This window comes from Neomonachus schauinslandi, chromosome 6 (genome assembly GCF_002201575.2).
Source record: "Neomonachus schauinslandi chromosome 6, ASM220157v2, whole genome shotgun sequence".
Lineage (NCBI taxonomy): Eukaryota > Metazoa > Chordata > Mammalia > Carnivora > Phocidae > Neomonachus > Neomonachus schauinslandi.
The window spans coordinates 145,716,961-145,787,936 of NC_058408.1; the positions used below are offsets into that span (position 1 = coordinate 145,716,961).

Below are 70,976 nucleotides of genomic sequence, written 5' to 3' on the forward strand. Positions count from 1 at the left end.
CACCTATGATGACGTCATGCCGGACGCGTTCCTGGAGGAGGCGAGCGCGCGGCCATTGGTCAGTACGGAAGGGGCGGGGCCTGGACCCCTGTCTTGGAAGGAAATGAAGGGGCTCCCACTAAATGCTGGACTACACCTAGTGTGGGAGGTGCGTCCCTGACGGAGGGGGAGAGACCGGGATTCGAGAAGAGTGGAGTTGGTTTAATACAGAATATGTTGACTCCATCTTAAAGTAATTCATTGTAGAGATTTATATGTCTATTTGGGGCATGTATGTATTGTATCTTCTGTAGAGTGAGGCTTAAGACAGCTTTAGGTTATGTCAGCGTGTAAGATGGAACCCCCACCCGCCCTGGTCAGGAATGCTCTTGAAAAATCCTTTAGGAAGAATATTCTTAGGAAGGGGCGGAATCTCTTAAAAATTTCAACACAGCCGGTTTAACATCCAGCCATGGGCGAATCTTTGTGGATCTTTAAGTTTATACAATTTGCGAAATTTTTTTAAGTAAAAGGATACAGAATTAAAAATAACAAAATTCCTAGAGTCCCTCCCATGGTAATAGAGAGTGGCTGTACAAATGAAGGGCCTGGCCTCTGAAGCTCACTCTTCGTTGATCTCAGGCTAAATCTTCCTCTGCCAGCATAGAAAAAGATGGTTGTTTCTTAGTTGACCACCAGATGAAGTAATGGGCTTCTGTTTAGTGACCAGCTTGTATGTTCCAAGTACACACTTCCCTTTAAGCCTTCAAATCACACTCAGCACAGCAGGATGCATCCCCGTGGAGAAGCATATGAAAACAGATCTCTCGGGGCAGAGTCATGTCACCCATCTCATTCTCACTCTAGACCAAATCCTCTTTGACATGACAGATTCTGAAAAACTAAAATATATTTGTCGTTTAATACCCTAGTGTAGATGGATGCACCTAAATAACATGCAAGTATGATGTGATTCCACTCTGTAAATATGTATGTACAAATACGGTACATTTGGTGGATGGATACATTTTGGACTGCTCCAGCAAAATTATATATACTTCCTTATTCTTGTTTAATTGTGAGGTAAATGCAGTATCAAGTCCCTGGTAGCACTAGATTTAGTTGGATGATAGTATTTTCACCACTTGAGTGAAAGCTGAAAGTTGTTGATAGGAATCGTTATTTGCTGGGCTTTTTCCTCACTTTTATTATATTTTTTCCACTCCTCCCTACAGACAAAGGCCACGGGATTCACCTAGTCACCATGGGTAGGAAACTCACCTTCTAGGAAGTGATCTTGTTTCCTTTTTAGTAGGTTTAGGTGATGTATTTGTTACATGTGTTGTAATCTCAGTGATGTGGCAGGGCATGGACAGGCGGGAGAGGGATCCTTATCTCGTGTTCCTATGTGTTCTCTCCAGCCTGGACCTCATAACTCTGTCCCTGCTGTCCACAGTGCTTGAGCAGCACAAGATTACCTGTATTCTCAAGTTATTCTCTTCCCTTCAGTCTACCTTCTCGGTCGTTCCCCATCCCATTTCAACCCTGTTGTTAGCCTGAAGTCTTTTCATCTTGACCCAGGCATCTTTCAGCTGATCTTTTCTGTCCACAACTTTTCTCATTTCAAGGGCAAACCAGCATAGGTATATCTAAGCCAGACTATTTTATTTCGGCAGGATATTGATTTTGGCTCCTCATTTCTCCTGGAGGGTAACAGTGGACGGACGATTGATCTAGCGGAGAAATAGAGATGTGCAAACAAATGCCTACACCCTCTGCTAGAGTAGAGACCCGCTATATGCAGAGCAGGATGTCACGTAGGCAAGGGAGGGTATGAGCTGCCCGCTGCGTGGTTGAGTCTGAGGAGACTTCAGAGGACTAACATCAGTGAGTAGGAGTTTCTGGGCAGAGAAAACCATATATACACGGAGATACGGAGGCATGATAGAAGAAGTTGTGCTCAGAGAATTCCAAATGGTTTAGTGCTGTGAGCTGAAATGTCCCTGTACGGCGGGTGGCAATTAATCGTGACCACCCTACTGGCCAGAACCTAATGTAAATTGTAATTCTTCCGTCTTTTGTAGCCATCCCAATGGAAATTGCTTCGACAGGAACTGTTGAAGTACCTAGAATACTTCTTGATGGCTGTCATTAACGGGTGTCAGATGTCTGTCCCACCCAACAGGACTGCAGCCCTGTGGGAGGATTTTATAAGCTGCTTAAAGGATCAAGATCTGATATCTTCTGCTGCGCTGGAGACCCAGTCTTGCTACCTCTTAACGAAGATTGCTGTTTCTAGACCTTTGTTTTTGATTTTAGATGACAACTTTTATTATCAAAGTATGAGATACGAAGTCTACCAACTGGCTCGGAAATGTAATTCAAACATTTTTTTTCTTACACACAGACATTTGTTTGCATATCAAAATCACTACTGTTCTTAGAATTTAATTGGATCGGGAATTTAGTATTGATTTACTTAATTCTCAAAGCTAGATGTTCAGCATTGCAAATGGTTTTTCCTGCTGCAGCCGGGATAATTTGTCTAATTTGTTTATGTCACATTTTGGAAAAAAACAGTGCACCAGTAATTCTGTGGTTTAATGTTATGTTTTCAGATTCATTAGGCTTTTGCCAGCTCTTTTTAGATTGTTCTCTCGAGACCTGTTTACAGAGGAATGGCCAGAGATGCCGGCCACTGCCTGCCGAGACCATTCACCTGATGGCAAGAAAGATAGAGAAGCCCAACCCTGGGAAAAATACTTGGGAACACAACAGCCTCACAATTCAGAGTACCCCGTGCTCTTCTGAGGCCAGGTATCCCACGCGAAGCCGACCTTCACCGGGTACCTCCCTGAGCCGGGCACAGTGCTCCTTGCTTGACTCATGTCCACTTGGTTAATCCTTACACAAGCCTTAGAGAGAGATTGTTACCTTCCCTTCACGGAGAAGAGGCAACCGAGTGAGAAAGTTTGTTTGCCCAGAGCCCTCGAGCTTGTGGCAGCGGAGATGTGTGCGTGCAAATGTGTACTCTCGTTAAGACTGTGTTGTCGCAAGAGATCCGCACAGGGAATGCAGAGTAGGGTGCATCTTTGAAACTCTTGCTAAAGTAACACAGTCTAAAGAGGTTGCCCAGTAATTTTCTTCTAGAAAGAAAAAGGGTGGAAGTGGCCGAGTCGGAATTTTGCCTTCAACCTCCCTATTGTTACACCGCTGCGTGTGTGTGAGGCTTGGGGGCTGTGGTGCTAATGCTTCCGTTCATGATCTGTGTCTCGAGAGTTCTGCAGCAGCACATTTGTAATGGAATTTTCACGGATGATGGAAATGTCCTCTGTACTGTCCAGTGTAGTGGCTGCTGGCCACGTGACTGTTGAGCTCTTGAAACAGCCAGCGCCTCTGATGGCCCGAATTTTAAATTTTATTTTAATTGCTTTAAACTTAAATAGCCTCCTGTGGCTAGTGGTTATTGTATCATAGCAGAGTTCTAGAGCTCTATTGCCTACATTTCCTCAGCCCCTGCCTAGCTGTTGTCCACAGGGGGTCAGGAGTTTTTATTTTTTTATTTTTTTTTAAAGACTTGAGAGAGAGAGAAAGAGCATGAGTGGTGGGAGCAGCAGGCGGAGGGAGAGGGAGAAGCAGACTCCCCACTGAGCAAGGGGCTCAACGTGGGGCTCGATCCCAGGACCCTGGGATCGTGACCTGAGCAGAAGGCAGACGCTTAACGACTGAGCTACCCAGGCACCCTGGATCAGCAATTTTTAAAACGCTAATTTTTAAAATTTATTCCTCAAAATGTTTGGTTCCCAAGATACAGTTTTCCATGCATTTCATAATATATACTTGAATATACTAAAAAAAAAAAATGGATTTAAGAGACTGTTGTTTATAGGGTTTATGAAATGAGCTACTGCTGAGGTTTCTAATTTTAACTTTTAATATCCTGAAATTTTGAGCAGGCCCATAACCAGCTGATTGCTACTCATTCTGGAATACTTAAAATTTTTTCCTTTGGAAGTTGAATGGCTGGTTGAGGCATCAAGATATCTATCCCGTGAGATTGGCCTAATGTTATCAATGCTTTGAGACCAGTGAGGGCCAGTTCTTCCTAAAAGCAAGGAAGAGTGTGAGTTTCTCCCATGCTGTTGCCAACACAGCATAATCTGTTTTGTCTTGGGTCTTCAGAACCTGGCCGCCTGTTCTCACAGGTCCCGAATAGTTACAGCATCAGTGAAGGGGTTGTTTGAACCCTGGTGGCCCTGTATTGGAAGTTGAAAGATGATCTGACAAATGTACCTTCTCCAGGCTTCCATGAGATACTACTATGTAACCACCATTACGGCTAATAGTGTTACTACTCAGAGCAACAGCAGATACTATGTATCGGGCATGTTCTGAACACGTCATATGTTTAATCTCATTCAATCCTCACAAACAACTCTTGAGGATAAATAGATTATCCCCATTTTATAGATGTGGTAACTGGCCCAGGTAAGTAAGGTAACACATCCAGGTAGTAAGTGGCAGACCCAAGGTTTGGACCCAGTGCAGTCTCACTCACTCCAGAACCTGGCTCTTTCCAGCATGAGAAAGATCATCTTGAGGTTGAAATTTAACTCACACTGGCCTAAATTGCTTCAGTGCCACGCTCTGCACTCTGAGTAGAATTTAAACTCCTCACCATAAATTACGTGTTCTAACCCAGTTAACTTTGCAACCTCATATCCTACTACTTTCCCCCGTTGCTGCTTGTCAACCAAACTGGCCTTTGTTCCATGAACAGGAGGAGCTTTTTCTTGCCTCAGGGCCTTTGTACTTGCTGTCCCCTCTACCCTCCCCACTTATTTATGCTTGATTGACTTTCCTGACCATCCTAACTAATGTGAGGAGTGTTCATTGGACTAAGCAGTTACTCTCTTAACACCATCACTTTGTTTATGGTCTTTACTCAAACACTTGTCACTATCTAAAATTATAATTTTTTGCTTAATTATTGAGACAGACAATGGAATCATTACCAGGCTTAGAGAGGATAGGGATTTCGCTGTACCCGCCCCCCCCCAGCTTAGCACATAGTCTCACATACATGGTTGTATATTTTTTCATATAAGAAGATACTCAATAAAATCTTGTTAAATGAATGAATTCTGCCTCAACACTCCGTGGCCCCTTGACCAGTGAATAACTTCGCTAACCTACATCCAGTAAACAAGCAGAAGCCAGAAAGTACAGACCAAGTATCCTTCTTTAGAGAATAAAATAGAGCTGTAGTAGCCTAAAGTTTAGCCCTTAATGAGGGACAAGAGAGGATGTCTTTTGAAAGCTTATTGAAATGTTTTAGGAAATTAATATTTTTTAAATAAGGGGATTCTTTTGCCTTATAATTTGTTTTGGGCTTCTACTTTTAGATTTTGCAAGTAGAAAGTAGCTTCCAAATCATTTCGCGTTTCCCCTTTGGCTTAGGATCTTGGGGTTATAGCACATTTATTCCTCTAGAATTCAATTTAGTATTCATAAACACCAGTTCTTTTAAAAAAAGATGTTTGATATAAGGATTTATTTTATCTCCCCTTCTCTCATAGCCTGAAGTTGACTGATTTATTGCTTACTGCTTTGGAAAATCCAGTAAAATATATTGAGGACAATGTGGAACAAAAGGTAAATCTTCCAGTATAGATTTAGTATACGTGGGAAGGCACCGCTTTCTGAAGGAATGAATGTCTTTTTGAGCTGAGTGTAAACTCTGAGTAAAATGTGGAAAATGCTGTCACTGCCGTGGCGTCCCGGCAGCTCTCAGCTTCTGACTCCTGGCTGTGGTGGTGCGTCAGCTGGTCGGAGCCAGTTGTCAAACTCTCAGAAATGTTGGAGCCTGTCACCATTATATTGGCGTTGGTAACTTGAAACGGGCAAGGACAGGAATACGTGCACCAGAGACATTGACAAACACTGGAAACAGGTTGTGTTGCTCTTGTTTCTGGAGAGCCTGTTATTAGACATTTACCAGCAGCCGCTATCTAGATGGGACCCATCTTCTAGGGAAGGACAACCGGAACAGAAAAGCCATCTTCACTTTCCTTTTCGTCTTATCAAATACGCGTCACACTTTAGCCATCCTTTTCTAAAACTTCCAATAACGATGTCTGTGTTACATAGGAATCAGACAGAATTATTTGTTCAACTAACGTTCTGCATCAAGCTGACCAGACGCTCCGAAGGATTGTCTCTCAGACGATGAAGGAAGCAAAAGGTATGTTGGGTAGTTGAATGGGGTTTAGTTGATACGACTTTGCTGCTATTCCTGTCTCCTTGACACTTTGGGTAGTTTATTAGCTTTCAGTCCTAACATTTACATCATGTTTTCAGTTTCAGTATGCAACTTGGTTATATAAAAACTAAAAATTCTACCCCTAGAACAGGGTATTCATCCATCCAATACATTTTTATTGAGTGGTGACTCTGATACTAGGCTTTATTCTAGATACCGGGGCATCAGAAGGGAGCAGAATGTTATACTGAGCAGACAGACAGACAGACAAGCACATGAGTATCTGCTGGTGCCCTGAAGAAAAATAAAATAGGGAAAGGCAATGTAGAGTGATGGGAGAGCTTCTTTTTAAAGGGTAGTCTGGAAGGCTTCTCAGCGATGACATTTAAGCCGAGATATGAATGAACAGAAAGAGCAAACATGCAGTCATCTGATAGTAGATCGTTCCAGGCAGTGGCCACAAATGCAGAAGCCCAGAGGTGAAGTTGTCTGGTAGGTTCTAGAGCAGAAAAGTGGCAATTAAGTCGGGTGAAGTAAGGAACGGGGAGAGGTGGTCAGGGGCCACATGTCAAATCGGCAAGCTCAGTGTGTTGTCTGTCTGAACTTGAATGGAGTATGTGCTAGTTCTAGAAAATAACTCCTTCAGATTTTAAATATTGAACTCCTTGCTTTATTTAAATTTTGATTTAAAAACTATCGTTAGCTTAACATTTCTTGAGCTTTTATGTGCTCAGTGTTGCCAGTCTTTACAGCCCCATGAGGTGAGTGTAGTTTTACAGATAGGGACATGAAGGTTCTGGGAGGATCAAGTAACTGGTGCAAGGCTGAACAGCTACGAGATGCTTGGACAGCCTGGGTTCAGAGTCAAGTCTGACTCCAGTGCGTGCTTTCTTTTAGGCTCCCCACATCACCAGCATTGATCATTAATACCTTTACAAAAGCTTAGAACTGTTGGGAAAGCAAACAGTACACTAACCATATGGTGTTTTTCATACAATCCATAAGCAGATTTTATCTTGTACCCTAGGGTGTAGCCCAGTACACGAACACATGCGTGTGTAGCAATAAGTTTCACAAAACCCTCACATGTGTAGTGGGCTCTACTATGTTCTGTTTGATTTCATTTTAGAAAAACGCTGCTTGTAACTTATATCTCACCGGTAGGTTACAGTCCAAAGTTTGAAAACCAAAGGCCTGGAACAAACAGCATAATTAGAATAGAGAAAGATAGTTGTAGGAGTTCTCTCTCAACCATTTGCCTTTCTTGCCTTCTATATAAAATGAAGAGAAGGGGCGAAGGGGGAATAGGATTATGCCCAAATCCCTCTTGACTCATTTCCCACCCATTACAATACACATTTATTTATTTATTTAGGTGAGGGCGGTGCTACTAGCTTCTAGGTCCATACTTAAATGAAATTAGAAATTCATTTCTCCTACCATCAAGAAAGTGAAAAGACAGCCTACATATCAGGAAAGAACACTTGGAGATCATGAGAGACTTGTATCCAAAAGAGGTAAAGGACTGTTACCACTCAGCAATAAAGACAATCCAATTTTAAAAATGGGCAGAGGGTCTGAATAGACATTTCTCCATCTCAATGGCCAAACCATAAGAAAACGCACTTATCAGTAGTCCTCGGGGAAATGCAAACCAAAACCACGAGATCCCACTGCACACCCACTAGGCCAGCCAGAATCAACAAGTGCAAGCGGTGGTGAGGATGTGGAGAAATGCAAACCCTCGTCCACTGCTGCTGGGTATGGTGCAGCTGCTTTGGCAAACAGCCGAGCAGTTCCTCAAACGATTAAACGGAGTTACCAGGGGACTCAGCCATCCCACTCCTACGTATCTGCTCAAGAGAATTGAGAACACATGTTCATATAAATATGTGTACACAAAGATTTGTGTCAGCATTATTCCTAGTAGCCAGGATGAACCTTGAAAACAGTATGCAGAGTGAAAGAAGCCATCGCAAAAAGCTGCATTGCTTGAGTCCCCTCATGTGAAATGCCCAGAAGGGGGAAATCTAGAGCCCTATTAGTACATTAGTGGTTGCTTAGGGATTTAGAGTGGGGTGGAGGCTGGGGTAGGAGGGTGGGAGCTAATGGACGCACATTTCTGAGACGATGAGATGTTCTCAAATGGACTGTGGGGATAGGTGCACGTACCTGCAGGTATACTGAATCGTAGTTTAAATGAATAGAGTGTATGGTGTGCCAGTTTTCTGTAAAGCTGTTTAATAACAAAGCAATTTTGTTTCAGTCCCATTACTCACATGGCTGGTGGCTGCTGAGTTGAGTAGGACAGAACATTTTCATCACTGTAGGAAGTTATAGATTAGACAACTGCTCTAGAGGTTTATCACAGTTTCAAACCAAATTGTCATTTCCTAGTTCTGCTTTTTTGCCTTACTACCTGTTAGTTCAAGAAGATTCTAAATCAACTATCTTGTCAACAACAAAAGTTCTTTTCAGGCTTATCTTTTCTGCTCACGCATTTCATAGCCAGGTATTGAAAAGATTTGTTTGCTATCACATGAATGGGACCTTTGTTTCTGTAGTACACCTACTCGACTGTGATTATTAGCAGAATAATCTGATTGGTTTGTCTGAAGTATTCAAATTCATTTCCTGATGTTATCAGACAGCCCAACTTGATTTAGTTTACACAAATAATTTTGAGAGTATTTTTTCATTTTAGATGAACAAGTGCTTCCTTTCAACTTGAAGCTTCTAGCAGAAGAACTCAACAAGCTCAAAGCCGAGTTTTTGGAGGACCTAAGACATGGAAACAAAAAATACCTGTGCTCTCAACAAACCATCCACATATCAGATGTTATTTCTTTTTTTCATTATAAGAAAGACAACATTGTCCAGAAATATTTTTCAAAGCCGCGTTAAAATTTCTGAACTTCCAATCAAATGTCTGATATTGGTTAAGATTTTGCGAACTAAAACAATTTTGTGTTACTGGACGTTTTCTCGCCCAGTGATGGGAATTGCCAAAGACTTATTTAAAAAAAAGCAACAGGGAGCGCCTGGGTGGCTCAGTTGTTAAGCGTCTGCTTTTGGCTCAGGTGTCCTGGGATCGAGCCCCGCATTGGGCTCCCTGCTCTGCGGGAAGTCTGCTTCTCCCTCTCCCACTCCCCCTTGCTTGTGTTCCCTCTCTTGCTGTCTCTCTGTCAAAAAAATAAATAAAATCTTAAAAAAATAAATAAATAAAAATAAATTAAAAAAAGCAACAGTCCATTCTAAAGATCCATTTGTCATAACAGAAATAACCTCAGTCAGTCACTTGCCAGACATGACATGGATAATTAGGCATCAGAGGCAGGCAGGCAGGCATCATCATTTATGTGCCAAACCCTGAGGGCGGGGATGGTGGGGACAGGGGTCTTATTGAATGGTTCCTAAGGAAAGCAGAAAGACGAGGAAGGAGACAAGATGTGGATGCATGGAGCCGTTTTTGTCTTTAACTCATGTGACCAATCTTCTCATGGGTAAGGCATTCTACAGAGTCAAACCAATGTAGCCATAAAACCTTCTTTTTTTAAATTTATTAACAGTTTACATACTGGAAAATTACTAAAAAATTGGATCCTAGTTTTTAAAGAAGAAAAATCGAGATCAATAGAAAGTGTTATTTTTATTCATGTATTACAAAAGCAAAGCTTCATTCACAATAGGAACTACAGACTAGATATAGTTATTTCAGCATTGAACTGCTCTCTGGAATCCCTAAACAATATAGTGTTTTGCAACCATACTCAAGTTTTATGTTTTGCATACAAAATATGTTCTTTACATCAAAGTACATATTAACAAAAACAAGTTCTAGAAATCATATACCCTCTAAGACTATTTAATGAAAAAGTCCTTAGCAGGGAATTTTTTTTTTTTTTAAATAATACATCCACTTGATAAATATTTTTGTAGAACTTAAAATGAGGTTTATCCAACATTTCTTAAGTAATATTCCCTTTGTCAAACAATTCTGCAGATGAATGGCAAACACTTATTTCTAAAATGAAATAGCACTGGAAAATATTCAAAGTAAAAGTCTAGCCTTTACTTGAATTTCAAGAAGTTGTAGCTACATATTAGTAAAATCTGAAATGAAATTATTCCCTGTTAATCTCGTCACAGTTTCTTAAAAAAATATTAGTGGAGATAAATTATCTACCAACTTTAAAAATCTAAACTTATGTTCACTGAACAAAAATACATTTAGTTTCAGAACATTGCCTCTTAACAGCAAAGTACTATAAATAGTTCATGTTCAACTTTTCCTAGCAGCTCATTTCTATAAAATATTTGATTAAAAATAAAATGGGAGAAACGTATTCAACACTTAATGGAAGATAGTATCATCTTTCCATGTATAAAATTTAACTCACAGAAAATTTAAATAAAATCCTAAATCTTTTTAAAAATACAATACTAAAAAAGTTTATAAGGTAGATTTGATTCAAAAACTTTAGTGCATTTAGAATTAATTGTAGCTCTCAAGCATGGACACCTTTGGAATACCAACTGTGCTCTTTTAAGTCATAGGAAAATTAGAATTATACATTCTAGTTAAAATTATGAAAAAAAAGATACTTTGTTTAAATTAAAATGTACCTTCAAAACATCTATCTTTAGTTGCCAGAAAAAAAGTGTCACTATTTGGCCCAGAATATAGAGTTAATAAACTGGTTTTAACAAGAGGGTTCTTTCTCTTTAATGAAAGCTCTCATTTTCTATCTTGGGATATTGCTTTTATGTGAAGAATAAAAGTGAGAAGGAAGAAAATAATTACAAAACCTTCCAAATGACAGCAACCTGTTTCTTTCTGGCAATAAATAAATACTAGAGCCAAGTTCCACATTTGGAAATGGTTGCATTCAAGCTGATCTGAGCAATGAGTGATTTAAACAACAAGAGAAACACAACTGTAGATTCAGAAGCCTCAGATTTGACAAGGAGAGAGTTATTTATAGTTTCGACAGACTCTTTGCTGCTCTTTGAACAATGCTGTTGAGGTTAGTTTTGACTGGATATTAAACCACGAGAACTCATTTTAATGGCTCTCTAGCATTTGGAAAGAAGGGCAGAAGATCCATTAACTTGGCATGTGGGGGTTCTGGTGAACGCCTATCATCAACATTTCCCTTATTTGCTATAGAAGAGTGTAAGTCCTTTTTGCTTCATAAATGCTTCATAGTTTAGGGTATTCTCTTTAAGAAGCCAATTAGCAACACTTTCAAGATTTGAACCAAATTAAAAATGAAACTTTTCCAAAGTACACAGAAACCAACAGTTAGTAACAATATATTTTATTGTTTGACCAAGCTCTCTTAGAGTGAGCTAGTTATTACACAATATAAAAACAAGCCTCCTATTCAAAATTATTTTAGATTTAGCAAGTCATATTTTTGTAAACAAATAAAATATCACATTTAAATGCATTTTATATCTATTTTCCCACTTTTGTACCCTTTCCTACTAAGGCGACGATTCAGTCAGTCTCTAGTTTTGTCACTATCCATGAAAAACTGGCAGAACTGCAAATAAGCATTACAAGCTGAATTCACAGAAAATATTTTAAATGGCCAATTCTGAAGGGAAAACCAGAATTTGTTTTGGACATACGTTCTCATTTTTTTACGTATTACTTCACCATCCTATTTTCCCATGCGTTTCTATACCCACCTCTTCTTGGAAATTACAGGCAGTAAATGGATAGAAGGCAGGAAATGGAAACTTCAGAGATTTTTTTTTTCTTTTGAAGGACTGCATTTCCAAGGAATAAGATGGATGACTACCACCACTGTACCTCTTTGGTCATCAAAGGAATAGGAGGAATAACAGATTCTCAGCATACTTATCAACTGCACCTGACACTAATAACGTCAGAGTGAAGAATTTAAATGAAAGGTTCAAATTAAAAGAAAAAAAAGGCATCTTTAGAGATAATCCTCTGATATTTCTAGCATTTCATGTGGTTTTTACAATAAACCAGAATAAACAGAATCCAATGGAAAACTGACACACATTTAAACTAGAAATTGAACAAACAGGTATTTTAAGTATTAAACCCATTTTTCAATTTAGGTTTCATTTCTTTTCAGAACTTTTGCCTCTTATTTTTATAACTTGAATTTAAAAAGAATGACCTGTTTTACATTTCCCCTTAAGGAAAAAAAAAAAAAAGAAGGATCTGCTACACTAAATAGCTCTGTGATTATCAGGTGAAATGAAAGTACTGTGAACATTCAGCAATGTGAATGAAACAGCACGTTGACAAAGAACGAGGTTAAAGGCAATTCCTCTACTAAACACTGAAATAAACTGTCATAGACTTTGTAAGAGACAATAATTCTACCATGTTGAAATATGGCAGAAGTAGTATCTAGCTGAATGTATATGTTGAAATACAAGAGTATCAGTAAGCTTTGAAGTGTTTATGGACCGTAAGTATGGGAAATTTAAATGAATACCTGTTAGGATTATGATTGCACTCCAATTCTCAACTGTCTAAGTGAAAGGAAAAAACAGACACCAACGTGTCTCACTGCTCTAATACATAAATGAGCCTGACCAGATCTCTATAGAAAAAAAAAATTTTTTTTATTTCCACTGTCAAACTTATATTCTATAAATATATAGACTTTAAATTAGCAGACACCTTATTAGGAATGACACCCCCCTGGAAAAAAAAAAAAAAACAATAAACAAAACTATAAAACACCAAAAGGTAAAACCAAGTAAAGCATAATGTGATTATTTTCAATCAGTGTTGGTTATGCTGTCCCCTTGCAAAATGACAGGCAAAATCATACTTGTTTTTACATTTGCAACCACATATGTTACACTGAAAAGGATTTTCATACCCATGACATCCCATATGAATAGTGTAAAGGATATTGTCGGCAAAGTACATATCACAGTGCTGGCAGTGGTGCAGAAGCTGCGGGTCCTGGACCGGGAGGGTCGGAGCTGGAGTGCTCGGCTGGCTGTTTCCTATGCTGGGAGTACTCGTGTGGGCACTTGGTTCACTGCTCGGACCTGCCACCGGACTGTAGTTCCTCTGACTATGTGACGGCCGAGGTTCCGGGCTCGTGGGAGAGGAGCTCTGAGGAATACTTGCGGACACGGCAGCAACCACTGCTTGGGCAGAGGGCTGCTGCATCATGAAAGGCTTCTCGTCAGGGCAGGGAACTACATCAGGAGAGGCAGGGTTTTGGTTTTCCGGTGGCAAACTAGACAACTGTCCTGCCAGGGTTGAGAGCTGATTTAAAGGGTTGTCAACCATGAGTTCTTGGGGGTCCCTTGGTAGGCCACCAGTTGATGTGGTTTTTGCCATACTTTCATAGGAGTCAGTCTGGATATTTGGGATTTCATGGGTAAAATCGTTAAGGTAGTCTGGCTTCTGAACCACCATGGAAGGTGGACTTAAATTGATTAATGCTCTTCTGCTATAGCCCAGATTGCTTGTTTTCTTCTGTAAAACTCCCCACATTTTCTTGCTGCTTAAGGAAGACCTAGTACCTTTAATTGGTACCATTTTATGCTTGCGCCTTCGATGATGGGACAGGTTACTTCGATCACTGCAGCGGAAGGAACATAATTCACATTTGTATGGTTTTTCTCCGGTATGGGAACGCATGTGGGCTTCCAGATGACGCTCATAAGCAGATGCAAATGGGCATAAGTGACATCTATGAGGTTTCTCACCTGTTTAAAAAGAAAAATGGGGGAGAAACTTCAAGAGTAGCTCATTTATGGAAAGTTTCATGTGTTGTCCATTCATTAGACTTAGAAACTGATCAGGTTTCTTTGCAAAGAAACCTGTCAACTTAAAGCCTTAACTCATCAGCAACAATTTGAGATCTATAGATATGTTCTATTAGTATAGTGTAGAAATTGTTATGGCTTCAACTGGCATCTGGGGAAAGAGTAGCAAAACTGACAATAATATTCCCTACATAATAATGATTTTATCAAAAGTATGCGTCAGTTATATGTTTATGAGCACATCCATACATGAACACTTCTTCATACATATTCACACACAAATACCCCTTCCTCAGGAAAAAATACAAAAAAACTTTTCTAAAAAGTCCTATTAAATAGAAAGCTCAAAAGGGAAATGAGCTTCCCAATCCAAATATGAATTATGCAAAGTGTTCCTTCAAAATGGCCAGTGCTTCACCTCTACCTTCCTCCTCTCCTCTTCAGTTGCCAAAAGGGACAACTGTAGTCAGTGCCGTTAGCTGAAAATGGCGCAAATATGTAAAATAAATATTTGGAGTCATTAATGTAACAAGTAAGTACTGAGTCCCTACTACGTGTCCAACGCTCTGTTAGGCTCTGCAGGCACAAACCTGGCCCTGACAGGAGCCTCGTCCTCAGACACAGCATGAGACCCCACGGGCACACGAGTGGGACGCCTGACCAGGTCTTGGGCCAGGGCAGGGCATAGTCAAGAGGGCTTCTCAGAAGGTGGGAGGGCTAAGGTGAGCCCTAAGGATTAGCAGTGCAGTCTGCAACTGTAGAAAAGCCTTGTCCCTGGTCAGCAACTGAAACATACTTAGAAGGATAAAGATAAAAACATTTTATCACTTCACACTACCTTCAGCATTAACCTGCCCAGCCTTAGAAGCAGGCAGATGGTGAGAGAGGATGTGGATCAAGACGAAAGATGGCTAAGGAAGGGGGAGCTCTAGAAGGGGCCTTACTTCCCATTTGTATCTTGTTATGCCAATGTTTTAGAAAAATGGAGTAACTTCTCCATTTATTCATACCTTATATCAACCTTCAATTTTAAACTATCAGAACTACTACACATCAGAACAACTTGCCTTCCTTGGCCCCTCTCCTGCCCCCAAAGAAATGCCTTCTCCAGCCATTTCGCCATTACCTGTGTGGATTCGAATATGTTCGATAAGCCGGGCTGTTCCTTTGCTGGCATAGTTGCAGTACCGACACTTGAGCTTCCCATCAAAGGTCCTTTCAAACCCGTCTACTAACATTCCTGAGTTTTCATCCAGGGAAACTTCAACAGATGGGTGATCAAGTCCATTCTGATCGCCATCTGTTCCAGCTATAAACAAAGTGTAGCAAAAAAATTATGCATCTCAGAATCAACTCAATTTAGCATTTTAGTCTTCAGTGGTAGACAATCTTTCATAAATTGACAGCTTACTTAGCACAAAACCTAACTCAGAAAATACAGACTTTCTGAACAGAGGTTAATTTCACACGAAAGCAGTATTCCGTTGAGAATCTTTTATAGGGGGACCTCAAATTACTTACACATAAATTTCATCAGTCCTCAACATACTTTTGAAGAAGAGAATAGGGTATTATCCTTATTTGACAGGTCTGGAGAACAGAGGGGAGTAAACAGTAATGGCAAGGCAATACATGTTTAAGATCCTAGCCACTTCTACAAGTATTATAATTGGCAGTCATGATAATTTCCCCAAATCCTAACTCAGTTTACTGTCGTCTAAAGCAATTAATGTTGAGTTTTGCCCTGTTTTATTTGGTTTATACATAGTCTAGATTCTTGGATGCATTTAAGATCTTAAAATTCTAACTAGGCACATAAAGGAAGATACTATATCTGATACCTCTGAATGTTAGAACTGTAAGAATTTGAAAGCTATAAGATATCTGTCTAGCCCTTTGCTTTTAATTTAACCCAACTACTTCTTTGTATCTATAAAGAAATTGAAGGAGCAAGTGCTCATATCAGGAAAACCAGCAAGCAGTGGGGACTACAACCCTGGTCTCTTGAATCCCAGTCCAGGAATCTGCAGACTAGAGTTTCAGGAGGGACATTTTTATTCCTACAACTTCTTGGGAAAAACACTTCTACTCTATCCCCAGGAAATAGCAGTACTAGTATGAACAAGTCAAGCCCCTCCTCCACTGTTTCCTCCCCCGCTTCACCAGGAGAAGACAAGTGATTTTACTGGTTGGTGCAAATCCAATATCCAACGGTGCCACTACATTGAAGGGACAAGGCTCGGTGTCCCCATCTTTGATTTCTCTCCCAAGCCAGTGACTCTCAAAATTCAATGTGTGTATTAATCATGTGCAGAGCTTATTAAAACACAGATCCTGAATCAGTAGATCTGCGGTGGGGACTGACAATTTACACTTCTAACAAGCTCCCAGGTGATGCCTGGTCTCTGCTGCTAGTTCCTGGACAACAAGGCCACAGACTATCTACATCAGGGGTCAGCAAACTTTTCCCATGATGATAAGATGCTAAATACCTTAGGCTTTGTGGGCCATCTGTTCTCTACCAGATCTACTCGGCTCCACTGTTATAGCACAAAAACAGCTCTAGGAAATATGCAAACAAGCAAGTGTGGCTATGTTTCAATAAAACTTTATGGATGCTGAAGTCTGAATTTCATATAATTTGTACATATTAGAGTATTCTTTTGATTTTTTTTTTCCCAACCATTTTTAAATGTAGAAATCACTCTTAGTCTGAAGGTCATACAAAAACAATTCGCAGTCCAGATGGGGCCCATGGGCTGTAGTCTGTTGACCCCTGAGCTACGTTCAGGAACAGATTCCAGTCTGTGTGGTAAGCAAACCAGACAAAAGTCTATCTGTGGCAGGCTCAAGAGGGTCGCTGCTTTCCCTATTCTGGTTCTCTGTCTAGAGAAGTAAACGTGGTCAGCCCTTTCTTCATTTCAAGAGAGAAGAAAAAGAAACCCCTATTGTGTTTCTGGTCTAATCCAAATTTCTCACTGGCCAAATCCTTTGTGTAGTGAAGCTGATGCTCTCTACCCCCATTGGGTTCCTTGGGTCTACTGTTAGCTAATAGAACTTAGAAGATGGGAAGGATATTTAGAATTCCTAACCTTCCAACAAGACCATAATGCCTCTCTAGACTATGTTAGGCCCTTGGGAAGTTTCATTCTCCCTCAACAAAAATCTGACACATTTAAAAAGGAGAACAAATTGCCCTGTGTCTTTCTAAGTAAAAATGGAATGATTCACATTAGTGAATAGTGGTCTTCACCATATGGATAACTACACACAAGTATTAATATATTTATGGAAAATGAACTATTTAATAGTATTAAGATGAGTCTACCTCCCTGAAGAGCCTCTGCTTCTTTGTCCCCACTAACTGATCCAGAAATCATGTTCACATGATGAGTCTGCTGAGTCAGATATTCCTGGAAATCTTTCACGAAGTCCAAAGGCTCTGGTTTCTTTTCACCCATCTTTGCTTTATCCTTTTTTTCTTTTTTCTTTTGAAGTTTACAGTTTGTTATGCCTAGGGGGAAAAAACTGAAATAATTTCACACTATTTAGGGAGATCCAGCGTATATCAAAACAACAGTGACAAAGGTTACTATGTACAAGGCACTGTACAAAGCACAGAGAATACAGTATCTGCCATTAAATAGCTTATCATTTTCTTGGTGAACTAGAGAACACACAGAGAAAATTGTGAAAATTTACTATCATTAATATTTAAGTAAACTGGAACCAAACTCAGTCTTAAGAGGATGGAAAAAAATTACAAAGACTGAAAAAAAGAGAAAATAAGTCCACATGAAAGAAACAGGCACAGCAGCAGGGATTATCAATGAAGGAGACAGTTAAAAAAAAAAAAAAAAAGTGGCTCAATTGAGGCCAAAGAGAATTTTCTAGATGGACATGTTACATATCTGTGTTGTCCAACAGAGCTCTACTTGCCACACATAGCGACGAGCACTTCAAATGTGGCTAATACAAATGACCTGAGTTTTTTATTTTCTTTAATTAATTTAAATGGAAATAGCTACATATGGCTAGTGACTATCATTTCAGACAGCAAAGGCTCTCAAATCATAGGGTTCACATGAATGCTCTAGAAATAGGTGCTCTAGAACAGGGGGGTGGCAACCCTTTTCTGTAAAAAGGCCAGACAGTAGTATTTTAGGTTTTGCAGGTCATGAGGTCTCTGTCCCAACTATTCAACTCTGTCATTTTAGCTAAAAGCAGCCACAAATAATGTGTGAACAAATTGTGTATGGCTATGTTCCAAAATAAGGCTTTACAGAAGCAGGCCTTGAGCCAGGATAAGCCTATAGGCTATAGTTTCCGGACCTCTGCCTTGGAAATCCAAATCATCTCTACCACCACACATCATCCTATTCACTCTGAGAATGAGGGGAAAAATTAAGAAAGAAAACAAAAAAAAAATGAATCGCTGAACACTACATCAAAAACTTACGATATACTATATGCTGGCTAACTGAACATAATAAAAAACAATAATTTTAAAAAAGAAAATTAAAAAAACTAATTCTAAACTACATATGCACCCCTATGATTATTGCAAAAAAAAAAAAAATTCTGATGCTAATGTAGAGGAAAATCTCCTATGAGATTTTGTAATCACAAACTAAACTGGTCTTCACATAGGTTTATGGCCCAAATTCAGAAATCAAATAACCAAAAAGTTTTCTAGTAAGAACAACCTAGGAGATAAAGGTCTTTTCTCCCAGTAAAATTTTTATGCAAATGTATAAGGTCTTCTTAAATATGTCTTCTGCTCATTTTTTCCCCTAAACTCCAACTATTTAATAACTAATTTCTATCTTAGAAAGTCCTCATCTTTAAAAGCCAGTAGAATGGAATCTAAAGCTAAAGATTAGTCACTTCTCAACATATATGCTGAACTTTTTCTCAAAGCACAGCATACACACAGAAGAGCACATAAATCCTAAGGGCAGAGCTCAACAAGTCATCACAAAGTGAACATATCCATGAAGTCTGACCGACGTTGGGAAACAGAAGGCCACCAGCATCCCAGGATGGACCCTTCCACTACTGGTCCCCCAGAGCCCCGGCAAGGGCTCCACTACCCTGACTTCTGAAATTGCTGTCACAGGGCTTGCATATATTCACCTTTAGACAACGCAAAATGGTTTTTCAAAGCGCTTATGACAATTTACACTCCCATCAGCAATGAACAAGAACTCTGTTCTTCCATATCCTTGCCAACACGCAGGTATTTTTGCCTTTTTCATTTCAGCCATTCCAGTGGGTGCGTGGCGGTATCACGTTGGTTTTCATTTCTATTCCTTGATAACTAATGAAGTTGTATACTTTTTATGTTAATTAGCCAAAGAGATACCCTCTATTTTCATACCCAGTGAAATATCTGTTCAAGTCTTTTGCTCATTTTTTATTAGGTTTTCTGTCTTTTTCTAGTTAATATCTAAGAGTTCTTTATAATATTCTGGATATAAGCTCTTTATTAGATATGTATATTTTCAGTGTCTTCTCTCACTCTTTGGTTGCCTTTTCACTTACTTAAAGATAACCCAATAAACAGAAGTTCTTAACATAGTCCAATTTACCCATTTCTTTCCTTTACATTTAGAGTTGTGTCCTTGCCAACATCTTCCTTGAAGATGTTCTGCAGTTTCTTCTAAAAGCTTTACTATTTTTTTTTACCTTTCATATTTTTATCTGGAACTGAGCTTTGTGTATGTATACTGTGAGGTAAGAGTTGAAATACACTTTTTTCCAAAGAGAGAGCCAACTGTTTAGCAACATACATTTCACAGACCAGCCTTTCTCCACTAGACTCTATTACCACCTTTCTAAATCAGGTGATTATATATATGTGACCCTATTTCTGGATTCTCTATTCTGTTCCACTGGTCTATTTTTGTCTAGCCTCACACCAATACCACCCAGTCCTAGTAATAAAAATCTTAATATCTCAGTCATTTAAGTCCACCAGTTACATTTTTCTTCTTTGAGAATGTCTGGACTACTCTGAGTACTTTTCAGCCTGTTTTCCAAAGAAAGAACTGTGGAGTTGAGAAATGAGAGGGCTTCACCGACAGCACGTTTCCCAACTGACAGTAGCTTGACTGATGTTTTAAGACCAAAACTTCTGTTTTTAACTAACTTAACTAGCACTCTACTAGATATAGACTAACCCTTGACCATGTTCCTCCTATAGAGTGCTGTACTGTACAACAATGCAGTGATATTTTAGGAACTAATGAAGGGCTGTTTTTGGTTTCCCTTGTTTACTGGCCCCGGACTGATTTGTTTAATTTCTGTATTTCTTGTCTTCCTCTCTCCTCACAGTTAACTTGTTCTTTATTCTGAACATATTTATCCAAATAAGAATGTGCAGGTGACCAAATTTTCATTGTTCTTGAACAATGCAACATTTGTGAACAGTTCTTTTCCACCCTTCTTAGAAGATGTCTAGGGGTTTTTAAAAGGTATTATTATCACTACCACTTTTCACCGTTTTCTAGAAAACTGAGGCCACTGAAAGTCTATCCTTTGGATGAACAGAGTATTACAGTATTAGGCCAAACTTACTAGCTTGAAGACTCTGAACAGAAACTTCTCTCAGCTGTAGTTTCTTACTTTGTAAAATGTAATAATAATACCAACTGGCAGTGCTGTTTTAAGTTTTACAAGTATCTATATGTAAAGTATCTCCCAACACCTGTAGCATATGGCATGTTCTCAGCTATTTGTGCAGCAAAAAATGGTTATACCTCGGGTCAAAACATTCCTCTGTCCCAGATTCAGTTTTTTTCCCTTTTTCTATCAATCAGCTCATCAACTGAGCCTCGTAAGCTCTCGTTTTAGTTATAATGAAACGAACATGGTCTACCTTCATCTCAGTAATCCATATAGCCCAAACTGTAATTTCCCAAACTCATATCTTATTTTACTCTTTTACACTACCTCTTTAAATCACTTGCTTTGGTCTGGCTCAACTTTCTTAATTTTAAGGATTACTGTTGGTTTCGGAACAAATTTGTTTCAGTTGCTTTTCTCATCTTACCAGGCTTATCGGAACTGGTTCTCTCTGCTTCCAAATCAGTGTATTACTATTTGTTCTGTGACTACTGCTGATTCTGTTCATTTGTCCTTTAAAATTTGCTCTCTGGAGGCACCTGGGTAGCTCAGTCGGTTACGCTGCCTTCAACTCAGGTCACGATCCAGGGTCCTGGGATCAAGCCCACATTGGGCTTCCTGCTCAGCGGGAAGCCTGCTTCTCCCTCTCCCACTCCCCCTGCTTGTGTTCCCTCTCTCACTGTCTCTCTGTCAAATAAATAAATAAAATTAAAAAAAAAAAAATTTGCCCCCTTGTTGGGGGGGGGGGGGAAGTGAGCCAGTCAGATTATTAAGAATAAAATCAACAGGGCGCCTGGGTGGCTCAGTTGGTTAGGCGACTGCCTTCGGCTCAGGTCATGGTCCCAGGGTCCTGGGATCGAGTCCCGCATCGGGCTCCCTGCTCTGTGGGGAGCTTGCTTCTCCCTCTCCCACTCCCCCTGCTTGTGTTCCCTCTCTCTCGCTGTGTGTGTCTCTGTCAAATAAATAAATAAAATCTTTAAAAAAAAAAAAAAAAGAATAAAATCAACAATAATCTGTAGAAGATTAAGATCAACAATAATCTGTAGTAACATCGTATCTCAATAAAAGGAAAAGGAAAGAAGGACAACAAAACACACACAGGTGGGAAACAATGTAAAAATATGCATTAAAAGGTAAGAAATACAGCAGTTCTAAAATGAGTTTCAGAAAAACAAATGTAAACAAAGAGAAATGGTTTTTTTAAAAATAGCAATCAAGAAATTTCCAAAATTAAAGACCCCTTTCAGATGGAAAAGGATCATAGAGTGCAAAACAGTATATGATAATAAAACAACACTTAGACACATTTTGAAATTTTAAAACCTCAAAGAAGACAAAGAGAATATAAAACTTCCTAGAGAAAAAAAGACAGTCCACCCACATAAGAAAATCAGATTGTCATCTGAGTGCCAAAGGCAACACTAGGGGCAAGAAAATAACAGTAATCATTTATTCAAATTTGGAATGTTTAACTTCCTCGAGCTGATAAAGGATATGTTCCAAAAACCTACACCAATTAATGGAGAAAATTTAGTTGCATTCCCTTTAGAATCAAGGATAAATAAGACCAGGATGATTGCTATTACTACTGCTATTCAACACAGTATTAAAGGAAGAGGCCCCCACAATAAAAGGAAAAAAGTAAAAGTATGAGGATTGACTGGTAAGGCCCTAAAGATTGTCTGTGTCCTAATTATAAAAGTTGTAATTAAGAAAGAAATCCTGGTATTTACTTTGCAACTTAGCATCACTTCTTGCTAATCAGTTCATATAAAAACTGAGATGTTTCCACTGGAAAATATCTGAATATACTTTGATAGGCTTCAATAAGCAAGATAAGTCCTACCAATTCCTGATTAGAAAGCCTAACACTGCTACGGGAGAACATGTGACAGTGCAGAAAAAATGCATGAGATTGCCAGTAAGCAAGCAGAAGAAAATGGTATTTTTACACATGCATCTCAAGTTTTAAGAACACAAATGAGCCTAATTACTTTTGTGGATGTAATGGCTGGCATATTTTGACAGTCTTGGCTATTATCACATTGTCACATTATAAATTTCACTGCGTTCTCTCCCATAAATTGTGTGATGATTTTCAATCATAATGCATGATGGACTTAAAAAAAAAAAAAGAATGCCAATGAAAAAAGGGAAGATAACATTATAAATATGAAAAAAAAATCTGTTCTTAAGAGTTTTAAATATATTTATATGGTTTTCAACCTCAGACATTCTGCAATCACTTAAAAATTAAGTGTCATTCCATCCCTAAGCATTTTTTGTGCTTACCTGACCTTCGTCACATCTCTCTCTCACACCCACCCTCCCTCCCTCTCTCTCTCTCTCTCTCACACACACACACACACACACAAATACACACACCCCAGGACAGGCTCTTGCCTGAATGTGAATGGAGCCTTTGGTTCAAAATCCAGCTTTCTCCATCTCAAGTCACTATTTCTAAGCAACAGTAAATAGAAAAAGAACAGTAACTGTGAAACTACAGACTTCCTAATATCAAAAGAAAGTAAAGGTTTTATATCCAAGACATCTTCCTGTCTTTAATAAAGTAATCATCAGTCTCTGACTGAAAGTTTGGTTTTTTTTAAAGATTTTTATTTATTTGACAGAGAGAGACACAGCAAGAGAGGGAACACAAGCAGGGGGAGTGGGAGAGGGAGAAGCAGGCTTCCCGCTGAGCAGGGAACCCGATGCGGGGCTCAATCCCAGAACCCTGAGATCATGACCTGAGCCACCCAGGCGCCCCTCTGACTGTAAATTTAATTTAAGAACTCCACAAATCAACTGAAATCCAAAGATGCCCCTAAGACCCTGATAAATTTAAAAATCTTTGCAAACATACCATAAAAATCTACTTTAGGACATCAGCAAACTATGTTTTTACTGAAGATATCTTTTCCATGAGCCACGAATTTAACATCTTGAAGCTTGTTAGCCAAAAAATAACTTACACAAATTTCAGTATGTAAGATCATGTCATCAGAAAAAGAAACATATTTGAGTTCTCCAATTTTATTGCAGATTTGGGTGGTGTATTCCTAGCCTGATCTACTCTTTCTACTAAATGATATCTAATTATATCAACCAGAGAATTATTCCTGCACTGTGTGATTATCATTCCTTATGATATGGCAAAATTTTTTAGTCCTCCCTGTGATTACCCTGATCAAAGTTAAGCTGGGTCTAGTATGGGATTCTATGAGGTGTAGGTACATGTCTGTATAAACTGGGTAGAATGTACCTGAACTATTTTTATGACAATAGTTTCTCCCAAATTATCCATTCAAGGCTCAAAAATAAGGTTCTTACAAAACAACCAGACGCTACCTACACTAGTGAAGTAAAGAAATATTTAAGAAATAAGTTTTGCTATCCTAGAAGAACATGAAAACCTCTTTACCTTTAAGCCACTAACTTAAAACTATTCTCTGACTTTCCTTGGTTTCTGATAAAGGTTTTATTTGTATGAAGTCTTCTGATATTAGTTCTTCAGTCTCACATTATAAATGGGAAGTTGTTGATTCACACACACTCTCACACACACACACACACCCTCTTAACCAGGAACTAACAAAACAGGCACCATGATGTGAATTAGAAGACAGCCACAACTATGAAAGAGCAGTGACATAAGAACTAGAAGAATCTCTATAAATACCTACCTTCTTCCCAAAGGCTATCTTTTTTAAAAGCTATGGGAGAATTTTGAGAACAACATGATTAAGGAATAGAAAGATCTATTTTATTCACCTACCATTTGGGGGTTACTAACCATAAGGTAGAATACTTAGCAACTAACTTACTTATACAATAGCTTAATTTGGCGGTTAGGTAGGCCTCTACAAATAAAGTGATTACAGTTCAATAGATGTGCTTATTTTTATAGCCCAATAATTATGGTCACTGAAAGATTTACTCTGCCATAGAATACACATCAATGGTGAAGCCCGACAAATGAGGACTGATTTAAGTATAGAGAGTTAACATGAACCTTCAAAGACAATTAGAGCACATTTCCTCTGATTACAGAAAAAAAAAAAATTCCTTGAATGCAAAAAGGGACATTATGAAGCTTTGAGAGATCAGAAAAATAACGTAAAAGTAAAATAAAGTTAGAAGATATCCAAAACAGGAGCTACACACTCTAACCTTTTCACCCCAAATCAGTTCCTCTTTTTTCTTGCCACTCCAACATTGATGAAATGTAGAGTAATCGAAATTTACTCTGGAGACACACCAAGGGACTCCAAAAGGCCATGGAGGGAATTTCAACTAAAATTGAAAAGCCATACAGAGGTCTGCAAAGAAAGCATACCACAAATCAAAACCTTTATGAGAAAAAGTTAATTAGCATCTACAGGTTTAATAAGCTAAGAAAGTAACTTCTGCCAATTTTACCATTACCAGAAAAGAAAACTAATCTAACAGATAATCAAAGAACAAAGCAACAGGCTCAGGTCAACAAAGCTCCAAAGAATCACCAAAGAATAACATGCACTAATTTGACTCCCCCTTCCTCCCCCTTGGATTTCTTAAGATTTCATATTTGGCAAACTCTTAATGTCTTTCTTAAATTTAAGTTATTAATTTCATTTGTGCACAGTACTGTACACTTAAAGGGTCAGGCTTAGTATTGAACAATTATAGTTGCATAAAAATAATGCACTAGCCTTGTAGGGAAACATTTGTGGGAAAGGGTTAGAAAGAAAACCTCCAGGCACCCCCAACAAGGGAACATTTGATTCTCATCTTTATGATGCTCTCTATCACAACCTCAAACACAGGGTTTTCTGGGAAACAGTTTGAGCCCCTAGGAGCAAAAAAAAAAAAAAAACCCAAACATCTCTCAATTCCCTGTAACGATTTCCCAACAATATATTAAACTGTAGCTGTGTTGAAGGCACATCATCAATTAAAATTAAATGGAATTTTATTACCATTTGTCCAGACGTTTAAAATTTTGTTTTAAATAACTTTTGTTTCTTCTAAACTGAATTTCCTTAGATCTCACAATTTAAAGTGTCTTTACTTCTTCTACCGCTTGTCACTCCTCCTTAGGGTTCTGAACAGCACATTAAGGGGACACTAAATGGGCCACGTGGTTGGTTAGTGGTAGCTGGAACCGGTGTAACTTCAATTTAATTCACAATTAGAGGAGCATTTAATAGGTGCACGGCTTGGCTACCCGCACTACAGTTTACCGAGAGACTTAAACCTGTACGAACCTGAATAGGTCTTTGCTGCAAAGCCCTCCCCAAACCTCACATCTCCGCAGAATTAGAGTGCACAAACAGTAGAAACTAACCCAGGCTGGGCCATTAGGTAACAGACAGGTTTTAAAAGTCCTCCCAAGGAGCAGCCCAGGACTGGCGTCTGGGCAGCATCCTCATCAGGATTCGGAGCACCCAGGAGACTCGCGCCTCCGCTGACCCCCAGGATCTGGCACCCAGTGAAGACGCAAACCTCGCGGAGACCCCCACACGACCACCTGTCAGAGCGAGAGGCATCTCCCTACCCAGGAGTCTCCAGCCCCTGGCCACAGGCGCCGCTCCCTCGGGGCTCCCGAAACCGAGAGACCGCACATTCTGTACTCGGGCCAGGAACGTCCCGGGTCGTGACCCTGCCGACTGACCGACCACGCCCAACCCTCCGCTGAGACTGAGTCCCGGGTGGGGTCAGCCGGCCCGGCGCTAACCCGGCTCTCGCCTCCTGCCGCTCCTTCTTAACCGTCCTGCTCAGCTGTGTCGCCGCCGTCCGAGCCGGAAGCCTGCTACTTACCACCTGACCACCGCACCGAGTAACTCCCACTGCCTTGTTTAACGCCGCTGTCGCCGCCGCCGCCGCCGCTGTCTTCGTCACCGTCGCAGCCGCTGCCGCCGCCATGTTTGTTGTGTCTCCGATTCTCTTCCCGCCCCACTGCCTTGTCCAAGTCTCGCGTGAGCAGTACGCAGGGCAAAGGCGAAGAGGGGCCTGTATGTCTGTCTTGGGGTTCCGTAGACACGAGGGGGCGTGGCCAGGGAGGTGCTCTGGGGGCGGGGCGGGGGCGAGGTCCTGGCTCCGCCCCCAAGCGCTGGCGCGCGGCCAGGAGGCGCTGAGTAGCGACTTCGTGGGGTCGGCACAGCCACTTAGCCTGCCGCACTCATGGAGGCAGCGGCGGCTCGGCTGCTGGCTGGCAGCGCGCTGGTGAGTACGATAGCGGCGGGTGTCCTGGGGGCCCGGGACGACCTTGGCCCCGGCGGCGGGGGCTTCTCCTAACGGGACCCGGGAGCCCGCTGCACGTCCCGGGTCGGAGCCTCCTTCTCTCCGCCGCGTCGCGACCCCGATCTCCCTGCAGGCCTCTGGCGGAGCCGGCCTCCTCTTCTGTTAGGAGGGGTGAGAGTGGCAGCTGGTGAGATGGGGGCTGGAAGCTGCTCTAGAAGCTTCTTTGCCGGAGCAAGCAGCGTGAGTGGAGTCGGAGAGCCATGGTTGCCAGTTGGTCCTTTGCAAGCCATTGGGCCCTGGGAGCCTCGGAGTTTAGGATCTTTAGGGGCATTTTGCAGAGATGTCACCTCTCCGATGCCACGTTTCCCCAATTATTACATTTCACCCCACCCCCAATTTTAACTAGAAAGATAGTTAAAATGCAGGCACAGTCTCTTTCTGATCAGAGCGTTTCCGTGTCTTCTCTTCTGCGGCCCTGCTCCAGCGTTAGGAAGGGACCTCAGAGTTGGTCAGACTTACCGACCAGTTAGAGAATTCCTTCTGCCCCTTATCATGAAATAAGTCATGAGACTGGGGCCCAAGCGTCTCCCATGGGTGAGCTCAGCACGGCTCAGGGGTGCCCATTCCCTCCCGGCTTCCTTGAACTTGAGCTGAAACTTGCCTCCCAGGAATATCCACCTGTTGTACCTAATTCTGCTCTCCCGACTGGCCCAAAAGATTCTTTGATACTTTGTCAGGGTTTTCTCATTGCGTTAAACATTTCCACTAATTCAGCTCTTCCGTCCTAGGGCATGCTTTCCAGAAAACCGTCACACATTTGAATACCTCCTCTTCATTGTCAACTTGACTTCTGCTTAAATGTAAACTTTTACATTCTTTGCATTTACTTTAAGAAATTAAAAGCTCTTCATAGTGCTACTTCAGTGAGTGCTATGCCCAGAGGCAGGATTCTTTTTGTTTAATTAGAGGTAGTTAATGTTATTTGATTGTTTTACAGGCTTGGGTTATTAAGAAAATTACTAAAGTCATATTAGTATATTGCTGCAAACAAATAGGGGAGAGAGAGGCCCTTTGGAAGCTGGGTTTAGATTTTAGGAGAAGAGAATTGGTGAAAACACTGCAGCAAAAGGGGACTTGGGGGTATTTTAAGGAATGCTGGAGTTTATCCTTTGGATTGTTGAGAACCATTGAAGGTTTTGAGCCTTGGAGGTACAGAATCAGCTATGATCTAGGTTTATTGCTGTCACAGCAGGTGGCATGGAGGGTAGAGAATTGCAAAGTAGGACTAATTTTGGTCCCTCTCAAAGATAAATGGAGGGGCACCTGGGGAGCTCAGTAGGTTAAGCTCTGCCTTTGGCTCAAGTCATGATCTTGGTATCCTGGGATCAAGTCCCGCATCAGGCTCCCTGCTCAGCGGGGAGTCTGCTTCTCCCTCTCCCCTGCTCGTGCTCTCTCTCACTCTCTCTCTCAAATAAATAAGATCTTTTTTTAAAAAAAAGAAGAAAGAAAGATAAATGGAAAGGCAGAATTTAGTGAGAATTTACAATAGGCAGAGAGAGCATTTTACATCCTCCACCCGATATCCTCTTCCTATTAAGCAAGTATTAGTGGCTTCATCTAACAGATGAGGCACTGGGAGGTAGTGAGTGTTCAATGTGCTCTTCTCAGCCAGCAGTAAGATCAGAGCATGGGCACTCAGTCATGCTTGCCCTCTCAGAAAGACTTTGTTGTCCCTGAAATACATTGGAATGAACCTGCCCATTATGGTTGGGCAACCAATTTGTAAGGAATTGACTTGGTCACCCTGTGGCTCCAAAACATTTTAGGCAACTTTATATTTCGCAAGAGAGCATTTTAAAAAAATATTCTTGATGTGATATTTCCTTGTTCAGTTAATCCTGTAAAGGTCTGCCAGTGGCTGGAACTGCTAAACTAGATCTATAGCTTGTTCAACTTTTTGCTATTCAAGAAAACCGGCAGCGCTTTTTTTCAGACATTATGTGTATCTAGGCAGTGAGAGCTTAGTACATGCATAAGCAGAAATTGTTTGTGCGCCATAAATCCAGGCCCTAGAGTCAGAGTACTTGAGTTTGAACCCTCTCCACCACCTCGTAGCAGGACAACCTTAAGACAAGTTACTGCCCCATTCTGTACTTCTGTTTCCTTTCCTGCAAAGTGGGGAGAACAGTAGTATTAAGGGAGATGTTAGATGTTAAGTGCTTAGAACAGCTCTTGGCGCATAGTAAATACTCGGTAAACGCTCACTGTTAATACGGGCAGAATCTGGGCGCCTGGGTGGCTCAGTTGGTTAAGCAACTGCCTCCGGCTCAGGTCATGATCCTGGAGTCCCAGGATCGAGTCCCACATCGGGCTCCCTGCTCAGTGGGGAGTCTGCTTCTCCCTCTAACCCTCCCCCCTCTCATGCTCTCTCTCTCTCATTCTCTCTCTCAAATAAATAAATAAAATCTTTAAAAAAAAAAAAATACGGGCAGAATCTATTACCAGTAACTCCAGGAGGGGGTGCGGGGCTGGGATGTCTTTGCTCTGTGCAAAGTACTCTGATCAGCGTTAGGGGTCTGTAAGTTTACAACAGGGTCTTTGACCTCAGGGAAGTTACAATTTTAATTGGAGAGACCAGGTGTATGTGTTAAGAAATGCCATTAGGACAGTAGAAGATTTTATTTATTGCCAGTGTTAAATAAATAGCATGGACAGATGTGCTTATAGAAGGAGGGGTTGGAACTGAGCGTCAAAAGAAGGGATGGCTTAGGTTTAGGTAAAGCAGCAGAGGGGTGGAGATTATAGGCCAAGGAGATGTATGCGCCAAGGTGTAGATGTAGGAATATACTGCGCTTGTTTAAGAAATAATTATTGTAGGATTGCTGATGTGACAATTTGCAGGTTGATGGAATGAGTTTAAAAGACAAGTCTCTATCATGTTAAGTGGTTAGGTCATACTTGCTCTGCAGCGGTGTTGTTCTAACAGGGTTGTCCACAGTCCCAGATAACAGCCCTTTTGTTTACTAAAATACAAGCATTCATAACGTTATTACTCATCAGTACAGAAATGGCAGTGGTTTTATTGCAAATGCAAATAGGACCTTGTTTCCCATCCTTCTTTCTTTCTGGTGCCAAGAAGACTAAGTAACCATAACGATCTTCTCTGGCAGCTGTAAGATGCTTTCTCCTTTCTTTCAGGATCCTTTTATACCAGCCTTGTCTTGAGCTTACATTGCCTTGACTCCCCCTTTTCCTAAGTGCTAGACCAGGGTTTCTGAGTTTTGGCACTGTCGACATCCGAGGCCGGATCATTCATTCTCTGTTGTGGGAGGCTGTCCTGTGCATTAGGGGATGTTGAGCACCCTTGACCCCTGCCACAGCTAAAAATGCCTCCAGGCATTGCCAGATGTTCCCTGGGGGCGAAAGTGTGCCCCTATTCAGAACCACTGGTATAGACCTGTGCTCCGCATGTACTCCTCAAGAGTGGGAAATTGGGGCCTTTCTCCTTATAACCTGGTAGAAAATTATCTCTCATCCTACTATTTGCCACACCCAGTTTGTTGACCAAAGAAATTGATTTTCAAGATTTCAGCAGAAGCCATTGAGATTCCAAGCTGCTGTTTGCCAAAGGGTCCTGCCAGATAAAACAGTTAGTGCCTTGCAGAGGGAACCCAAAAGGTTAGGTTCCACTTAGACCACTTCAAAAGTTCACCTGTGGTGGAACAAGCCCTCAGCTAAGGTGATACCACTGATGGCTAGAATGGCAGACGCATTCATAAAGGAAGACTTGAGAAGATTTGGCCATTATCTTGAAATGGAGGAATTAGATGGATGCCACATTTTCCAAATGGAGTGGCTGAGTGACGCGCAAAGATTGGGGCATCTGGAGGAAAACAGTTTAGGGGGAACAGAAAGGAAAAGGATTCATTCTTCTTTAGACTCCAGACTTCTAAAAGTGTCAGTTAAACATGTGACTGGAAGCATTTTGGAAGCTGAGCGGGAAAGGGATCTGGAAACTGGTAGAAAAATCAGAGCCAGAGATATAGGTCTGAGCCTTTGGAGTATATCACAGACCATTTGGGGGGGGACTGTTGGCAGACAGGCAAAGAAAGCAAAGAGGAGAATTAATGTGGGGTATCCCTTAGAGGAGGATTTGTGACAAGTGGGCTTTATTCAGAATTGGAGCAAAAGAAGGAAAAGGATATTTAAGTCCAGTCTTAAGAGCAAAAGTACCAGCAGATAGAGTAAAGGAAAGAACTCATAGGGAGCAGAGGCAGGATGTTTTGAAAATTGCAGAGGAACCCATGGCCAGCTTTTGGAGATGCTGGAATGCAAACTGAGGCAGGGTAGGAACTGCTTTAGGTTCCTATGCTCCCTTAATTCCTTTCAGTATCCACCAGCCCCTGCAGGCATTTAAGTATGCGACACCTGGACTGGAACTTCAGGTCTCTTGACCTCTGTGTTAACTGCTCTTTCTGCTACTAAACTGGTTTACCTGAAAAGGAAGCAGTTCCCATACCTGGTAAGATGCTGGACCCAAGTTAACTGCTCAATTAAAATTTATTTTAAAGGGCGCCTGGGTGGCTTAGTTGGTTGAGTATCTGACTCTTGATTTCAGCTCAGGTCTTGATCTCAGGGTTGCAGGTTCTGGCCCCCCATGGAGCCTACTTTAAAGAAGAATTGTTTTAAGTTCATTAATAACCCCAACTTGTAAGATTTCTTTGGAAATAGGGGTAGTTTTGGAAAGAGAGCTTGCTGACATGGTTACGGCCACAGAAAGGCGAACGGGTCTCCTTTATGCTGATTCCCTGGCACTGGGCCCCGTCTTGGTTTAATTTGCCCTCTCCTGAGACCGTCTCTGTATATTCTTCTCCTAGAAAGTGGTGGCATTGTTCGGAACCAGTAGATACTGGAAGGAGGAGCCCCAGACTGGTGGAAGGGAAGGACTGCCCTTTTTTTTTTTAAATTTTATTTTATTATGTTAATCACCATACATTACATCATTAGTTTTTGATGTAGTGTTCCATGATTCATTGTTCTTTTTAGTAGTACCAGAGAACCCCTAGCACAGAATCTACTGGTTATGGCGAAAGCAAGCAGAGGTCAGAGAGCTTCTGGTGGAGAAGTTTTGGCTCAAGGATAGGAAAGCAGAGAAAGGATCAACTTAAAATTTGAAGTGGTATATGCAGTACTTAAATCAGATCTTAAAATGGGTATCCTGGATTTAGTCAGAATTCAGTAAAAGATCTGTCTAGAAGATGGGAATCCTCCATTAGACAGTGGGAAAGAAGAACCTAGAAGTCATGATCGATACAGCAGCATTAAGAAGCAAATCCTCTTACCTCTGCTGCCCCCTCATTCTCTCGCTTTGCTGTAAGGGAAACTAGCTGTCTTTGCAGGGCTCTGCCTTCTCCTACCACAGAGCCTAAGTCAGTAGAAGAAAAATTGATTACATAATAGGGCCCTAGCTGTGTCAGTTACAAGTTCTGTGTTAAATATTGTCCCATAAACCTGCAGGACTATTTTTATACTATATTGATCCTTATATCCCAAGGAGCATAAAAACATTACAAAAGTCACTGTTTTCATTTTGATTAGGTTAATTAGGCTAAAGCAGTAACAAGCAATGAGCATAATTAAGCACATTGGCATTTAACCTTGCCTTGTATTTATTTATTTTTTTAAAGATTTTATTTATTTATTGGTCAGAGAGCGAGCGAGCACACACAAGCGGAGGGGGGGAGCGGCAGGCAGAGGGAGAAGCAGGCTCCAGTGTGAGACTCGATCCCAGAACCCTGGGATCATGACCTGAGCCAAAGGCAGACACTTAATGGGCTGAGCCACTTAGGGGTCCCACCTTGTATTTATTATGTAAAATCTTGGCAGGGAGGACCTTCCCCTCTTCACTACTACTTCCTGCTGGAATAAGTCTTAAATTTACATGTTTTAGAAACAGTTGCAAATTATAAGATACCCTGTTTAACTTTTTATTCATTCTTCTAAATTGTTGACATAATTCTCATAAGCCATATGAATTTCTGTAGTGGTATAAATCTCTAACATTTGGTTTCTCTAATTTTAAAACAGTCTGTTTAATTTGGGGGGGTGGAGGGCGATAGAATTTTTTAAAACTTTATTTTCGGTAGGTAATTGTAGATTCTCATGTAGTTGTCAGAAGTAACACAAAGAGAATCCTGCGTACTCTTCATCTAGTCTGCACTAGTGGTGTCATCTTAAAAAAATTCCAGGACAATATCACAACCAAGATACTGACATCGAGACCGTTGGCAATCTCCAGTTTCACCTGTAAATGTATACATTTAGTCCTGTGCAGTTTCATTGCATGTATCTTTATGTATCTACCTCCACAGTCAAGCTACAGGACATTTCCGGCCTCACAGAGATCCTTTGTGTTCCCCTTGTTTAACTGCATGACATCCCTAAGGCATGGTGACCTAGTGCTTCGGTTCTCCATCTGTATAATTTTATCATCTCAAGAATGTCGGATAAATGAAAGCATAGCTCTGTAACCTTTGGGACTGGCTTTTCACATTGAGCATAATTCTCCTGAGATGCGAACAAGTTGTTGCCCGAATCAACAGTTTGTTCCTTTTATTGCTGAGCAATATTCCCTTCTAGGGGAGGAAAATCTTCTCCTCTTCCCTCTCGGGTCCAGGAGCTGGAGTCCGGAAATTAAACTGACAAAAAACATTCACTCGAAGAAAAGGCTTATCTCACCTGCGTGAGGGAGCCAACAGAAGAAGTAGCTGGCTCTCTCAAAGGTGAGGGTTAAAGGTTTCCATACCTTAGTAGGGACAAGGGAAGGGGCAGAAACGGATTCTAAGGGAAAAACAGGGAGGGTGCTTTTAGGAACGGCATGGGTTTTTAGGAGAACAGGCAGGAGATAAGAAAGGTGGTGATAATATTTGTCTATACAGGTATTGGTACTCTTTGCACAAAACTCCCCTACGAAGGGATTTCCGGCAGCCTCCTTTCCCCAAACTTACCGCTTTTAGACAGATAAAGGAAGCTCTGAGAAGGCTTTTTTGGGCATTTGTTGAATCTCAAATGTTTTCAGATTTAAAACACCCTTTCTGTCAACCCTGGGGTTCCAAGCAGATCCCCCCGCCATGAGCGATACACCGTGGGTGTGTCACCATTCTCCCTGCGAGAGACAATCGGGTTGTTTCCAGTGTTCGGCTCTTACGAATGTAAGTTCAAGCCCCACACTGGGCATAGAGCTTACTTAAAAAAAAAAAAAAGGACTTAGAAAAAAATGAAATGTGCTCTGCACATTTCTGCGCAGGCTTTTCTTTGAACTTAAAGTGCTCATTTCTCTGAGTAAAACGGTCAAGAGCACAGCTGCTGGGTCATGTGGGAAGTGCCCGGTTGTACAGAAACTGCTGCCCAGGTTTCCAGGTGGTCCTGTCGACTCCTGTGCTCGGCGGTGGCGGCGTGTGAGAGCTCCTTTCGCCTCATTCTTGCCATCTGTTGGCATTGTCACTATGATTTTTTTTATTTTAACCAATCTGATCATATCTCACTGCGTTGATTCGCTTTTAAAATATTTTTTAGTTTCCAGCAGGATCGGAGGGAGAGGGATTCTGGTTTGTTGACGGTTAAAAGATCCTTCTTTTGTGGATTATACATATTTAATTGTATCATAAAATAATACCATTTTACCTTTCCTGGGTCTGTAAAGTTGAATCAGTGCTGTGAAAGAGAAAACCGGAGGCCGAAAATGGTGTTGTTTAGGTTAAGGGCCCCAAGGCAGGGGACCAAGACTTAACACCTAACTTAACTGCAGTTTCAACCCCCCAGGAAGGTAACCTTTAACGGGTCAACTTGGAATTTCCTGGTCCAGCTAGGAATTTCCAGGTCCAACTAGAAAATGCAGAGAGACCCCTTCAGCTCCCCTTCGGAGGGAGGGCAGCCTTGCCTAAACGGTGCATTCCTTGATAACAAATTACTTTCTTTTTTTAAATGCCTTCTCTGCCTTTGAAAACCTTTCTTTTATTTAGCTCAGTGGAGCTCCCCTCGGCTTACCAGATGGGATGCTGCCCAGTTCACAAATCATTGAATAAAGCCAGTTAGATCTTCAAATTTACTTGGTTAAATTTTGTTTTTTAACAGTGCAGAAGGACATGAAAAATACCATCAAGATCCCTCTCCCAAGGGTGAGCACTCTATCTAGCTGTAGAATCATTATATGATTTTTATGAGCTTGTAAGTCAAAAAGGACTTAGGGGGCGCCTGGCTGGCTCAGTCACTAGAGTATGCCACTCTTGATCTCAGGATCATGAGTTCAAGCCCCACACTGGGCATAGAGCTTACTTAAAAAAAAAAAAGGACTTAGAAAAAAATGAAATCTGTTCATGCAACTGATGTCATTAGCCAGTATTAAAATGCACATTAAATTAGAAAACTAAATATATAAAACACTAAAAATAAGCATGGGCAGATCCCTTTATTATCTTAGAGTAAGGAATGTCATTCTCATTAAAAGCTGGATGATGTCATCACCCAAAAAAAGAGTAATAATTTTGACAACATAAAAACCATAGACTTCTGCATGACAGCACAAAACAAGTATAAGCAAAGTCAAAAGACAAATGGCAAACCGGTTTCAAAAAATTGCAACCCATGCCACCAAAGGGAGGATTTCCTTAACTTCCGTAGTGCTCCTGGAAATCAGGGAAGAAAAAACAACTGAATAGGAAAATGGGCAAAGGACATGAATAAACAATAAACAGAAAAAGAACTACAGATGGTTCTTAAACGTGTGAAAAGACACACAAACTCATAGGAGAAATACAAGTCTGAGAATACTTTGCAATACAGTTCTGTCCTGTCAGGTGGATGCAGAAGTCCAAAAGTTGGCCAGCATGCTGTGCTGGCTAGGCCCTAGGAAAGTGGGCACCCTTTTACACACTTACCAGTGGGGGTGGGGGTGGTCTCAGTGCTGCCAAGGACAATTTGGGAAGACTTACCCAAATTTTGAATTCAGTTTTTGCTCTCTGAAATAGAATTCCTACTTCAGTTTGTGCCATGGAGTGCACAGGTGTGAAATAATATAGGTCAGAGGTCACCCATTGTAGCATCATGTTGCCCATCTTTGCAGTTTCCATGTCCGTGTGGATTCCCTGTGCCCGCACCATTAAATTGGGTTTTCTCCTATTAATCTGTCTCTTTTCAACTTGATTCTCAGTCCAGCTAGAAGGACCCTGAAGAGTAGAAAAAATTCTCCCTCACCAACACTTGCTAGATTCACACTCACCAGGATTCTTGCTGGAGGCAGACCAAAGTGATCAGATACCAAGGGTGGGGGTTTTCATTAACCTGGCTCACCAGGATTCTTGTTAAAGCAGGACTGAGCGGCCCCGGACCAAGGGCACTGCCCAAGGACAGTGCCCAAGGTCAGGGCCTAGTGAGAGAGACTCAGAGGAGCTGACTCACATTTGGTTTAGGGAGAGAGTCTTTGTCAAACATCCTCAACACTTGAAGGTCAGGTGGTGGGAGCGAAGCTAGACCAGGAGACAGAAAGACTGGCAGGAGAGAACAGGAAGAAATCGAGAAGAGAGCATTTAGAAGGAGGAGGGTATGCCCAATTGAGCTGAAATCTGCGGAGAGCAAGCAAGTCGGAGCCGGAAAAGCAGGAGATGTTGGTGGAGACCCTGTGGGGAGGGGTGCTGGTGAGTGGTGGGAGCACTCAGGAGGCAAAGAGGGCAAGGAAGGCACGGCTTCCACAGTGCCTGGCTGTGCCCGGGAGAGGAGACAGAGTTGAGAGTGTGGTTCCCAAGGTGGATGATTCGAGGGTGATTCACATGCTAGGAATCTGAGCAGGGAAAAATGGAAGAATGTGAGCAGACAAAAGGGATGGCTAAGGATTCTGAAGGAGGGAGGGGTGGGACCCAGAGAGAGGTAGAGGGAGGGCCTTTTTTTTTTTTTTAAGATTTTACTTATTTGAGAGAGAGCAGGAGCAGAGGGGAGAGGGAGAAGCCAGCTCCCCGCTGAGCAGGGAGCCCGATGCAGGGCTCAATCCCAGGACCCCGGGATCATGACCTGAGCCGAAGGCAGATGCTTAACTGACTGAGCCCCTCAGGCACCCCGGGACAGGCCTTTCTTAAGAGGAGGGACATCATTTACATTGTACCAGGAGGGGAAAGGGACGAGGGGTGCAGACGCAGGACACCGAGTGGGTGTGGTGGCAACAAGTTGAGGTGTTACCATTGTTGGCTTTTATTTTTCTGCTAGAAGGTGAGTCATTGGCTGACAGTAAGGGGTGAGCTTTGGGGGGCTTGAGTTCCTGTAACCATTTCAGGGAATGGGAAAGGGTCTAAGTGGAGGTCGGTGACTAAGAATTTGTAGTCAGATGAGGCCACACGTGTGTCTGTGTCTCCTGACCGTGCCCTGGATGCGGTCATGGCTAGAGTTGTGATCGGAACTGCAGTGAGACAGATTTGGGGAGAAGTTGATGGCAGAGGGGCAGTGCCGGAATCTAGGAGCGCTGGAGGTGTCGGGTGGCGAGTGGTGGTGGTAGGCACACAGCTCTACGCCTTTGTCAAAACCCTTTAAACTGTATGCCATGCCACAAAGAGTCAATTTTATGTATAAGAGTAAAATCGAACCAGATATCAGGGGAAGATGGAATGCCACTCTGGCCAATGAATCTAACTGTATTACAAGTTGTGATACTGAGATTTGTAATAAATATATATTGGGTCTTCCTTTAGGGTTCCTGGCTTACAGTTCCCAAAACCTTGGGAGTTCCCTAGGCAGTAAGAGCAAGGAGCATCTTTTGTTAAAATATTTGGTCTCTCTCTTTTTTTTTTTTTTTAAGATTTCATTTATTTATTTGAGAGAGAGCAAGAGAGCACAAGCAGGGGGAGTGGCAGGGAGAGGGACAAGCAGGCTCCCTGCTGAGCAGGGAGCTGATGCGGGGCTCAATCCCAGGACCCCAGGATCATGACCTGAGCTGAAGGCAGATGCTTAATGGACTGAGCCACCTAGGCGCCCCAGAATATTTGGTCTCTTGTTTGCAGTTCCTGAAATCCTCTGAGAGCCTTGAAGGTGAAGTGGGTGCCTTGTTGTTCATACCAGACCCCCTTCCAGTGCACTTGAGTTTATGTTAATGAGGTGACTTCTGGACTGCAACCAAGGGTGGGGACTGGGTGCTGGGAGCCAACCTCATGATCAGAGGGTTGGACCTTTCAGTTTGACCCCCCAGCCTCCTGGGAGGGAAGAGGGACTGAAGGTGAATTAGTTGCCGCCGGCCAATGATATAATCAATCTGGCCTACATAATGAGGCCTCCATAAAAACCCACTAGGACAAGGCTCCCAGAGCTTCTCGGTTGGTGAGCACAGGGAGGTGCTGGGAGAGGGGTGCCTGAGTAGAGAGCATGGAAGCTCCACCCCCTTTCCCCCAACCTTGCCCTGTGCATCTCTTCCTGTAGCTGTTCCTGAGTTCTATTCTTTGATAATAAACCAGTAATCTAGTAAGTAGAATGTTCCTCTCAGTTCTGTGAGCTGCTCTAGTAGACTAAACAAGACTACCCCCAAGGAGCAGGTACTAGGAACTTGCAGTCTATAGCCCGTGGGTCTGAAGGATGGGGGACGGCCTGGGCTTGCCACTGTTATGTGAAGTGGGCCAGGGGCCGTCTTGTGGGACTGAGCCCCTTGACTTGTGGGACCTGATGCCATCTTTAGGTAGGTAGAGTCAGAATTGAGTTGAATGGTAGGACACACGGTGGGTGTGGGAGAATTGCTTGTTGGTGGGGGGGGGGAACCCCACACGTTAGAATTAGTCTCAGAATCATTACAGGAGAATCACATCACCACACAAAGGGGGTGGGGAAGGAGGAAGGTGCGGAAACAATGTTTTGATTGGGTACCCTAAGGCCAAAGCTGAAAAGAACTGTATGCAAGCACTGCACTCCTAACGGGTAAGTCTGTTTCTCGCAGCGCTATGGGTTAGCAGTTCTGAAACTATTGTAAATGTGCACTAGGTTTGTACCAGCGAACCACCCTCGATCATGAGAGCCGTTTCTCACCTTCAGAAGGTTACCAGTAAGGGGGTGCCTGAGTGGCTCAGTCGGTTAAGCGTCTCTCCCGCATCTCCCTCTCCCTCTGTTGCTCCCTGCTTGTGCTCTCTCTCTCTCTCTCTCAAATAAATAAATAAAATCTTTAAAAAAAAATGTTAAGTTACAAGTAAGAGGGGTGCCTGGGCGGCTCAGTTGGTTAAGCGACTGCCTTCGGCTCAGGTCATGATCCTGGAGTCCCTGGATCGAGTCCCGCATCGGGCTCCCTGCTCAGCAGGGAGTCTGCTTCTCCCTCTGACCCTCCCCCCTCTCATGTGCTCTCTCTCTCATTCTCTCTCTCTCAAATAAATAAATAAAATCTTTAAAAAAAAAAAGAATAAAGCAAAAACAGCACAACCTGCGTGGCTGTGCAGGAGCTAAAGAAAACATTTCTTCCTCTGAGCAAGAGGATAGTGTATCAGAAGAGCATACAGCAAAACTGATTGGGGCGCCTGGGCGGCTCAGTTGGTTAAGCGACTGCCTTCGGCTCAGGTCACGATCCCAGAGTCCCTGGATCGAGTCCCGCATCGGGCTCCCTGCTCGGCGGGGAGTCTGCTTCTCCCTCTGACCCTCCCCCCTTTCATGTGCTCTCTCTCTCTCATTCTCGCTCTCTCAAATGATGAATAAATAAAACCTTTAAAAAAAAAAAAGAAGTTACAAGTAAGAAAAGAAGACCAGATACCTTGAACGCTGGGGTGCCGGGATGGAATCAAAGGGAAAAAAAACACACCTTCGTGCACATGTGCAGAAAAGAGACCCAGGGGGACACATTTGGTGGGAACCCCTGAATATAGGCATTTAAGGTGGAGCCCTTCATGTTCTATCAAAACATTTCCTTTGGAAAAGTCTAAGAGGGATTTTGCAGGTTAGCAAACTTCTCTCCTGTGTCCTCCTTTTTACCTCTCGGGCATTGTAAAAGCCTGTAGACTTAAAGCACTCAAAGAATGTTTGGAACGATATTTCATTATGCTGAGACATAATGGAGAAGGGTTATGACTCCTAACAGCTAACCTTAATGAGTTTAGCAGAAAATCTACCAGAACATCCAGCAGTCAGGGGTTCTTCACCTTTTTTTGTGCCATAAATGAAAGGTATACAGCAATATAGTGAAATTTAATAGCCCCTTTCTCAAAATGTTTTAAAACACATAAACTACGCAAGATTACAAAGGAACCCGGTTATAATAAAAGTCATAAAAATGTTTTTAATTGTGATAGTGGTAATACGTGTTTCTTAATATCTGGCAACAGGCCAGCAGTTTTGAAGTCATGAGGAGCCTCAAGATGTTTGCACTAGCTGTTATTTGATATAAAAATACCTGTAATTTCTTTCGGTGACCGTCACCGATAACTTGTAACTTGTTGCCTCCATTTCGTAACTGAAGGAAATGCTTGACTTCAGTTAGAGGTTAGTGAAATAAAGATATAAGTTCCCCCACCCAAGTTCATGGGCTTGATTGTTTGGCCCACGGGAGTCTGCAGACCCCAGGTTTGATCGTCAGTACTTCTAAGGGCAGCAGAACTCTGGTCCGTTGAGTAGGAAACAGATCATCCTCAAGCTCCAAGAAGTATTTGGCAAGGCATAAATAACTATTATTCCACTCAAGTCTCGATTGCTGCTCTATACAAAAAAATGTGATGATGTGGTGCAATGGGTTATAACTGTGGAAAATCATTTTGATGGAGTGGATACCAACGCTGCAGAGGCTGAGGTCAACACTGAAGGGCAGGGGACAGTTGAAAATCATCATCAGAAACCTTGGACTGTGTGTTTAACGGCGAGGCAGGGAAATGTTTCCTTTATTAAAGACTGTCCTATTAAAGGAACATTTTTTTTCTGCCCAAAAGGATAGGTAATAACAGTCAGTGCTTTGGTTAAAAAGGGATTCCATCCTTTCAGGGTGTAGCCACTGTGTTTTATGACGGCATCTTCAGTAAGCTCACCCTACCTTTGTATGGCGCTACCCACTTTGTAAAGCACATTTGCCTCTGTGGTCTTGTGAATCTAAAATAATTGTTATGTGTCAGACGCCTGGGTGGTTCAGTGGATTAAAGGTTCCGACTCTAGGTTTCGGCTCAGGTCGTGATCTCAGGGTTGTGAGATCGAGCCCCACATTGGGCTCAGCGCGGAGTCTACTTGGGATTCTCTCTGCCTCTCTCCCTCTCTCTCTCTCTCTCTCTAAATGAATAAATAAAATCTTTAAAAGAAATTTAAAAAATTGTTATGTGTTGAACAGTCATACACTTTGTCAGTAGCAATTTTTAGACTAAGTGGGTCACAGTTGTGTCAAGCAGGAACAAATGGGTATTATTGTAATACCTGCTGGCTTCTTAAGTTTCTCAGTGGTGGGCTTTCTGTTAAACTCCAGTACAGAGGTGACACATTGACTCAGAGACACAAAGAACTCTGTAGGGGGGTCTAGTGAAGTAAATAATCTCCCCTAGAAAGAAGAATCGAGGGCAATGTGTTGGAGTTGTAAAATATAACGGGCTAGTTTCCTGATCATTTCATGGAGATTAGTTGACTCATTCTCTCATGAATTCCAAAGTCTGTTGAGGGTCCCATGCAGGACTCGCCCACCAACCACGGAGCAGAACACACCCCACGGGTATCTCTCTTCCTTCTCCCATAATCCCATCCCTTCTCCCAGCCCATCTGTCCTTGGGGCCTGCTGCTACTGATCACACTCTGTCCTTCTGCTCCCCTCCTGAAGCCCCTACGTACCTCCATTTCTTACCTCCGTCCTCCTTACCCTTGATTCTTCCATTTGTTTCATTGGGGAGAAGACATCACTACCTCATGTGTGTGCCCCCCCCCTTCTTTCTAGTCCAAAGTGTTCCTTTCCCAACTAGGTCTTTTAACAAGGAAAAAAATGTTCCATGTAACTTTGTCCTAAACTGTCTCCTACTTCTGCAAACAAAACAAAATTAAAGATTGAGAGAGACACATTTTCTTTTTCTAACCGGCCAATGTTTGTTTTCCCTCCTGAATCTAGAGAAGAGTACATCGACTCCTGGGTACATTAACTACAAAGACTGACCCAAGTGTAGGAAAGATCAACAGTGGTTTCAAACTCAGTGACTTGTTGTTGTTTTTTTTTTTCTTTTTATCAGTAAACTTTTCCATGTATAAGCAAAACTACTGAGAAAAAATATATTGCAATATATTACTACATTTGCTTTTTTTTTTTTTAACACCATATATGCTTTTTAATCCTGCAAAATTGGCTTTGCTTTTTGCCTGTTCCATGAGCCTTATAGTGTTCCCCTTGGTACCCTGCACTCTCAGGCAATTGTCAGACGCTCAGAACACTTGTTTCTAAGTCTTGTTGAATAAAAGGAAAACATTAATTCTTTTCTTTTTTTTTATAAAGATTTTATTTATTTGACAGAGAGAGACACAGCGAGAGAGGGAACACAAGCAGGGGGAGTGGGAGAGGGAGAAGCAGGCTTCCCGCGGAGCAGGGAGCCCGATGCGGGGCTCGATCCCAGGACCCTGAGACCATGACCCGAACCAAAGGCAGACGCTTAACCGACTGAGCCACCCAGGCGCCCCAACGTTAATTCTTTTCTTAACAGCTTTAGTGTATAATTTACATACCATAAAATTTACTCTTTTAAAATGTATAATGCAATGATTTTGAGGTAATTTACAGAGTTACAGAATATTTCCATCACCCCCAGCCTCAAGCAACCACTATAGTTTCTATCTCTGTGGATTTGCCTTTTCTGGAAATTCCATATAGATAGAATCCTATTAATATGTGATCTTTTGTAGCTGGCTTGTTTCCCTTAGCATGTTTTTAGTGAACCTAAAAAGACTAATAACTTCTTTGTTTTCCCTGTAATAAAATTCTACAAAATAAAATTGGAAAGATATAGCAAGCATTTCAAATTGGATGGTTTCTTTTTTCAACAAAATTGGAGCAGATCCATTGTTTGAGCAGGAATTGGCACATTTGAAGCATCAGGCACACTGCAGCAGGAGGACATGCTAATGGCAAGAAAAGCCAGCCTTGCAGTTTAACTCTATTACTGCTGCGGGGACTGCCTCTATTAGGACCGCCACCGCTGTGTTCTTCAGGGTCCGAGTAGAAATAGTCATTACTGTCTGTCGAGCTCTTACTGTATGGCAGATGCCATGCCAGACCCTTCATGAAGTGGATTATCTCGTTAATCCTCACAAAACTCAAGATGATTATCTACATATTTCAGAGAAGGAAACAGACCGGGAAGTTTTAACTGAGGTTGAAATCATTTGCCCAAGATCATGTGGCTGGTAAATACCAGATGCCGGGTTTGAAACTAGTTCTTTCAGCCCCCAAAGCCTGTTTTCTTTTCTTTTTTTTATTGTTATGTTAATCCCCATACATTACATCAGTAGTTTTAGATGTAGTGTTCCATGATTCATTGTTTGTGCATAACACCCAGTGCTCCATGCAGAACATGCCCTCTTTAATACCCATCACCAGGCTAACCCATCCCCCCACCCCCCTCCCCTCTAGAACCCTCAGTTTGTTTTTCAGAGTCTATCGTCTCTCATGGTTCGTCTCCCCCTCCGATTTCCCCCCCTTCATTCTTCCCCTCCTGCTATCTTCTTTTTTTTTTCTTAACATATATTGCATTATTTGTTTCAGAGGCACAGATCTGTGATTCAAAAGTCTTGCACAATTCACAGCGCTCACCATAGCACATACCCTCCCCAATGTCTATCACCCAGCCACCCCATCCCTCCCACCCCACCCCCCACTCCAGCAACCCTCAGTTTGTTTCCTGCGATTAAGAATTCCTCGTATCAGTGAGGTCATATGATACATGTCTTTCTCTGATTGACTTATTTCGCTTAGCATAACACCCTCCAGTTCCATCCACGTCATCGCAAATGGCAAGATCTCATTCCTTTTGATGGCTGCATAATATTCCATTGTATATATATACCACATCTTCTTTATCCATTCATCTGTCGATGGACATCTTGGCTCTTTCCACAGTTTGGCTATTGTGGACATTGCTGCTATAAACATCGGGGTGCACGTACCCCTTCGGATCCCTACATTTGTATCTTTGGGGTAAATACCCAGTAGTGCAATTGCTGGATCATATGGTAGCTCTATTTTCAACTTTTTGAGGAACCTCCATACTGTTTTCCAGAGTGGTTGCAACAGCTTGCATTCCCACCAACAGTGTAGGAGGGTTCCCCTTTCTCCGCATCCCTGCCAACATCTGTCGTTTCCTGACTTGTTAATTTTAGCCATTCTGACTGGTGTGAGTTGATATCTCATTGAGGTTTTGATTTGGATTTCCCTGATGCTGAGCGATGTTGAGCACTTTTTCATGTGTCTATTGGCCATTTGGATGTCTTCTTTGGAAAAATGTCTGTTCATGTCTTCTGCCCATTTCTTGATTGGATTCTTTGTTCTTTGGGTGTTGAGTTTGATAAGTTCTTTATAGATTTTGGATACTAGCCCTTTATCTGATATGTCATTTGCAAATACCTTCTCCCATTCTGTCGGTTGTCTTTTGGTTTTGTTGACTGTTCCCTTTGCTGTGCAAAAGCTTTTTATCTTGATGGTCCCAATAGTTCATTTTTGCCCTTGCTTCCCTTGCCTTTGGCGATGTTTCTAGGAAGAAGTTGCTGCGGCTGAGGTCGAAGAGGCTGCTGCCTGTGTTCTCCTCTAGGATTTTGATGGACTCCTGTCTCACATTGAGGTCTTTCAACCATTTGGAGTCTATTTTTGTGTGTGGTGTAAGGAAATGGTCCAGTTTCATTCTTCTGCATGTGGCTGTCCAATTTTCCCAACACCATTTGTTGAAGAGACTCTTTTTTCCATTCAGAGCCTGTTTTCTTAACTCTGTTGCTGCACCATCTCTGAAGCTGAAACACCAGAGAAGCTGAAACACCAGAACTGGCCTGGAAAACCAAGAGAGCCCTGGTGCCTGCAGCCCCCAGGACAGGTCGACGGGGGGCTCTCCTCCCCGCTCAGTTGTCCCTGAGCCCTCACCTATTCCCGCCTCACTCTAGAATGCTCTTTGCAGTGGTCACCCAGTAGTGTTTTTTATATTCAGGTTTCCCCTTCAAAGAAGTCCATGAAATGCAACATTTTGAGAATGAGTTCCAGGGCTCCTGGGTGGTGCAGTCGGTTGAGCCTCTGACTCTTAATTTCGGCTCAGGTCATGGTCTTAGGGTTGTGGGATTGAGCCCCAGGTGGGACTTAAAATTCTTTCTCTCACTCTGCCCCTGCCCCGCAAAATAAGTAAATCTTAAAAAAAAAAAAAGAAAGAAAAAATTCCACCTAGAAAGTTCTATTTTCTTAAAGGTAAAAGCTAATCCTCCGGGAAATTTGTTGGTTAGAAGAGCTTATTGCTTGGATAAAGGATATAATGTTAAACTGGTTTGTGTTTTTGTTCACAAGACAGTGAATTTTAAAATGTTCCAGCTTCTCCTCTTTTTTGGTGATGCAAGAGGTAAGAAGGGATTATAAAAGTTATTTCCAAAGAACCTGATGTTCAGATATGTCTCTACCTTTTGTGTGTGTGTTCCCTATTCAATGGGACTGTTCTGACAGCTAAGAAGAAACTTCCCAACTTGCCTGTCTTCTTGGAAAACTCCTCCCCGTGTCCTGAAATCTTCCCAGTCAGCAGCTCTCCTTGGTATAACAAACCCCGGGCTGTCCTGTGCCCCCCTCCAGATGTTTACAGATGAGGAGATGATGATAAAGAACATAGGTGAGTAGACGGCCCAGTGTCACCTCCGGATCCATCTGGTCACCAGTTGGATCCAGTGTGAGATCCCATGACGTGTTGGGGGGTATGTTCAGTTTGTGAATGGAATTTTTTTTATAATTTAAAACTTTTTTTTTTTTTTTTAAAGTAAAACCTGTCCTATTAAGAGAATAAAGACGTTATCAGTATTTTTTTTTCCCCCTACAGTTAACAAATTTGCCCAGGAACAGGTTGCTCCTCTGGTTTCAACAATGGATGAAAATTCAAAAATGGACACCTCGATAATACAAGGATTATTTCAACAAGGGGTATGTACTTTATAATTCTTCCCATTCCAAACTTTTATATAAGTACTGTCCCGCTTTAAAATGTATGCATGTGTTTAAATTCAGGAACTGTAATGATGGCTTAATGAACTCTTCATTTCCTAGTCAAAATTATCTGTGTTCTCTTTTAAAGATTTTTATTTTTTTTATTTTTGAGAGAAAGAGATCATGAGCGGGGGGGGAGGGGCAGAGGGAAAAGCAGTCTCCACGCTGAGCAGGGAGCCCGATGTGGGGCTCGATCCCAGGACCCTGGGATCATGACCTGAGCCAAAGGCAGACACTTAACCATCTGAGCCATCCAGGTGCTCCAAGAAAGCTAATTTCCATATGGGAAAATTCCTTGCAAGAACAAGTTCAAAATTAAATGTTAACTATATAGATTCCTAATTTTAAAACTGTACGTATATTTTATTTTAAATTGGTATGGCTATTGTACTATCTTGTAAGTAATAAAAACAATAGAAACTATACATACTTGAAAAGGAAGCGGTTAAAGCTAGAACTGCCATTTGTTTATGGAATCTAAAACACAAAAACCAGCAAAACGCTTCAAAGGATGATGGAATGGAAGAATGAGAAAGTGTCTCCTACCGCAGGGAGTGGGAGGAAGGCAGTGGGGCACAATCCCTTCTAGGCAGGCTCCTTGCCTTGACTCATTCAGCCAAGATGATAACTGAAGGACCACTCCTTCTGGGGCATTCTAGGTGGTTAGCAGACATCTGGTGGTGTTTCCTAGAACCCCAACAGACAAGGCGGAGGGGGCCTGGTAAACACGACCAGATGCTGGCCAAGCTTTCCAATGACGGTCTCACTGTTCAGCAGCTACTCCTAAGTCTAGAGCGTGCTTCCACAGTTCTCCATTTTTAAGTGTCCTCATTTCAGAAAGAGAATGTGTGTATGGGTAATTCAAGCCCCAAAGCTGCTTTCTATTCTGCCCAGACACTTCTGGAATCACAGCGTGCTGCAGTCTGGGTCCCGGCGGTTATGGGTCAGCTGAGGGGAAGTTAGTGGGAAGACTGAGAAGGTGAGATCCAGAAATGATGTTCGATGAGGAAACACAGGGCGTGGTAACTATCTGGTTATGGTCTCTTGGACAGCAGTCAGAAACACTGCTTCTCCCAAAAAGCCACCGATTTTTCCTCCTTGGAAATACCGTTTTTGTCAGCTATTGCTACGGCAGGGGACCATAAATAGGGATAAGAGGTGGCTGAGAAGAGCTGGTGTGGGAGGTGCAACCAAGCAGTCGCTCCAGCTGAGGTTACACCTAAGCAAGGGCAGCTTGTGGGCTTCAGACCATCCCGCCCGCAAGAACCACCCCGTCAGGAGAGTGATGTTCAGGGGTAGAACACTAATACTTCTCAGAACAGCCCAGAGGCTCTGCCAACAATGAAGATGAAGCCTGCCCGAAAAATGGGACTCCCAGATGCCACCTGACCCACAGATAAGATTCCATGTTCCCAAGCCTTTCATTGCTTTAAAAAAGGTGGAAAAATCACTACTAGGTATGGTACCCACAAGCGGGTCTCTTTAAAGTGGGAAAAGGAAAAACTATTTAGGTTCGGTGGAAAAGGCGGTTTTTTTCCAGCAGGGTAACAGACAAGATTTTAGCCAATGGCTCTGAAGAGGAGCTACCAGTTCTGGGATATTTCCTAGTATTCAAAATAAAAGATAAACAAACGTCCCTTCACAGCCACAGGGAGGGAGAGGTGATGAGTAAGTGTGGTGATTTTGAAAATGTTCTCCTTGGAGCCCCCATGCTGATAACATTTGACAATGTTCTCCTTGGAGCCTCCATGCTGGAGCAGTTCTACTTTTATCCATGTTGTGTACTGGGCTTCTGTTAAAGGGCTCTGCGACTTAGGGAGCTGGAAACCGGTTTCCCTGGTTAGTGCGGGATTCAGAGGCCGCCTCTGCTTCTAAGTTTGCGGTGTGCAGAGGGACTCGGGTAGAATACATGGTCTACTGTGAAGTTTTACTAACTAAATCTCAATCTTGGTATTGTTGAGCTGGATCACTCTTTGTTGGGGGGCGGTCCTGGACACTGTAGGATGTTTAGCAGCATGCCTGACCTCTATCCCACCAGATGCCAGCGTCACCCCCAGTTGTGACCACCAAAAATGTCTCCAGAGACTGCCAAATGTCTCTTGGGGGACAAAACAGCCTCTGGTTGAGGACCACAGATCTAAAGAAATCATTCTTTCTTGCTTCCAAGCCCTTCTCTTAAAAAGCACGGTATTCCTAACTTAAAATGCTAAATCAATTTAAAAGAATTTAACTAGGATTTCAACCTAAAAGAGAACACAGAGGGGCACCTGGGTGGCTCCGTCTGTGAAGCGTCTGCCTTCTGCTCAGGTCATGATCTCGGGGTCCTGGGATCGAGCCCCGCCACGGGCTCCCTGCTCAGCGGGGAGACTGCTTTTCCCTCTCCCTCTGCCCCTCCCCCCTGCTTGTGCTCTCTCTCTCTCTCTCTGTCAAATAAAATCTTAAAAAAAGAAAAGAAAGAAATTAGCTTTCTTAATCTGTTTCCTTGTTTTTCCTTTTAGTTGATGGGTATTGAAATTGAAACAAAGTATGGCGGAACAGGAGCTTCCTTTTTTACGTCTATCCTAGTGATAGAGGAATTAGCCAAAGTTGATGCCTCTGTGGCTTTGGTATGTGACATCCAGAACACAGTAGTTAACAATCTAATTAGAAAATACGGAACAGAAGAACAAAAGGCTACCTATTTGACCAAGCTTGCGACAGAAAAAGTAAGTCAATAGGAGTTGTTGAAATGAATCCGATCTCTTCTAAACTTAGGACATCTCCAGCTGAGATGTTGACTACTATCCAAGACCACAACGTGGCACCATTCAGTAATCAAGCAATGCTCAGGAAATTAATGCTACTTGAAAAATACGCTCTGCCTCTCATTTCTGCTTGGAAATTCAAGAGAATAATCATCAGACAAAAAAATCTTTTTTGGGGGGGGGGCCCCAGTTATATTTTCTTAATACTTTTGTTGGTGGTTTCATTTACAATGAGATGTCTAGAAAACTGCAATTATTAGAACAAGTTAATTAAATTTAACAATGAATCTGTGCGCTTAAGTCTTTAAATCTCTTAGACAGGTGGTAGGATATATTTTAGAAACGCTGTAAAAATACCATTACGATTTTATAAGTACAGGCTTTTAAAAGTGGCTCAAGCTTTAAGCGACATGTGTTTATTTTACTGGAAGTATTTGTTACACAGAATACAAATATAGTTATTAACTTGGAAATTTTTTTGCTTGCACATGTAGGTAGGAAGTATCTGCCTTTCAGAGGCTGGAGCAGGTAGTGATTTATTTGCCTTGAAGACCAGAGCTGATAAAAAGGGAAGCTATTATGTCATCAATGGGTCAAAGATGTGGATCAGCAACGCAGAATATGCAGGGATCTTCCTGGTGATGGCGAACGTAAACCCTGACCTTGTAAGTTTGAAAGCAGAATTTATTTTCTGCTTCCCACCTTTTCTCTTCATGTCTCCTTCCTGCCTGCATTTTCAAAAGCTTTGTCTTCAAGTCCTCATTCTCCTCAGTACTGAAATGTTAGATAACTGACATCTTTTCAACCTCTTACTAACCTCCCCGAATATATATGGTTGATGTGATTAGTATTACATGGAGGTCCATTTAGTAATTGCCACCTAAAACGTTATACCGGAAGCTAATCTTTCATTTTGTAGGATTTCACATTTTCTATTTAAGAATGAATTTAAGTACCTACTTAGTACATTCATTTTTAAGAATATTTAGTTGGAAAATAGGTATATGGCAAAAAGGTAAATACATTTGATTGTCTTTTCTCTGACATAACATTTAATTGAATTACATTCGAAACTTTAAAGCATTTAACAAAATTAAATTTAAAACATGGAATGCTCATGATCACGTAATACTTTAGCGTATCTTAATAATTTTCATAGCCATAATGGTTAATTACAGACTTCTTCATTGTGAATCTAATGTTTTCCAAGTTTACTAATGCACCTGTTGCAGCTCTGAGCCCATTAATAACAATGCCAAAGTTCAGTTTTAGTTTTCTGTTAACTTTCAACTCTTGGAAACAGGGGATCCTATCAGTTCAAGCGTGGCATAGCATTTTAAATCTTCTTTTTAGGGGTATAAAGGAATTACGTGCTTCCTAGTAGATCGTGACACTGAAGGCCTTCACATAGGGAAAGCGGAAAACAAAATGGGGATTAGAGCTTCTTCCACCTGCCCATTAACCTTTGAAAACGTCAAGGTAAGTATCTTAGAGTTTCCAGCAAAAGACTGGCGTGAAATAAGCTTTGCACGGAACAACAGATGCACAAGAAAAGTGTCACCATATTGAGCATGCGTAGGAAAGTATTTTGTAAGACTTGGACGATGTTCTTAAGTGACATCTTGGCTAAATCTACTTTTCACGAGAGTTTAAGTGAAGAGTGGAAACCTTTCTGCCCAGAAGCTGACCTCAGAGCCAATGCTGAGGATTAATCCCATTTACACTTTTTAATTTACATGCTTAGGAACCATTTATACTTTATAAACTTGATACTGACTTCAGAGATGGACATGCGGTGTATACCAAAGGCCACAAGGTGGGGATGTTGCCCCGTGAGCCTGAGAAAAGACCGGGCAGCGCCTCACAGTTTAGAGTGGAATCTGTTAAAAGTGAGGAAGAGAAATAAAATGAAATCAGAGAGGGAGACAAACCATAAGAGACTCTTAACTCTAGGGAACAAACTGAGGGTTGCTGGAGGGGAGGTAGGGGCAGGGATGGGGCAACTGGAGAATGGGCATTAAGGAGGGCACATCATGTGATGAGCACTGGGTGTTATATGCAACTGATGAATCACTGAATTCTACCTCTGAAACTAATAATGCACTATGTTAATTAAATTGAATTTTTTTAAAAAGCGAGGAAGAGAAGATTGCCAGAATGCTTTTTAGAACTTGACACAGGTGGAACAGGCTTTGACAGGTTTTTTACACTCATATTATAGCTTGATCTCTTGGTTCATGAGTGAGCGTGTGGGCATCCGTGGGGTGAGTTTGCAGATAGATGTTCGAGCCTCACTAATTCCCCCAGACTGGCTTCCTTCCTGCTTGCCCTTTCTTTCTCTGTTCTGCCCACTCCATCTTCTGAGGTTATAAAGCTAAATGTATTATTTTATTGTTCCTAGTCTAGATTTTTTAAAATTACAAATAAACATTTTCATCTGTTTCTTCTCTCCTTCCGCCCCTCCCTTGTGTGCTCATGCATGTGTGTGCACACACCTCAGGTGATTTTCACAGGGATAATAGTCTCAGCAGAAGAAAGGTTTGACACCCTTGATTTAGCCAAGTACTTACATGTTTTATGTAATTCCCAATATGTTCAATCTCATACTATAGCGTACAGGCAAGAATTGGGGAAAATGGTTATTCATTTGTTATTGATGGATTGTAGGAGATTCCCTTTTTCTAGATCCATTCATTCATTCAACACATGCCTGTGCTGGGCGCTAGTGGAAGCGATAACAGGCAGCACTGACGTGAGTCAGTGTCCTCTCCCAGAGCTATGTGGGAAGCCACGGAGAGGGAGACAGACGAGGGGTAGCCTTGGAGTTCACTGAAGTCCTGGGCTGGAGTCCTATCACACAGATTGGGAATGTTGTGTATATAAAGCTATATAATCAAAACGAATTATGTAAAATTAAATGTAGAAATAATTGAACATTTTTCCTTTCAGGTTCCAGAAGCCAATATCCTGGGACAAATTGGACATGGCTATAAGTATGCCATAGGGAGTCTTAATGAAGGCAGAATAGGAATTGCTGCACAGGTTAGTCACGTTTTAGCCATTTTGCTTGAATTTCCACAGTGTGGGTCAATTAAAACGCAGGAAGAAAAAAATGAAAAAAAGAAAAAAGAAAAAATGCAGTACAACTGATGAGTATTGGAAGTTTGTGACCACAAGATGGCGCCCTTCCCTTCCGTAAGGTGGAAGAATGGCTTCTGACTGATTTCTTTCAGATCCCACTTTGGTCAATTATGTAACGCCCTGAGAACCAAACAATGGCTTAGTGGTGACGCTTTTTCTGCTTTGAGAACGTTAAGTATTATCCAATACCTGGATCGATAACTTCTCAAATATATTGTAAATTAAATATGCCTTTTAAAAAAAAAAATCGCCTTTTCAGTTTTGGAAGTTCATTCTAGAAGAAAAATTTTTTTAATTAAAAATACCAACTTTCTGTGTAGTAAGGGTCTGTAATCTGTAAAGAATTAGTGTTTTGCCTGGGAAAATCAGGCAATTTTGTGTGTGTGGTGCTCGAAATAAAATAGCCACAATTAAATGGATATATACGATGAGAACTATGCCATGTTTTTAGCCAAATCTGCCCTTTATAATGCACATTACATTTTTCTATGAAGCGAAATTGGTTGATTTCTTGATTAACAAAATGAGTAGCGTCTTTGGTTTTATTATAAATGTCATTTTGGGGCGCCTGGGTGGCTCAGATGGTTAAGCGTCTGCCTTCGGCTCAGGTCATGATCCTAGGGTCCTGGGATCGAGTCCCGCATCGGGCTCCCTGCTCCTTGGGAGCCTGCTTCTCTCTCTCTCTCTCTCTCTCTCTCTCTCTCATGAATAAATAAATAAAATCTTTAAAAAAAATAAAATAAATAAATAAATAAATAAATGTCATTTTGGGGATGCCTGGCTGGCTCAATCGGCAGAGCATGTGACTCTTGTTCTTGGAGTTATGAGTTCAAGCCCCACGTTGGGTGGAGATTACTTAAAAATAAACTCTTTTGTAAAAAATGTCATTTTGTAGACTATATTTGTTTATTTTTAATTAGTGAACATCCCAAATTCAAAAACTTGAAGCGTTTCGATTTTGAAGATGTTACACATATTAGCTATTGGAATAGTTAACTGTTGTAGTATTCCTCTATAGATTTTTTTTTTTTTTTGCTGCTGTTAATTTGCTAACAAAACATTCTTAGATCAAAACTTAACCCGTGTTTCTCACAAAGCTACATCATGAGAGAAATGACTTATCTGTTCTTTTTACTGTTTTTCTGTGATTTATTTCATCAGATATGGCATTAAAAACTGTAGGACTGCATCTCCTTGTTCTCAGATGTATAAATAATACAGATACTCTGCCGGTAAAATACACAGCCTGGGCTTTCATCTAATTACTCCAAGTTATCTTATAACCTAATTAAAAGTTAAGGTCAGGTAGTTATTATTTCTTGGTTAACACTGTGGATGCCTTTTAGAGAAAGAGTTACATATAACAGCAAACTGAAGGCATCTATCCTCAAAACTGCAGCCGAAGACTATTTAGTTTTTCAGGATTGATAGTGAAAACATTTTACAGAGATGGAAAAGCCTATTGTGATTGACGACTGCTCATTTTAATTTTCACGTCAACGTAGGATATTATCAGCATGCTGTAAGAGTTTGGTGACATCATCTTATCTCAGCCAAAAGTGCAATGGGTTGCTGCCCCACTGAAGTTTGGGCTGTGGGGGGGGGGGGGGGGTGTCCTTTAATAATTTTTAGCTCAATAGTCTGTTCTCCAGAAAATTTAAAATAAAAGGCTAAAGGAAAATGTGAATGAACACTAATGAAATATTGATGTTTGTGGGCATTTCCCCCAAAGCTTTCCCTATTGATTTTTTTTTTTCTTTTTCTAAAACCCACATACTTTGACATAATGAGGGATAGTGACTTCATGGCCACCTAGTGTTGGAATGGAGAAACCGTTTCTGAGCTTGAATCAGTCAGTAGGTTGGTTAGTAACGAGACGGTTCAGCTGAGATTGCCACCATGGCCTGACTGGTCCCAGCACATAAATCTGTGTCTTTAACAGGTGCTCTCAGTGTAGCCCTGCAGGAAACCAGTCAGGTCTGAAAACGCTGCTCCCTTGGCCACTCACGCCCTCCACTCCCAACATTTGGATTCAGTCCTTAGACCTCACATCACTTTTTTTTTTTATCAAGTTCCCACAAATGAACCTAATGTGCAGCCAGGGTTGGGAAACACTGTTCTTTTATGTTCTAGTGCCCTTTCCCCTGAAGCTCTTATTAATCCTGATAATATGCAACACAGACAGGAAGATAGAAGGTTAGGGAGTGACCTTCCACGTTGAAGGACTAGAGAGAGCTGCTCTATAGTCTTCGAGGCCAGTTGAGAGCAAAATTTCCATGGCTCGCTTTATGCCTGGAGAATCAGAGCTTGAACGAGAAGCTTCCTTAGAAGTAACCTGGTTGTATGAAAACAGCTGAGCTGAGGATTTACCTCTGCTAGAATTAAACAGACTCCTATTTATATGAAATCACTCAAATCTTCTCCCAGTCACTGGAAGTTAAGTTCTACAAATGCAGTGGGTGAAGGTACCACCTTTGTGCCTCCAGTCTTCCCCTATCCCCCAACGATTCAATTTGCCTGTAAAAGGAATTTATACCCTGAATAATTAAAAACGTAAACTTAACAACAAAATAAGAAATTCTCTCTTTTTTTTTTTTTTTGAACAGATGCTGGGACTCGCTCAAGGGTGCTTTGACTACACTATTCCCTATATGAAAGAAAGGATGCAGTTTGGCAAAAGAATATTTGATTTTCAGGTACATAATTATTAGCCTCTTTGTACTGAACCATCCTCTCAAGGTTTCGTGCTAATGAAGAGCTTGTCATAAAGCCGTGAGGGAGTCCCCTTTGCGGGGGGGGGCGGATTTTAATGGGAAAGGTGGAGAAGAGGAAGGAATAGGTCTTAGGGTGCATACCTCTGAATGCCTGGACCTTCTGCAAGGGCAGAACAGCAGTCCTTGAGGCCCACCTGTGGCATGACTCCAGATATCTTGATGAGCACTTTAGAGTTGTCTCTGCACTGCTTTCCAAGTTCTAGGGCATGGGGTCTGCAGTCAAGCATCCAGGGCTCAAATCCCGGCTCTCTGTCTTACCAGCTGTAGGCCGTGGACAAGTTACCTCACCCTTTAAGCCCCACTGCTGCATCTCTAAACTAAAGAGAATACTAGGGTGACTGCATCAGATAGGTGTGGAGAGTATTTAGCATGTTGCCTGAGTGTGACAAGTGCTCAGTAAATGGTAACACATGTTAGGAATCCTCCGTGCAAGACAGCCACGCAGTAATCTCCAGCGACTACACTTTGACACTCCTTTCTTGTAGAAGGTACAGTTTGCTGCAGTGAGTGCAAATGAGATGTTCTCAGCCAAGTGCATTGAAAGATACTGGCCTGGTCTAATGATGTGGCTTCTTGGAGCTCCCCAGATAAGGAGACCGTTGGGGGCAAGTGGCATCTTCCAGGCCACGTGGAGGCCTCGCCAGGTTAGGGAAGGCCCAGAGTGGCAGCCTACCAAGCTCGTGCAAGCACTTTACCTAAAAATCCAGAGTAATTACTTTACATGTTTGTAAAACCTCCCTGTAAGCAGCTCGAGGCTCTAAGTCCAATTTCTTACTATCTTTCCGGCTCTGTTGGCCTGCATTGTCTTCAGGTGCTGTAATAAGGACTTGGCCTTAGACAAGCACACACAGATTGCATGTGCATAGAGATTCCAAGCACAGTGCGTTCTGGCCTGGGTGCACAGTGGGCATGTGCAGTCAGTTCAAGGCCTGGAAGGACTGAGCATTTCGGGCCTGGCCAGGGCCTTCCACAGCCCGTGCTCTCTGGGCATCTTAGCCATGGGAAACGGAAGCACCTAGAGACTGAGTTCCCAAGGACATGCAGTTAGTCAGGTGTCAGACCGTAGGTGTTTCATCTTGGCTTCTGATCCTATTTTCATTTCATTATACTAGAGTACTTTCTCAGAGCCAGCTACCATACAGATTGCAAGGAAGGGGACAGAATATGAAGACAGTTTGTGGGAGGCTTCAGATCTCCTTTGTTTCTGTGTCTGGAGTTGGCGAGGGAAGGATACGGGGTCAGGTGAACTAATAGATATAATCATGACACTTCTCTAAAGATACCTTGTATGGGTAATTAAAAGAAAACTGTTAAGCTTAATTTTGATCATAGAATGGGTTTAAACTAATTATTAAATAGAGCAAATTGTTAAACCTAATTTTGTGATTATTTTTTAAATCTTGACAATTATACAGAATTACATGAACTTTGAAAGTTTTTCAGAAACAATTTCATTGTAGATTGCAGATTTTTAAGTATTTCTACAAAATGAATGCAAATTCTGTTCCCGGGGGTGTGGGGGGGTATGTTTTCAGCCTTTCAGTGTTCCATATCCAGGCAAGACTTTGAGGATAAGCTGTGTTTTCAGAAATCATAATTCTCTAACTTGGGTCTGAATGTTCCAGGGGCTCCAACACCAAGTGGCCCACGTTGCCACCCAGCTGGAAGCTGCAAGATTGCTAACCTACAACACTGCTAGGCTTTTAGAAGCTGGAAAGCCATTCATAAAAGAAGCATCTATGGCCAAATACTATGCCTCAGAGGTAAAACAACAAACAACCGAAATACGTAATTCAGCCTTCTTCCCCTCTGCACCCCCATTATGTATGTATGAACCTTTTCACTTGGGGGTATTGATGGAGCATTTGTTTTTCAACTAAAATAGCATAGACTTTCCAGTTCCTACAATAGAAAAGCAAAATTGCAAACCTTCCATAGAAAAGCGCTTTAATTCTATGAGGTCTCAGTGTTTTCACAGGCTCTTCAGTGGAAACTGAGTCACCCAATTCAGGTAGAACACCCATCAGTGAATCCCTGGGTGAGCCTCATCTGAATGATGGCATCCCATCCCTGGTTTCTGATTGGGGCAAATCATGTGAAGTAAAAACAGCAAGAAGAGATTGTTCATGTTTTGGTTGAATGTTTTCTGTTGATACCTAAAGCATTCTCTGTTTAACCCGGTATACTTTGGCTGGAGAACTTTGCCAAATCACTGGCTGCTATTTCCCAACCTCTGTAGTTTGTCTTAGTCATTCCATAGCTTGGAATAATCCCTTAACCTCTCAGCCCCCAAATTTCATCACCTGCCTCAACCTCCCTTCTGGGTTCCAGACTAATAGATCCAATTTCCACTGGACCTGCCCACCCCATTGTACCAGTCAGGGGCCTGAGCCATCTGCCACCCTCTTCCCCCTCATCCCTACCTTGAACCCCATCATCAGTTGCTGAGGGTTCTGCCCCCTGAGTATTTCTTGCACTTAACATATTTCTCTCCCTTTCCACTGCCCCCTGTTGTCCAAGCCGTGCCATTTCTTGACCAGACGACCCCACTCACCTTCTGGCTGTTCGTTGGACCCGGTTGCTTCTTCCTCCAGTCCGGTCTTCCCTTTTCAGAATGTCCAGGAGACCGTGTCACTCCAGCTTAACCTTCATGGCTTCTCACAGCAAATGGGACAATATTTGTATTCATTTCCTGCTGCTTTTAACAAAAATTTAGTGGCCTAAAACAATACAATTTTATTATCTCATGGCTCTAGAGGTCAGAAGTCTGAGTTATCATTGGGATAAAATCAAAGTGTCAACAGAGCTGCCCTTCAGAGGCTCTGGAGAGAATCCATTTCCTCACTCTTCCCGCTTCTCGAGGCTTCTCACATTCCCCCATTCACAGCCCCGTCCTCCACCTTCGAGGCTCTCGGGGGAGCGTGTTCAAATCTGGTTTTGGCTCTCTTGCCTCCCTCTTTCCCTTAAGGGGACCCTCATGATGCCATTGGGCACACCCAGGCTAGCCAGGACCATCTCCCATCTCAAAGCCCTCAACTTACCACATCTGTGGGTCCCCCTGGTCATGTAAGGTAACAAACATTACAGTTCCTGGGGAGTAGCATGTGGACATCTTTGGGGGCCGTTACAGTCTTCAGCCTGCCTGCCATCATGAGGCCCACCTGCCTCTCCAGTCTCTTCACAGTTTGCCCTGACCCCGGCCCACTGCCCCCTCAGGTCCCTGAGGGTGATAAACCCATTTTCCCCTTGAAGCCCTCCCACATGTTCCTCAACTTGAAATGTCCCCTAACTCGTCCTTTGGGGCTCAGCAAAGCTGTCATTTCCTCGCACGTTCCCCCGCCAACCCCTAAATCACATCAGTTTTCCTAGCCAGCTCTTCTGTTGCCCTGTAGAGTTTACCTGTTTCTGTAATTGTTAGTTTGATGTGTGAACCAAAAAGGGCAGTGACCGGCCACCCCCCACCATGGTTTACCCAGTGGCTGGCAGAGTGCGTGATATAAAGAAGGCCCTTGATAAATATTTGCTAAATAAATGATGCCTGTTGGCAGCATGTGACTGTGTCTGATCAGTACCCTAATTTTCTTAAGAAAATGGGAATTTTGTGAATTAATAGGACAGTTTACATTAATGGTTTAGGGAAGGAGACTGAAGAGACAGACAATGCTAGGTAACTTCAGTCCTTCCACTTGCCAATAGCAGTGAATCCGTGTTACTAGACTATTCTGCAGGAGTGTTTATGGTGCATCAGTTACGTGGTCTCAACACGTCATTTGCTGCTTGGTTTTGGCAGGTTGCAGGCCTCACAACTAGTAAGTGTATTGAGTGGATGGGGGGAGTCGGCTACACCAAAGATTACCCTGTGGAAAAATACTTCCGAGATGCAAAAATTGGTAAACAGATTTTTTACGTTTTGTTTTATTTGCCTCTGTGGCTGTTGGGGCTGCTGTGTTTGATTTTATCCTACAATACTCAGGCAAAGGCAGTTTTAATCTCTTCCATCTTGGGTTTATTGGCTCTCTTCTGTGGCTGGGTTTTTCCCCCACCTCTTTCTTCAAGAAAAAGATGGATGTATATCTTTTAAAACCTCAAATTGCCTTTTTAAATCCCTCAACAGGCCTTTTAGTAAAAGTGCAACAAAATCAGCTGTTGTAATTTTTCTTTCACTAAACACGTTAATACATTTGATGCGTTGAATGCCGTTCTTTGAAGCGAAGTTCTAATTCCAGAAGCCTCATGCCTAATCAAGCCTGAGTGTTCTGATGCTCCACTACCAGGTGGGAAGACGAAAACGAGGGGTTGTCAAAGCTGCCCGTTCCTGAGGGACAGTCCAGACTTATGCATTGATAGTTGAGGAACGACAAACTTCAGCTGTTTCATACTGATTCTGGAATCAGAATCCAGTTTCCAAAATGGAATATTATCATCTCATAGATAGAATGACTTTGTCATATTGTACCATATTCAGGGACATGGAGTGATGTCACTGGGGACAGTCTTATAGCAACCACAGAGGTGACATGTAAGAGCAATTTCTTGTGTAGACACGTAGCTGTGGGTGCGCTCCTAATTGTTGCTTTTGCTCCCTTTTGTTTAAGGTACAATATATGAAGGAGCTTCAAATATCCAGCTGAACACCATTGCAAAGCACATTGGTGCAGAATACTGACCTCCGAGGGAATGGGGCCTCTCCCCCTGGTTGCTGGTAGAAAATTCTGAACTATCGTGCCTTGTTGGGGAATTAAACCTCCACAACATCAAAGCATTCTGTTTAAGCCCTTAGTCATGGTTCTTGGGCTAGACCTTTACTGTTTTATCTGTTGTTCCAGTCTGCATCAAAGACGTACGGGGAATCATTTTTTGAATTTGGGAAGAAATGCATCCATATTTTCTCCAGAACTATTTTTAGACTTGTGTACGTATTAATCATTCCACCTTTGGGGCAGACAGAAGTTTCACTCTGTCAGCATTTGGAAAAATACATTTGAAGTATTACTTAACAGACATGGCTATTTTATATTCCTGTTAAATCTTTATTTTTTAAAATCATTTGGAGAAGGTTTTGTCACAGTTGGCAGTTCTATAATCAATTCTGAGTTTCTCAACTAGGTAGAAACTGAAAATGTATTTAGAAAAATCTAAAAAAAGTTTAAGTTAAAGAAAAATCTGAAAGTTCTAGTTCTAAATATCTGGAAGTGGGTGGAAAATAGTGTATAGTTCTATAGATCATATGATTGAAGACATTATTTTAACAAAGTAAAGCAATATAATTGTTGCTATAATTGACCTGCATAAAAGATGCATTTCATGATGATTTCAGCAGATCATTTTATTTTTTTTTTTTTGACATTTGATTCTTTTTTTTTTTTTATTTGAGAGAGAGAATGAGAGAGAGAGAGAGCACATGAGAGGGGGGAGGGTCAGAGGGAGAAGCAGACTCCCTGCTCAGCGGGAAGCCTGCTTCTCCCTCTCCCACTCCCCCCGCTTGTGTTCCCTCTCTCACTGTCTCTCTCTCTGTCAAATAAATAAATAAAATCTTTAAAAAAAAAAAAGTATATCAAAATCTTACAAGGAATGAGAGAAGGGGCCTGTAGAGTTTGAAAAAACATTCAGTGATGTAAAAAATAATAAAAAAAATAATTTTATATCTGGGAAGAAAAAATAAATCTATTGTTTCACAGTACAATAGATTATGGAAAGGCAGAGCTCAACAAAATGTATAGGTGGTGATGCCATTTTTTTTTTTAAGACAAAACAAGACGAGGATCCAGACGCACTGGCTCCCAGTTCAGTGCTCTGCCTCCTATTTGACGTCGTCTCTGTTCAACAAATTTTGGATTTCAATCTCATTATACTTCAGTATTCTTGTTGATTTATTTTAGGTGTAACTGACAAAGAGTTAATATTTCAAAAGTATTGCCACTGATCATGGTCATTACTTACATATATTAATCACCTCCCAAAGACACCAGCTCCCGTAGGTTAAAGTTGGCATGTTCGATGTGACGATTATTGTCTGATTTGGTTTTATGATTATGATGTATGTTAGTAAATGCACTAGTTATATCCTTGCTGATGTACTTTTGCTGATCTTTCATAAAGTGAAAGTTTTGTTTTAATGGTATATATCAATCAGGCTATTCAATATTACAAAATCAGTATTCTGTGGAGAATAAAAAAATACAGCACTCGGTTAACTGGAGATTTTTGCTACTCGGACAAAGCAAAACTGTTTGTTACACATACAGATAAAGTAACCAAATAATGTAATCTTCCTGCAAAATGCAGAACACTTTTGTTTCCCAAGCTGATAGCTTGCCTCTCATGTAAGCCAATTTCGTTTGTTTTCAGAGAAGAGATCTCACGATGTAGACCAAGTTTAATTTCTGAAGCTAGAGAAAATTTTACCAGGGGACCCTTTTTTTTTTTTTTTTTTTTTTTGCTAAAGCAGCTCTTCAGTAGAGAGGTCACCTCTTTTGAGCACATCTTCACCATATAGGTTTTATCTAGCTGATATTTATGTCTGTGCTTTATAGTCCTACTTTGGGAAATTTTATATTGTTGTGTCTTTTACTCAGTGATATGCTATAACCTAATGCCATCGGAGGCTTCAGCCTATCTGTTCCCTGGTATTTCCTACATTAGTTTAGAAATCCAGATATCAGTCCCTTTCTTCTTTTGTCATTCAGTGGCATGTGCCGAGCATTCACAGCATCCAAGGGTCTAAAGCGCTGCACAGAGCTGAGAAAGACTAGATACTTATCGAAATGTGTGTTCATCTCAGGTGTCGCTTTTCTGTTCTCATTAGTATGTCCTCACACGGAGATTGAATAGGAAAGTACCAAGGCCAACCCTACACAAAAGTATTTCTTTGGATCCTTTAGAATGATGACACTGAGTGCTAACATCTCTTGAGCTCTCATCAGCCATTACTCTACACTCTTGGCACATATTAACTCATAACAACCCTATGCAGTAGGTGCTCCTGTTAACCCATTTTACAGGTCAGGAGACTGAGGTATGGAGAGCTTAAATAAGACGCTTACTGGCACATAACAGAGATGATGCAAACTTGGGCAGTCTGGCCGATGAGGGCCATCCCAGATTCGTTCCTCTGGTCTGACAGGTTCATTAATCTTCAGGAGGCTTCCAGTAAGATGCCACTAGTATCTTTTCAAACAGAGAAGCTAGCTGGGAAGAGGGCCTGTGAGATAAATCAGTAGGGGAGGTGGGAGCCCGCGTGTTCTGGGAGAAAAACTGGGGAGTGGGGTGTGCAGGGCGATGGAAAGATGCGGCTGGAAGGAGAGCAAAGTACTGAAAAGGGCACTAAAGCAATTCCAGAAAATGTCCTCCCCTCCAGAGCGATCTGGAAGTTTCCCTGAGGCAGGAAGAATGACAGAGCAGGATAAAAAGCTGAGTGGGTGGTACAGGATGGTCCGTCTGCAGTGATCTATAGGGAGAGCTACCATATAAAGGAAAAAAGCCAACTTTACAAAAGTTAGTGGTAAGTAGGAAACAAAATCAGGTAGGGCTACAGCCCAGCATAGCAATGCTTATGGTATAAATGGGTTAAACTCATCCATGAAAAATAAAAGATGTTAAGATGGGACAAAAGGAAAATGTAAATCCTGGCTGCAAACAGTTAGAAACACCAAAAAACAGCAGCATGGGAGAGTCAAAAGGACCGGGGAAGACGGTAGGACTTCCTCAAGAAGGGCCAGCACTGAATTAAAGGCACAGACCATAAGCAAGCAGGAAGATCTCACCAAGAAGGCCCAGTAGTCATGAACTTTGTCTCTAACAACGTAATTGGAGCAAAACAAATAGAAATACGATGAAAAACATTGACAAAGCCATCATCACAGGCGCTGACTCAGAAATCAACAAACCTAGCAGAAGGTAAGCAGGGACCCAGAGGGTTGGGATAGCGTAATTAACAAGTTTGAGGTCTATGGGGAGATTGTTCTTTTCAAATGCAAATGAATGACCCTGTGGAATTTGCCACAAAGGAAATTCCTACAAATTCCAAAAAAAAACACAAAAAACAAAATTGTGTAAGCAACATCCACCGTACACAGTGAGAAGTGAATTACATGGCAAAAAGGCAGGATACAAAAAAAGCTAACCGTAACTCTAAATAACTTTGGTTAATTCAAACATAAAAATAGAGATTACGGATTGTGGACAAAGGTATGGGAAGCCCAGTTGTCTTGGTCCAGCACTTATGGGAGGAGAGATAAGAAGGAAAGTCACAGACTTTAGGGCAGCAGGATTGGTAGTAGTGAAAATTAGAGATGCTTAAGCTAAGAGAATAAATACATGATATTTATACATTTATACAATGATAGTATACATACTATACATCCCGTGTGGTGGTTTAAAAGAGTAAGATCCGTGTACTGAGTTGAAGTCCTCACCAAATTTATTGTTAAAAAAAATAACATCGAATATTTGTGCACAGCGGTACAGATCTATTTCTGTAAAGCCAAGTACATCCAGAAATTTTTGTCATAAACTCAGGAAGTGCAGTGGCCACATTGATCCCTGCATTGAGGGCCTGTGGGGCCAGCGCTGGGGGTCAAGCAGTGTGGCCCTGGAGGTCATTGGGGTCATCTCTACTGTTGGAATTTTTATAATGGGGGTATAACAGGGCTCGTATAATTGTCATTAAATAAATATAAGAGTACTTGTGTCACTGAAAATAAAATGAACGCTACCTGTGGGGTTGCTGAAAATGTTCTCTTTTGTCATCGTTTGACCTTTTACTGATTTTTCTGCTTTTCTCAACTAGCCACAGCCAAGTAGGCTGCGCCATCCAGCCACGCAGTACGCTGGACTGACAGAGGACCCAAAGGGATCCGAAACCTAGTCCCTTGGAGGGTTCCTCTGTGGGTTAATTCGCACGCGTCCAGTGTGAGCAGCCGTCCCGCACGAGCCTTGTATGTCTCGCTCTGCTGGCAGGACTTTACCGGGAGGGCTTCTCGCATTCGGGTACAAACTGGGCCATCTACACCAGCCTGGGGACTAGCATCTTGTCTTTTTGTCCCCATTTGATTTTATGGGATTCGACCTGAGATCTCCAAACAGAACAGTTATGACCTGCAAACAAAAAAAAATTTTTAAATGTGAAATGGCATATCAATATGTACATAATACCCTCAGTTTATTAATACTAAATTAATGTTAATTTAAATATCCAGTATTTACTCTCTGGCCCTTGGGAAAACATTTGCCAGCCTCTGATTAAATTATTGCCTTTTTTTTTAAGATTTTATTTATTATTTGTCAGAGAGAGCACAAGCAGGGGAAGCGGCAGGCAGAGGGAGAAGCAGGCTCCCCGCTGAGCAGGGAGCCCGATGTGCGGCTGGATCCCAGGACCCCGGGATCATGACCTGAGCCAAAGGCAGATGCTTAACTTACTGAGCCATACAGGTGCCGCTAAATTATTGCCTCTTAAAACAGATTCTGAGAAGGTCGGTCAGTTAGTCTGTTTGGAAGACACCAAAAAAAATAATAAAGGAATAAAAATTGTCTACCAAAAAATAAAATAAAATATATAAATAAAATATTTTAAAAATTAAAAAAAATAAAATAAAGGAAGACCCAACAGCCCCATAGGAACTTGGGTCATTATTCACTCAATTTCATTTGTAGCCTATCTGGCCCGATGGGCTCCCTCCTTCAATCTACAACAGTGTTCATGTCTCCTATCCTTAAAAACTTGAAGTCCCTGTGGGCCACTGCCCCACAGTGCTGCCAGGTCACCACCCATGGCCACCCCGCCTCTCAGGGCTTGCTCCTTTCATCTCTTCTTACCTGCCGTTCACTTTTGTCAGTGGGCTTACACAATGCTCTCAAAAGTTAGCTTTTTGGGGCACCTGGGTGGCTCATTCGGTTAAGTGTCCAACTCTTGCTTTCAGCTAAGGTCATGATCTCAGGGTCATGAGATCGGGCCCCACATCGGGCTCCACGCTCAGCATGGAGTCCGCTTGAGATTCTCTCTCCCTCTCCCTCTGCCCCTCCCATTGCGTGCACTTTCTCTGTCTCAAAATAAATAAAATCTTTTTTAAAAAGCTATCTTTTCGGGGCGCCTGGGTGGCTCAGTCGTTAAGCGTCTACCTTCGGCTCGGGTCATGGTCCCAGGGTCCTGGGATCGAGCCCCGCATCAGGCTCCCTGCTCAGCGGGAAGCCTGCTTCTCCCTCTCCCACTCCCCCTGCTTGTGTTCCCTCTCTCGCTGTATCTCTCTCTGTCAAATAAATAAAATCTTAAAAAAAAAAAAAAGCTATCTTTTTAGCCTTAATTGGTGACCTATTATATCCATTCCGAACTATAGTTTTGGACACCCCTCTTTCTCAGGCTCTCTGCTTCCTTTGCTTTTTTGACAGAACACCAACTTTTGGCTGATTTTACTGGTTTCTTTTCTCATAAATGGAAATTCTACCATTTATCAAGATTCTACCATTGTACTTCTTACCATTCTCTGTTCCAATGTCTTCATTGAACTTTAGAATAACTTTGAGAGTCCTAAACATGATGCAGACTGTGGAATGCCATCCCCAGAATTTGCTGGTCCTTAGGTCTGATGTTTATTTTCAGATCTGTCCCGGCATAATGTCCAGCAGGCTCTTGGAAATTTATGTCAAAAAGGCCTAAGGATTTGGGTGGGAGGTGGAGATGTGGGGGTCTTCCATAGTTCCTAATGGTGTAAAGACTGACAAAGTCCTTGGGGAGAGTGGAATAGACCTTTCATGGGCCTTTTGCCCCCCACGCCCCACCACCAAGTCAGCTGAGATCCTGATCTACCAGTCAGATCATCGGGCCTGGAATCTGCCTGTTTCAGAATCCCTCAGGGGATTTTTCATTGCACACTAAAAGTTGAGTGTTCCAATGACTCCAGCCCCGGAGTCCATGTTCCTTTTCAACTTCCCAGCACCCCAGTGTAGCAGGACCAGCTAACAAAACTCCAGAACTCCCTAAACACCCACCTGCTTAGAAGGGCAGAGAAGCAGAAGATGGAGCAGGCAGGGCACCTTCCCCTTCATCCTACTGAGTTCAGAGGTGACTAGCTCATTACAGATTGCCCATTCTCTCTCCTAATGTGCTATTGAGAAGCTATGCACCAGCTGTTTTCCTAGTTCTGTGGAACCAAAAGCAATTTAGGTCAATGTGTTCATCACAATTCTCCCACCCCAAAGTAGGAGGCTCAGTGGGGCTTGCTTTAATGAAATTTTACCTTTATTAGCAAGAGAGTTAATGAAACTACTGACAAATTACCTTAGATTCAGGGCATTAAATCTAATAATTTTTCTTAGAAATGGATTTTTTTTTTCCTTTTAGAGATATAAACTAACAATAAAGAAATTCCAGAGTTGTAAGGTTTTAACCCCTTTGGAGGGTCGGGAAACCTGGAGAGAGTACATCTGGTTGAGTGGACAGCCCCTTTGAGTCTTGCTTTATTTTGCAGACATTCATGTAACAGAACCCTATCACTGTGTAAGGTATGTACAGTTCCTTTGCTCATTAATCCTCCATGTGATCAACCCAATTGATTTTTCCAAGTAGACAAAGGCTAAGGATATTCTTATTGATTGCCGCTAAGCTCATTTTAAGTGTATTTTATACTAAAGAGCATTTTGAAACTAAGACAACCCTGCACTTACCCAGTGGGCAAATCTTGGGAATTACTCAGATTGAAATGTATCAGTGTTAAAACAGTTGCCAGATACAGAAAGGTGTGTTTTGTTTTGTTTTAACATTATGTAAAAAGAAATTTAGGCTCTGTTCATCTGGTCATGTTCTTGCAAGACAGGTCATCACTGGGCGTGGACATTCATGCTGTCTTTGGGTTCACACACTTCTCACCTCAGGTGACCCCAAGTTTATAGAGATGTTTGCCTCATTCCAGCTGATTTTTTGGTCTGAAATTTGTACTGGGCCTCAGCAATTCAGGGCAATTTTCCAGAAGAATAAAAATTTCAAAAAAGTTTGCTTCACCACCTCTGACTAACAGTATAGATGAAAAACCTGAATCTAAATCAAAGACTGCAGCATTCACCACTGGCCTCCTAGGCAGAAGAATTGCACATTATTATGCAAAAGCCAGAATATTCCATGGGCATCTTTTAAAAGGAGGATCTCTTGAAAGAAAATCCTCATACTTCCTTGTTAACGTCCAGCAGAAGAACGTGCTCTCAGGGTGAGCTTGTTGGTTGGGTAGTTCGTTTGGAGGCTTTCATGTTATTTCTCTCAAGACTCATTTATATTCTTCTGGAATTGTCCAAGGCCCTTAACTTCGAACAGTTTTTGGCCCCTATTCCTCTACCATTTTTGCGACTACCTCAGTCTGTGGGTTTCCCCTCTAAGACCCCATAGCGATTTCAGCAAGCCCTACTTGGTTAGTTTACATCTCCAAGAGGAAAAAAAAATCCATTTCTCTTTAAGAAAAATTATTAGATTTAAAACACTGAATCTATCAGCAGTTTCTTAATTAACTCTCTTGCTAATAAAGGTAAAATTTCAGGACCCCCTCAGCATCTCTGCAAATGCCGGTTGAGCAGGCCAATCCTGAGTGTTCGTGGGCCTGGAACTGTAAGCCCACCTGTGGTCTTACTGTTTTTGATCAGTAATTACATTTTTAACTAATGAAGAGGGTAAAATTGCAGGGATTTCCTTCTTCTCATGTGGATCCACTGAAAATGTTTTGCATACACATTTTCATTGTTCTGATCAGTAAATAAATTGTCATTAAATAAAGAATGTGTAGGGGTGCCTGGGTGGCTCAGTTGGTTAAGCAGCTGCCTTCGGCTCAGGTCATGATCCTGGGGTCTTGGGATGGAGCCCCACGTCCGGCTCCCTGCTCAGCGGAGAGCCTGCTTCTCCCTTTCCATCTGCCTGCCACTCTGCCTACTTGTGCTCTCTCTCTCTCTCTGTCAAATAAATAAATAAGATCTTAAAAAAAAAATCTCTTTGAAATTCTTTTTAAAAAATAAATAAATAATGTGTAGGGGCGCCTGGGTGGCTCAGTCCTTAAGCGTCTGCCTTCGGCTCAGGTCATGATTCCAGGGTCCTGGGATCGAGCCCCGCATCGGGCTCCCTGCTTGGCAGGAACCCTGCTTCTCCCTCTCCCACTCCCCTGCTTGTGTTCCCTCTCTCGCCGTGTCTCTCCCTGTCAAAAAAATAAATAAAATCTTAAAAAAAAAAAAAAAAAGAATGTGTAAGGGGCGCCTGGCTGGCTCAGTTGGCAGAGCACGTGACTCGTGATCTCAGGGTTTTGAGTTGAGCCCCATGTTGGGTAGAGACATTACTTAAAAATAAAATCTTTAAGAAAACAAAAACGAATGTGTAATGTCCTGTTTGTGCTCCCTTGACTATTATGGGTTTTAAACACCTAAGTGGACCACCTCTATGGAGATCTTCTATTTCTTATTTCTTCCTAGCTTTTGTGTTTTCTTTTATGTTTTTATATTCTGTTCCTACTATGATCTTATAGGTACTCATGAGCCACAGGACTTTTTTAAAAATAGTTTTATTCACGGTGTGCAAAAGTGGAATGTATTTTCATAAGAAATGCAAATTAAAGTTAATGCAAAATTTTTAAGTTATCTTTGTCTTCAAAAGTTATTTTTAAATAAGTATTTAAGGGTGCCTGGGTGGCTCAGTCGTTGAGCATCTGCCTTCAGCTCAGGTCATGGTCCCGGGGTCCTGGGATCGAGTCCCACATCGGGCTCCTTGCTCAGCGGGAAGGCTGCTTCTCCCTCTCCCACTCCCCCTGCTTGTGTCCCCTCTCTCGCTGTGTCTCTCTCTGTCGAATAAATGAATAAAATCTTTAAATAAATGAATAAATAAATAAATATTTAAAGTCATTAATATAAAGAGGCAAAATAAAATTCTAACTATAAGACTTCAATTTTAATTTTTGAAATTTTAATTATTTATTACTTTTTATAAAAAAGACCATTCACAATTTTAGCATCCAGTTGCCATCAGCTAATGTAATGAATCGGTGTCATGTGCCATGCATGTTCCATCTAGACCTACATAAATAATCAAAGTTAATAGTCATGCAAATTATTGATATTGCATAACATCAGGCACCGTGTAGAACTGTTGGAAAACCATGGCAATTCATGGAAAGTTCTGAAACTGCCCATTGGAGCACAGAAGGGCCAGAAAGGGGAAGCTCTGTTTTGGGAGATGACCATTGGCTTTGCCAAGAATGTATTGCATTCTTGTTATCTGGGAGGAAGGATTTGACAAGCTAGTGAATTTGTCTTTTTCCCAAGCAAATCCTCCTTACCTCCAAAGCAGTGTCTGAGAAGTGGCTTTCAGTTGTGGGGTCACAGGTAACCCAACTCTTAAGAGCAAGCACGGAGGCAGCCTGAGGCAATGCCCAGGGATGCTGAGTGTGGGCGCAGCTGAGCAGCACCACATGCAGGGGGAAGGCCTCCTGCACTCCAGGCCCTGGGGAAGCACCATGGCCCCAGGCAGGGCCCAAGAGAGACTGCACGCAATGATCTGCACGTTTGCAACTGAGTTGAGTTCATGAGGGTGTTGGGCACAGGTAGACCAAAGGATGACTGAGTGCCTATTATCAGCGAGGGAAAAAAGGGGAGAGATACATCAAAATAAGTTGGCAGAATTAAAAGTCAGGTGGTTTGTGAGGTCTTCTGAAATTAGGAGATGCATTTTTTTTTTCCCTGGATGAGAGAAACTTTGGGGATAGCCAGGGACAGAAGGGAGAAGCTAGAACACTGAAAAGCTTTGGTGGAATCGCCTAATTTGTGAGAAGAGTAAGAGGACCCTTCCCATCTGATATGTGTCCTCCTAAATTTATATGTTGAGATCCTACCCCGCAAGGTGGTAGTGTTGGAGGTATGGCCTTTGGGGGGGCGGATAAATGGGATTCAGGCCCTTATACGTGGGACCCCCAGAGGGAGCCTGCCCACTGAGGCCACGCGAGGGCACAGCAGTAAGGCCGTCCTCATCTGTACTCAGCCATCGGAAAGCATGAAATCTTGCCATGTGCAATGACATGGATGGAACTAGAGAGTATTACGCTAAGTGAAATAAGCCAGTCAGAGAAAAATACCATATGATTTTACTCACATGTGGAATTTAAGAAACAAAACATGAACATAAGGGAAGGGGAAGAAAAATAAGATGAAAACAGAGGGAAGCAAACCATAAGAGACGCTGAACTCTAGGAAACAAACTGAGGGTTGCTGGACAGGAAGGGGGTGGGGGGATGGGGTAACTGGGTGAGGGGCATTAAGGAGGCACTCGACGTCATGAGCGCTGGGTGTTATACGCAACTGATGAATCACTAAATTCTACCCCTCAAACTAATAATGCAGTTCATGTTAACTAAATTGAATTTAAATAAAAATTTTTTTAAAAATCTGACGGTGCCATGATCTGGGACTTCCCAGCCTCCAGAACTTCAAGAAATAAGTGTTGCTTATAAGACATCTCCCCTACACCAGCCTCCAAAGAAGCTGAGACCACGTGCTGACAACATATCTGTGGGATGAGGGTCAGATAGGAAGCACTAATTGGTCAGTGCTTTTGCCTTTTCTTTTTGTTTAGAAAGGGAGACAGACTGGGTCGGGGAAGGGAAGCAGAGTAGGGGGAAGAGAGAGAGTCTTAAGCAGGCTTCACACAAAGCACAGGACCAGATGTGGGGCTTGATCTCACGACCCTGTGCTCATGACTCCGAGATCATGACCTGAGCCGAAATCCAGAGTCAGATGCTTAGCCAATCGGGCCAACTCTGGTGCCCCAGTTAGCTCTTTTTCTTAAAAGAGTACCAGCTTAGTGAATGTTTCTCCTTTCTTTTACTCACTGTTTCCATTCAAGGGGTGGCGGGGGGGTTCCCAATGGTAATTGCTGGAGGTACTAAAACATCATTTGGAAAAGCAGCCAGGTGGGGCAATGGTATTGGCCAACACTCCTCTCTTGGGTTTGTACTTTGATGAGCCACTTGAATGGAGGAGGTATGAGCCTGGTCTCGTTATGTCACATAGCTTGAAAGCCCAGAACTCAGGGTGAGTTGATTCAGCAGCTTAGCAAGGTCAACAGGCCCAGGCTCTTCCCATCTCTACGCTCTGCCATCCTTCCATGGACATCATCCTCAGGCTGGTACCCGGCTTGCTGCAGCAGCTAGAGGTGTTACCCATCAACGCAATCATGTCCAAGGGAAGAAGAATGTCCCAGAACCAATGGAAGCAGATGGCCTCCACAGACTACTCTTCATATCCTCCTGGCCAACGTTGGG

General features: G+C 42.0%; 3 protein-coding genes across 6 annotated transcripts in view; 2 read left to right on the plus strand and 1 right to left on the minus strand.

Moving 5' to 3' along the window:
- PSTK (phosphoseryl-tRNA kinase) overlaps positions 1-9,319 on the plus strand; it is a 9,616-nt gene extending 297 nt beyond the window's left edge. The window contains exons 1-6 of the mRNA XM_021703810.2: positions 1-58; positions 2,064-2,355; positions 2,598-2,796; positions 5,559-5,634; positions 6,130-6,223; positions 8,946-9,319. The exon at positions 1-58 is cut by the window's left edge and continues 297 nt beyond it. Of these exons, the coding sequence (XP_021559485.2) occupies positions 1-58; positions 2,064-2,355; positions 2,598-2,796; positions 5,559-5,634; positions 6,130-6,223; positions 8,946-9,145 (919 nt within the window). The 3' untranslated portion in view covers positions 9,146-9,319. The remainder of the gene's footprint in view (positions 59-2,063; positions 2,356-2,597; positions 2,797-5,558; positions 5,635-6,129; positions 6,224-8,945) is intronic.
- Positions 9,320-11,400: 2,081 nt separating this feature from the next.
- On the minus strand, positions 11,401-24,853 carry IKZF5 (IKAROS family zinc finger 5). Its single transcript, XM_021703802.1, has 4 exons — positions 24,824-24,853; positions 17,352-17,537; positions 15,150-15,332; positions 11,401-13,963 (listed from the first exon to the last, which is right to left on the minus strand). The coding sequence occupies exons 2-4, from the start codon at positions 17,482-17,484 to the stop codon at positions 13,020-13,022; spliced, it is 1,260 nt and encodes a 419-aa protein (XP_021559477.1). The 5' UTR covers positions 17,485-17,537; positions 24,824-24,853; the 3' UTR covers positions 11,401-13,019.
- Positions 24,854-26,757: 1,904 nt separating this feature from the next.
- Positions 26,758-59,981, plus strand: ACADSB (acyl-CoA dehydrogenase short/branched chain). Of its 4 annotated transcripts, XM_021703878.2 has the most exons (13): positions 44,674-44,698; positions 44,788-44,907; positions 45,366-45,417; positions 45,519-45,678; positions 45,883-45,983; positions 48,545-48,751; positions 49,285-49,455; positions 50,144-50,269; positions 51,740-51,832; positions 54,538-54,627; positions 56,331-56,468; positions 58,496-58,595; positions 59,301-59,981. In XM_021703878.2, exons 3-13 carry the CDS (start codon positions 45,409-45,411, stop codon positions 59,369-59,371), a joined length of 1,266 nt encoding a protein of 421 aa, XP_021559553.1. In that variant the 5' UTR covers positions 44,674-44,698; positions 44,788-44,907; positions 45,366-45,408; the 3' UTR covers positions 59,372-59,981. The 4 variants fall into 4 exon arrangements, with proteins under 4 accessions (XP_044772553.1, XP_021559553.1, XP_021559554.1 ...); XM_021703879.2 differs by lacking the exon at positions 44,674-44,698 and having other exon boundaries at positions 44,888-44,907; positions 45,370-45,417; XM_044916618.1 differs by lacking the exons at positions 44,674-44,698; positions 44,788-44,907; positions 45,366-45,417 and adding an exon at positions 26,758-26,857.
- The last annotated feature ends 10,995 nt before the right edge of the window (positions 59,982-70,976 follow it).

Excerpts from the sequence above, each read along its gene's own strand:
- IKZF5 (XM_021703802.1), bottom strand. The coding sequence starts at position 17,484 with ATGGGTGAAAAGAAACCAGAGCCTTTGGACTTCGTGAAAGATTTCCAG. Across the intron at positions 15,333-17,351 it reads AGCAGAGGCTCTTCAGGGAG|CTGGAACAGATGGCGATCAG; the intron begins GTAGACTCATCT and ends CTTTGTTTATAG. Across the intron at positions 13,964-15,149 it reads ACATATTCGAATCCACACAG|GTGAGAAACCTCATAGATGT; the intron begins GTAATGGCGAAA and ends CTTTTTAAACAG.
- ACADSB (XM_044916618.1), top strand. The coding sequence starts at position 26,816 with ATGGAGGCAGCGGCGGCTCGGCTGCTGGCTGGCAGCGCGCTG. Across the intron at positions 26,858-45,518 it reads TGCTGGCTGGCAGCGCGCTG|CTAAGAAGAAACTTCCCAAC; the intron begins GTGAGTACGATA and ends CTGTTCTGACAG. Across the intron at positions 49,456-50,143 it reads CGAACGTAAACCCTGACCTT|GGGTATAAAGGAATTACGTG; the intron begins GTAAGTTTGAAA and ends TCTTCTTTTTAG.